We start from the raw sequence: 72089 nt of genomic DNA, 5'->3' as shown, positions 1-72089 counted from the left end.
TTGAATTAGAATGCTATTTCTGTGTTTCATCGTTAGTAAGAAGGTCCGAGGTATACAGTAAACCTGAAGAGAAGCATCGGAATCTAAAACTGGACTCACAGGAGAGGTTCAATTCATAGAAAGTTAGAGTGTCAGTCCTCTTGTACTTAAGTCGGCATTGTGCCTTTTGTATTATATTCGGATGCAATTTCTGTGTTTCATCGTCAATAGGAAGGTCCAAGGTATTCAGTAAACCTGAAGTGAAGCATCGGAATCTGAAACTGGACTCACAGGAGAGGTTCAAATCATAGAAGGCTAGAGTGTCAGTGCTCTTGTACTTAATTCGGCATTGTGCCTTTTGTATTAATTTAGGATGGAATTTCTGTGTTTCTTCGTCTATTAGAAGGTCCAAGGTATACAGTAAACCTGAAGTGAAGCATCGGAATCTAAAACTGGACTCACAGGAGAGGTTCAAATCATAGATAGTTAGAGTGTCAGTCCTCTTGTACCTAAGTCGGCATTGTGCATTTTGAATTTAATTCCGATGATATTTCTGTGCTTCATCGTCAATAAGAAGGTCCGAGGTATACAGTAAAGCTGAAGAGAATCATCGGAATCTAAAATTGAACTCACAGGAGAGGTTCAAATCATAGCAAGTTAGAGTGTCAGTCCTCTTGTACCTAACTCGGCATTGTGCCTTTTGATTTTAATTCCGATGTTATTTCTGTGCTTCATCGTCAATAAGAAGATCCGAGGTATACAGTAAAGCTGAAGTGAAGCATCGGAATCTAAAATTGAACTCACAGGAGAGGTTCAAATCATAGCAAGTTAGAGTGTCAGTCCTCTTGCACTTAAGTCGGCAGTGTGCCTTTTGAATTTAATTACGATGCACTTTCTGTGTTTCATCGTCAATAAGAAGGTCCAAGGTATACAGTAAACATGAAGTGAAACATCGCAATCTAAAACTGGACTCACCCGAGAGGTTCAAATCATAGAAAGTTAGAGTGTCAGTCCTCTTGTACTTAAGTCGGCATTGTACCTTTGGTATTAAATTCGGATGCAATTTCTGTGTTTCCTCGTCTATAAGAAGGTCCAAGGTATACAGTAAACCTGAAGTGAACCATCGGAATCTAAAACTGGACTCACAGGAGAGGTTCAAATCATAGATAATTAGAGTGTCAGTCCTCTTGTACCTAAGTCGGCATTGTGCCTTTTGAATTTAATTCCGATGATATTTCTGTGCTTCATCGTCAATAAGAAGGTCCGAGGTATACAGTAAAGCTGAAGAGAAGCATCGGAATCTAAAATTGAACTCACAGGAGAGGTTCAAATCATAGCAAGTTAGAGTGTCAGTCCTCTTGTACTTAAGTCGGCATTGTGATTTTTGAATTTAATTACGATGCAGTTTCTGTGTTTCTTCGTCAATAAGAAGGTCCAAGGTATATAGTAAACCTCAAGTGAAGCATCGGAATCTAAAACTGGACTCACAGGAGAGGCTCAAATCATAGAAAATTAGAGTGTCAGTCCTCTTGTACTTAATTCGGCATTGTGAATTTTGTATTAATTTGGGATGGAATTTCTGTGTTTCATTGTTAAGAAGAAGGTCCAAGGTATACAGTAAACCTGAAGTGAAGCATCGGAATCTAAAACTGGACTCACAGGAGAGGTTCAAACGATAGAAAGATAGAGTGTCAGTCCTCTTGTACTTAGGTCGGCATTGTGCCTTTTGTATTAAATTAGAATGCAATTTCTGTGTTTCATCGTCAGTAAGAAGGTCCGAGGTATACAGTAAACCTGAAGAGAAGCATCGGAATCTAAAATTGGACTCACAGGAGAGGTTCAAATCATAGAATGTTAAAGTGTCAGTCCTCTTGTACTTAAGTCGGCATTGTGCCTTTTGTATTATATTCGGATGCAATTTCTGTGTTTCATCGTCAATAAGAAGGTGCAAGGTATACAGTAAACCTGAAGTGAAGCATCGGAATCTGAAACTGGACTCACAGGAGAGGTTCAAATCATAGCAAGTTAGAGTGTCAGTCCTCTTGTACTTAAGTCGGCATTTTGCCTTTTGAATTTAATTACGATGTGATTTCTGTGTTTCATCGTCAATAAGAAGGTCCAAGGGATACAGTAAACCTGAGGTGAACCATCGGAATCTAAAACTGGAATCACAGGAGAGGTTCAAATCATAGAAAGTTAGAGTGTCAATCCTCTTGTACTTAAGTCGGCATTCTGCCTCTTGTATTGAATTAGGATGCAATATCTGTGTTTCATCGCCAATAAGAAGGTCCAAGGTATATAGTAAACCTGAAGTGAAGCATCGGAATCTAAAACTGGACTCACAGGAGATGTTCAAATCATAGAAAGTTAGAGTGTCAGTCCTCTTGTACTTAAGTCGGCATTGTGCCTTTTGTATTAATTTAGGATGCAATTTCTGTGTTTCAGCGTCAAGAAGAAGGTCCAAGGTATACAGTAGACCTGAAGTGAAGCATCGGAATCTAAAACTGTAATCACAGGAGAGGTTCAAATCATAGAAAGTTTTGTGTGTCCGTCCTCTTGTACTTAAGTCGGCATTATGCCTTTTGTATTAAATTCGGATTCAATTTCTGTGTTTTATCGTCAATAAGAAGGTCCAAGGTATATAATAAACCTCAAGTGAAGCTTCGGAATCTAAAACTGTAATCACAGGAGAGGTTCAAATCATAGAAAGTTTTGAGTGTCAGTCCACTCGTACTTAAGTCGGCATTGTGTCTGTTTAATTAAATTCGGAAGAGATTTCTGTGTTTCAACGTCAATAAGAAGGTCCAAGGTATACAGTAAACCTGAAGTGAATCATACGAATCTAAAACTGGACTCACAGGACAGGATCAAATGATAGAAAGTTATACTGTCAGTCCTCTTGTACTTAAGTCGGCATTGTGATTTTTGTATGAAATTCGGATGCAATTTCTGTGTTTCATCGTCAATAAGAAAGTCCAAGGGATACAGTAAACCTGAAGTGAAGCATCGGAATCTAAAACTGGACTTACAGGAGAGGTTCAAATCATAGAAAGTTACAGTGTCAGTCCTCTTGTACTTAAGTCGGCAATTTGCCTCTTGTATTAAATTAGGATGCAATTTCTGTGTTTCATCGTTAAGAAGAAGGTCCAAGGTATACAGTAAACCTGAAGTGAAGCATCGGAATCTAAAACTTGAATCAATGGAGAGGTTCAAATCATAGAAAGTTAGAGTGTCAGTCCTCTTGTACTTAAGTCGGCACTGAGCCTTTTGTATTAATTTAGGATGCAATTTCTGTGTTTCAACGTCAAGAAGAAGGTCCAAGGGATCCAGTAGACCTGAAGTGAAGCATTGGAATCTAAAACTGGAATCACAGGAGAGGTTCAAATCAGAGAAAGTTAGAGTGTCAGTCCTCTTGTACTTAAGTCGGCATTATGCCTATTGTATTAAATTTGGATGCAATTTGTTTTTTCTTTTTATCATCAATAAGAAGGTCCAAGGGATACAGTAAACCTGAAGTAAAGCATCGGAATCTAAAACTGGACTCACAGGAGAGGTTCAAATCATAGAAAGATAGAGTGTCAGTCCTCTTGTACTTAAGTCGCCATTGTGCCTTTTGTATTAAATTAGAATGCAATTTCTGTGTTTCATCGTCAGTAGGAAGGTCCGAGGTATACAGTAAACCTGAAGAGAAGCATCGGAATCTAAAATTGGACTCACAGGAGATGTTCAAATCATAGAATGTTAGAGTGTCAATCCTCTTGTACTTATGTCGGCATTGTGCCTTTTGTATTATATTCGGATGCAATTTCTGTCTTTCATCGTCAATAAGAAGGTCCAAGGTATATAGTAAACCTCAAGTGAAGCATCGGAATCTAAAACTGGACTCACAGTGGAGGCTCAAATCATAGAAAATTAGAGTGTTAGTCCTCTTGTACTTAATTAGGCATTGTGAATTTTGTATTAATTTAGGATGGAATTTCTGTGTTTCATTGTTAAGAAGAAGGTCCAAGGTATACAGTAAACCTGAAGTGAAGCATCGGAATCTAAAACTGGACTCACAGGAGAGGTTCAAACCATAGAAAGATAGAGTGTCAGTCCTCTTGTACTTAAGTCGGCATTGTGCCTTTTTTATTAAATTAGAATGCAATTTCTGTGTTTCATCGTCAGTAAGAACGTCCGAGGTATACAGTAAACCTGAAGAGAAGCATCGGAATCTAAAATTGGACTCACAGGAGAGGTTCAAATCATAGAATGTTAGAGTGTCAGTCCTCTTGTACTTAAGTCGGCATTGTGCCTTTTGTATTATATTCGGATGCAATTTCTGTGTTTCATCGTCAATAAGAAGGAGCAAGGTATACAGTAAACCTGAAGTGAAGCATCGGAATCTGAAACTGGACTCACAGGAGAGGTTCAAATCATAGCAAGTTAGAGTGTCAGTCCTCTTGTACTTAAGTCGGCATTTTGCCTCTTGTATTAAATTAGGATGCAATACCTGTGTTTCATCGCCAATAAGAAGGTCCAAGGTATATAGTAAACCTGAAGTGAAGCATCGGAATCTAAAACTGGACTCACAGGAGATGTTCAAATCATAGAAAGTTAGAGTGTCAGTCCTCTTGTACTTAAGTCGGCATTGTGCCTTTTGTATTAATTTAGTATGCAATTTCTGTGTTTCAACGTCAAGAAGAAGGTCCAAGGTGTACAGTAGACCTGAAGTGAAGCATCGGAATCTATAACTGGACTGACAGGAGAGGTTCAAATCATAGAAAGTTAGAGTGTCAGTCCTCTTGTACTTAAGTCGGCATTGTAACTTTTGTATTAAATTCGGATGCAATTTCTGTGTTTCTTCGTCTATAAGAAGGTTCAAGGTATACAGTAAACCTGAAGTGAAGCATCGGAATCTAAAACTGGACTCACAGGAGAGGTTCAAATCATAGATAGTTAGAGTGTCAGTCCACTTGTACGTAAGTCGGCATTGTGCCTTTTGAATTTAATTCCGATGATATTTCTGTGCTTCATCGTCAATAAGAAGGTCCGAGGTATACAGTAAAGCTGAATAGAAGCATCGGAATCTAAAATTGAACTCACAGGAGAGGTTCAAATCATAGCAAGTTAGAGTGTCAGTCCTCTTGTACTTAAGTCGGCATTGTGATTTTTGAATTTAATTACGATGCAATTTCTGTGTTTCATCGTCAATAAGAAGGTCCAAGGTATACAGTAAACATGAAGTGAAACATCGCAATCTAAAACTGGACTCACTGGAGAGGTTCAAATCATAGAAAGTTAGAGTGTCAGTCCTCTTGTACTTAAGTCGGCATTGTGATTTTTGTATTATTTTCGGATGCAATTTCTGTGTTTCATCGTCAATAAGAAGGTCCAAGGTATATAGTAAACCTGAAGTGAAGCATCGGAATCTAAAACTGGACTCACAGGAGAGGTTCAAATCATAGAAAGTTAGAGTGTCAGTCCTCTTGTACTTAAGTCGGCATTGTGCCTTTTGTATTACACTATGATGCAATATCTGTGTTTCTTCGTCAATAAGAAGGTCCAAGGTATACAGTAGACCTGAAGTGAAGCATCGGAATCTAAAACTGTAATCACAGGAGAGGTTCAAATCATAGAAGGCTAGAGTGTCCGTCCTCTTGTACTTAAGTCGGCATTATGCCTTTTGTATTAAATTAGGATGCAATTTCTGTGTTTTATCGTCAATAAGAAGGTCCAAGGTATATAGTAAACCTCAAGTGAAGCATCGGAATCTAAAACAGGACTCACAGGAGAGGCTCAAATCATAGAAAATATAGCTGTCAGTCCTCTCATACTTAAGTCGGCATTGTGTCTGTTTAATTAAATTCGGAAGAGATTTCTGTGTTTCAACGTCAATAAGAAGGTCCAAGGTATACAGTAAACCTGAAGTGAATCATACGAATCTAAAACTGGACTCACAGGAGAGGATCAGATCATAAAAAGTTATACTGTCAGTCCTCTTGTACTTAAGTCGGCATTGTGATTTTTGTATTAAATTCGGATGCAATTTCTGTGTTTCATCGTCAATAAGAAATTCCAAGGGATACAGTAAACCTGATGTGAAGCATCGGAATCTAAAACTGGACTCACAGGAGAGGTTCAAATCATAGAAAGTTATAGTGTCAGTCCTCTTGTACTTAAGTCGGCATAATGCCTATTGTATTAAATTCGGATGCAATTTGTTTTTTTTTATCATCAATAAGATGGTCCAAGGGATACAGCAAAAATGAAGTAAAGCATCGGAATCTAAAACTGGACTCACAGGAGAGGTTCAAATCATAGAATGTTAGAGTGTCAGTCCTCTTGTACTTAAGTCGGCATTGTGCCTTTTGTATTAAATTAGGATGCAATATCTGTGTTTCATCGAAAATAAGAAGGTCCAAGGTATATATTAAACGTGAAGTGAGGCATCGGAATCTAAAACTGGACTCACAGGAGATGTTCAAATCATAGAAAGTTAGAGTGTCAGACCTCTTGTACTTAAGTCGGCATTGTGCCTTTTGTATTAATTTAGGATGCAATTTCTGTGTTTCAACGTCAAGTAGAAGGTCCAAGGTTTACAGTAGACCTGAAGTGAAGCATCGGAATCTAAAACTGTAATCACAGGAGAGGTTCAGATCATAGAAAGTTAGAGTGTCAGTCCTCTTGTACTTAAGTCGGCATTATGCCTTTTGTATTAAATTCGGATGCAATTTCTGTGTTTTATCGTCAATAAGAAGGTCCAAGGGATACAGTAAACCTTAAGTAAAGCATCGGAATCTAAAACTGGACTCACAGTAGAGGTTCAAATCATAGAAAGTTAGAGTGTCAGTCCTCTTGTACTTAAGTCGGCATTGTGCCTTTTGTATCAGATTAGAATGCAATTTCTGTGTTTCATCGTCAGTAAGAAGGTCTGAGGTATACAGTGAACCTGAAGAGAAGCATCGTAATCTAAAATTGGACTCACAGGAGTGGTTCAAATCATAGATAGTTAGAGTGTCAGTCCTCTTGTACCTAAGTCGGCATTGTGCCTTTTGAATTTAGTTCCGATGATATTTCTGTGCTTCATCGACAATAAGGAGGTCCGAGGTATGCAGTAAACCTGAAGAGAAGCATCGGAAACTAAAATTGAACTCACAGGAGAGGTTCAAATCATAGAAAGTTAGAGTGTCAGTCCTGTTGTACTTAAGTCGGCATTGTGATTTTTGTATTATATTCGGATGCAATTTCTGTGTTTCATCGTCAATAAGTAGGTCCAAGGTATACAGTAAACCTGAAGTGAAGCATCTTAATCTAAAACTGGACTCACAGGAGAGGTTCAAATCATAGAAAGTTAGAGTGTTAGTCCTCTTGTACTTAAGTCGGCATTGTGCCTTTTGTATTAAATTATGATGCAATATCTGTGTTTCTTCGTCAATAAGAAGGTCCATGGTATATAGTAAACCTCAAGTGAAGCATCGGAATCTAAAACTGGACTCACAGGAGAGGTTCAAATCATAGAAAGTTAGAGTGTCAGTCCTCTTGTACTTAAGTCGGCATTATGCCTATTGTATTGAATTCGGATGCAATTTGTTTTTTTTTATCATCAATAAGAAGGTCCAAGGGATACAGTAAACCTGAAGTAAAGCATCGGAATCTAAAACTGGACTCACAGGAGAGGTTCAAATCATAGAAAGAAAGTGTGTCAGTCCTCTTGTACTTAAGTCGGCATTGTGCCTTTTGTATTATATTAGAATGCAATTTCTGTGATTCATCGTCAGTAAGAAGGTCCGAGGTATATAGTAAACCTGAAGAGAAGCATCGGAATCTAAAATTGGACTCACAGGAGAGGTTCAAATCATAGAATGTTAGAGTGTCAGTCCTCTTGTACTTATGTCGGCATTGTGCCTTTTGTATTATATTCGGATGCAAGTTCTGTGTTTCATCGTCAATAAGAAGGTGCAAGGTATACAGTAAACCTGAAGTGAAGCATCGGAATCTGAAACTGGACTCACAGGAGAGGTTCAAATCATAGTAGGCTAGAGTGTCAGTCCTCTTGTACTTAAGTCGGCATTGTGCCTTTTGTATTAATTTAGGATGCAATTTCTGTGTTTCATCGTTAAGAAGAAGGTCCAAGGTATACAGTAAACCTAAGTAAAGCATCGGAATCCAAAACTGGACTCACAGGAGAGGTTCAAATCATAGATAGTTAGAGTGTCAGTCCTCTTGTACCTAAGTCGGCATTGTGCCATATGAATTTAATTCCGATGCAATTTCTGTGCTTCATCGTGAATAAGAAGGTCCGAGGTATACAGTAAACCTGAAGAGAAGCATCGGAATCTAAAATTGGACTCACAGGAGAGTTTCAAATCAAAGCAAGTTAGAGTGTCAGTCCTCTTGTACTTAAGTCGGCATTCTGCCTTTTGAATTTAATTACGATGCAATTTCTGTGTTTCATCGTCAATAAGAAGGTCCAAGGTATACAGTAAACATGAAGTGAAGCATCGGAATCTAAAACTGGACTCACTGGAGAGGTTCAAATCATAGAAAGTTAGAGTGTCAGTGCTCTTGTACTTAAGTCGGCATTGTGCCTTTTAATTTAATTCTGATGCAATTTCTGTTTTTCGTCGTCAATAAGAAGGTTCAAGGGATACAGTAAACCTGAAGCGAAGCATCGGAATCTAAAACGGGACTCAAAGGAGAGTTTGAAATCATAGAAAGTTAGGGTGTCAGACTTCTTGTTACTAAGTCGGCATTGTGCCTTCTGTATTAAATTCGGATGCAATTTCTGTGATTCATCGTCAATAAGAGGGACCAAGGGATAAGGTAAACCTGAAGTGAAGCATCGAAATCTAAAACCGGTCTCACAGGAGAGGTTCTAATCATTAAATGTAAGAAGTGTCAGTTCTCTTGTACTTAAGTCTGCATTGTGCCTTTTGTATTTAATTCCGATACAATTTCTGTGTTTCATCGACAACAAGAAGGTCCAAGGGATACAGTAAACCTGAGGTGAACCATCGGATTCTAAAACTGGAATCACAGGAGAGGGTCAAATCATAGAAAGTTAGAATGTCAGTCCTCTTGTCCTTAAGTCGGCATTTTGCCTCTTGTATTAAATTAGGATGTAATATCTGTGTTTCATCGTCAGTAAGAAGGTCCGAGGTATACGGTAAACCTGAAGAGAAGCATCGGAATCTAAAACTGGACTCACGGGAGAGGTTCAAATCATAGAAAGTTAGAGTGTCAGTCCTCTTGTACTTAAGTCGGCATTGTGCCTTTTGGATTATATTCGGATGCAATTTCTGTGTTTCATCGTCAATAAGAAGGTCCAAGGTATACAGTAAACCTGAAGTGAAGCATCGGAATCTGAAACTGGACTCACAGGAGAGGTTCAAATCATAGAAGGCTAGAGTGTCAGTCCTCTTGTACTTGAATCGGCATTGTGCCTTTTGTATTAATTTAGGATGGAATTTCTGTGTTTCATCGTTAAGAAGAAGGTCCAAGGTAAACAGTAAACTTGAAGTGAAGCATCGGAATCTATAACTGGACTCACAGGAGAGGTTTAAATCATAGAAAGTTAGAGTGTCAGTCCTCTTGTACTTAAGTCGGCATTGTACCTTTTGTATTAAATTCGGATGCAATTTCTGTGTTTCTTCGTCACTAAGAAGGTCCAAGGTATACAGTAAACCTGAAGTGAAGCATCGGAATCTAAAACTGGACTCACAGGAGAGGTTCAAATCATAGATAGTTAGAGTGTCAGTCCTCTTGTACCTAAGTCGGCATTGTGCCTTTTGAATTTAATTCCGATGATATTTCTGTGCTTCATCGTCAATAAGAAGGTCCGAGGTATACAGTAAAGCTGAAGAGGAACATCGGAATCTAAAATTGAACTCACAGGAGAGGTTCAAAATCATAGCAAGTTAGAGTGTCAGCCCTCTTGTACTTAAGTCGGCATTGTGCCTTTTGAATTTAATTACGATGCAATTTCTGTGTTTCATCGTCAATAAGAAGGTCCAAGGTATACAGTAAACATGAAGTGAAACATCGCAATCTAAAACTGGACTCACTGGAGAGGTTCAAATCATAGAAAGTTAGAGTGTCAGTCCTCTTGTACTTAAGTCGGCATTGTGATTTTTGTATTATATTCGGATGCAATTTCTGTGTTTCATCGTCAATAAGAAGGTCCAAGGTATATAGTAAACCTGAAGTGAAGCGTCGGAATCTAAAACTGGACTCACGGGAGAGGTTCAAATCATAGAAAGTTAGAGTGTCAGTCCTCTTGTACTTAAGTCGGCATTGTGATTTTTGTATTATATTCGGATGCAATTTCTGTGTTTCATCGTCAATAAGAAGGTCCAAGGTATACAGTAAACATGAAGTGAAGCATCGGAATCTAAAACTGGACTCACAGGAGATGCTCAAATCATAGTAAATTAGAGTGTCAGTCCTCTTGTACTTAATTCGGCATTGTGAATTTTGTATTAATTTAGGATGGAATTTCTGTGTTTCATCGTTAAGAAGAAGGTCCAAGGTATACAGTAAACCTGAAGTGAAGCATCGGAATCTTTAACTGGACTCACAGGAGAGGTTCAAATCATAGAATGTTGGAGTGTCAGTCCTCTTGTACATAAGTCGGCATTGTGCCTTTTGTATTATATTCGGATGCAAATTCTGTGTTTCATCGTCAATAAGAAGGTGCAAGGTACACAGAAACCTGAAGTGAAGCATCTGAAACTGGACTCACAGGAGAGGTTCAAATCATAGCAAGTTAGAGTGTCAGTCGTCTTGTACTTAAGTCGGCATTTTGCCTTTTGAATTTAATTACGATGCAATTTCTGTGTTTCATCGTCAATAAGAAGGTCCAAGGGATACAGTAAACCTGAGGTGAACCATCGGAATCTAAAACTGGAATCACAGGAGAGGTTCAAATCATAGAAAGTTAGAGTGTCAGTCCTCTTGTACTTAAGTCGGCAATTTGCCTCTTGTATTAAATTAGGATGCAATATCTGTGTTTCATCGTCAATAAGAAGGTCCAAGGTATATAGTAAACCTGAAGTGAAGCATCGGAATCTAAAACTGGATTCACAGGAGAGGTTCAAATCATAGAAAGTTAGAGTGACAGTCCTCTTGTACTTAAGTCGGCATTGTGCCTTTTGTATTAATTTAGGATGCAATTTCTGTGTTTCAACGTCAAGAAGAAGGTCCAAGGTATGCAGTAGACCTGACGTGAAGCATCGGAATCTAAAACTGTAATCACAGGAGAGGTTCAAATCATAGAAAGTTAGAGTGTCAGTCCTCTTGTACTTAAGTCGGCATTGTGCCTTTTGTATTAAATTAGAATGCAATTTCTGTGTTTCATCGTCAGTAAGAATTTCCGAGGTATACAGTAAACCTGAAGAGAAGCATCGGAATCTAAAATTGGAATCACAGGAGAGGTTGAAATCATAGAAACTTAGAGTGTCAGTCCACTTGTACTTAAGTCAGCATTGTGCCTTTTGTATTACATTCGGATGCAATTTCTGTGTTTCAACGTCAATAAGAAGGTCCAAGGTATACAGTAAACCTGAAGTGAAGCATCGGAATCTGAAACTGGACTCACAGGAGAGGTTCAAATCATAGAAAGTTTGAGTGTCAGTCCTCTTGTACTTAATTCGGCATTGTGCCTTTTGTATTAATTTAGGATGGAATTTCTGTGTTTCATCGTTAAGAAGAAGGTCCAAGGTATACAGTAAACCTGAAGTGAAGCATCGGAATCTATAACTGGACTCACAGGAGAGGTTCAAATCATAGAAAGTTAGAGTGTCAGTCCTCTTTTACGTAAGTCGGCATTGTGCTTTTTGTATTAAATTCGGATGCAATTTCTGTGTTTCTTCGTCAATAAGAAGGTCCAAGGTATACAGTAAACCTGAAGTGAAGCATCGGAATATAAAACTGGACTCACAGGAGAGGTTCAAATCATAGATAGTTAGAGTGTCAGTCCTCTTGTACCTAAGTCGGCATTGTGCCTTTTGAATTTATTCCGATGATATTTCTGTGCTTCATCGTCAATAAGAAGGTCCGAGGTATACAGTAAACCTGAAGAGAAGCATTGGAAACTATATTTGAACTCACAGGAGAGGTTCAAATCATAGCAAGTTAGAGTGTCAGTCCTCTTGTACTTAAGTCGGCAATTTGCCCCTTGTATTAAATTAGGATGCAATATCTGTGTTTCATCGTCAATAAGAAGGTCCAAGGTATATAGTAAACCTGAAGTGAAGCATCGGAATTAAAACTGGATTCACAGGAGATGTTCAAATCATAGAAAGTTAGAGTGTCAGTCCTCTTGTACTTAAGTCGGCATTGTGCATTTTGTATTAATTTAGGATGCAATTTCTGTGTTTCAACGTCAAGAAGAAGGTCCAAGGTATACAGTAGACCTGAAGTGAAGCATCGGAATCTAAAACTGTAATCACAGGAGAGGTTCAAATCATAGAAAGTTAGAGTGTCAGTCCTCTTGTACTTAAGTCGGCATTATGCCTTTTGTATTAATTTCGGATGCAATTTCTGTGGTTTATCGTCAATAAGAAGGTCCAAGGGATACAGTAAACCTGAAGTAAAGCATCGGAATCTAAAACTGGACTCAGAGTAGAGGTTCTAATCATAGAACGTTAGAGTGTCAGTCCTCTTGTACTTAAGTCGGCATTGTGCCTTCTGTATTAAATTAGAATGCAATTTCTGTGTTTCATCGTCAGTAAGAATTTCCGAGGTATACAGTGAACCTGAAGAGAAGCATCGGAATCTAAAATTGGAATCACAGGAGAGGTTCAAATCATAGAAACTTAGAGTGTCAGTCCACTTGTACTTAAGTCGGCATTGTGCCTTTTGTATTATATTCGGATGCAATTTCTGTGTTTCAACGTCAATAAGAAGGTCCAAGGTATACAGTAAACCTGAAGTGAAGCATCGGAATCTGAAACTGGACTCACAGGAGAGGTTCAAATCATAGAAAGTTTGAGTGTCAGTCCTCTTGTACTTAAGTCGGCATTGTGCCTTTTTTATTAATTTAGGATGGAATTTCTGTGTTTCATCGTTAAGAAGAAGGTCCAAGGTATATAGTAAACCTGAAGTGAAGCATCGGAATCTATAACTGGACTCACAGGAGAGGTTCAAATCATAGAAAGTTAGAGTGTCAGTCCTCTTTTACGTAAGTCGGCATTGTGCTTTTTGTATTAAATTCGGATGCAATTTCTGTGTTTCTTCGTCAATAAGAAGGTCCAAGGTATACAGTAAACCTAAAGTGAAGCATCGGAATCTAAAACTGGACTCACAGGAGAGGTTCAAATCATAGATAGTTAGAGTGTCAGTCCTCTTGTACCTAAGTCGGCATTGTGCCTTTTGAATTTAATTACGATGCAATTTCTGTGTTTCATCGTCAATAAGAAGGTCCAAGGTATACAGTAAACATGAAGTGAAGCATCGCAATCTAAAACTGGACTCACTGGAGAGGCTCAAATCATAGAAAATTGGAGAGTCAGTCCTCTAGTACTTAAGTCGGCATTGTGTCTGTTTAATTAAATTCGGAAGCAATTTCTGTGTTTCAACGTCAATAAGAAGGTCCAAGGTATACAGTAAACCTGAAGTGAATCATCACAATCTAAAACTGGACTCACAGGAGAGGATAAAATCATAGAAAGTTAAACTGTCAGTCCTCTTGTACTTAAGTCGGCATTGCGCCATTTGTATTAAATTAGGATGCAATATCTGTGTTTCATCGTTAAGAAGAAGGTCCAAGGTATACAGTAAACCTGAAGTGAAGCATCGGAATCTAAAACTGGAATCACAGGAGAGGTTCCAATCATAGAAAGTTAGAGTGTCAGTCTTCTTGTACTTAAGTCAGCATTATGCCTATTGTATTAAATTCGGATGCAATTTCTGTTTTTTATCATCAATAAGAAGGTCCAAGGGATCCAGTAAACCTGAAGTAAAGCATCGGAATCTAAAACTGGACTCACAGGAGAGGTTCAAATCAAAGAAAGTTAGAGTGTCAGTCCTCTTGTACTTAAGTCGGCATTGTGCCTTTTGTATTAAATTAGAATGCAATTTCTGTGTTTCATCGTCAGTAAGAAGGTCCGAGGTATACAGTAAACCTGAAGAGAAAAATCGGAATCTAAAATTGGACTGACAGGAGAGGTTCAAATCACAGAATGTTAGAGTGTCAGTCCTCTTGTACTTAAGTCGGCATTGTGCCTTTTGTATTATATTCGGATGCAATTTATGCGTTTCATCGTCAATAAGAAGGTGCAAGGTATACAGTAAACCTGAAGTGAAGCATCGGAATCTGAAACTGGACTCACAGGAGAGGTTCAAATCATAGAAGGCTAGAGTGTCAGTCCTCTTGTACTTAATTCGGCATTGTGCCTTTTGTATTATATTCGGATGCAATTTCTGTGTTTCATCGTCAATAAGAAGGTCCAAGGTATACAGTAAACCTCAAGTGAAGCATCGGAATCTGAAATGGACTCACAGGATAGGTTCAAATCATCGAAGGCTAGAGTGTCAGTCCTCTTGTACTTAATTCGGCATTGTGCTTTTTGTATTAATTTAGGATGGAATTTCTGTGTTTCATCGTTAAGAAGAAGGTCCAAGGTATACAGTTAACCTGAAGTGAAGCATCGGAATCTAAAACGGGACTCACAGGAGAGTTTGAAATCATAGATAGTTAGGGTGTCAGACTCCTTGTAACTAAGTTGGCATTGTGCTTTCTGTATTAAATTCGGATGCAATTTCTGTGATTCATCGTCAATAAGAGGGACCAAGGGATACAGTAAACCTGAACTGAAGCATCGGAATCGAAAACCGGTCTCACAGGAGAGGATCTAATCATTGAATGTAAGAAGTGTCAGTTCTCTTGTACTTAAGTCAACATTGTGCATTTGTATTTAATTCCGATACAATTTATGTGTTTCATCGTCAATAAGAAGGTCCAAGGGATACAGTAAGCCTAAGGTGAACCATCGGAATCTAAAACTGGAATCACAGGAGAGGTTCAAATCATAGAAAGTTAGAGTGTCAGTCCTCTTGTACTTAAGTCGGCATTTTGCCTCTTGTATTAAATTAGGATGCAATATCTGTTTTTCATCGTCAATAAGAAGGTCCAAGGTATATAGTAAACCTGAAGTGAAGCATCGGACTATAAAACTGGACTCACAGGAGATGTTCAAATCATAGAAAGTTAGAGTGTCAGTCCTCTTGTACTTAAGTCGTCATTGTGCCTTTTGTATTAATTTAGGATGCAATTTCTGTGTTTCAACGTCAAGAAGAAGGTCCAAGGTATACAGCAGACCTGAAGTGAAGCATCGGAATCTAAAACTGTAATCACAGGAGAGGTTCAAATCATAGAAAGTTAGAGTGTCAGTCCTCTTGTACTTAAGTCGGCATTATGCCTTTTGTATTAAATTCGGATGCAATTTCTGTGTTTTATCGTCAATAAGAAGGTCCAAGGGATACAGTGAACCTTAAGTAAAGCATCGGAATCTAAACCAGGACTCACAGGAGAGGTTCAAATCATAGAAAGTTAGAGTTTCAGTCCTCTTGTACTTAAGTCGGCATTGTGCCTTTTGTATTAAATTAGAATGCAATTTCTGTGTTTCATCGTCAGTAAGAAGGTCCGAGGTATACAGTAAACCTGAAGAGAAGCATCGGAATCTAAAATTGGACTCACAGGAGAGGTTCAAATCATAGAAAGTTAGAGTGTCAGTCCTCTTGTACTTAAGTCGGCATTGTGCCTTTTGTATTATATTCGGATGCAATTTCTGTGTTTCATCGTCAATAAGAAGGTCCAAGGTATACAGTAAACCTGAAGTGAAGGATCGGAATCTGAAACTGGACTCACAGGAGAGGTTCAAATCATAGAAGGCTAGAGTGTCAGTCCTCTTGTACTTAATTCGGCATTGTGTTTTTTGTATTAATTTAGGATGGAATTTCTGTGTTTCATCGTTAAGAAGAAGGTCCAAGGTAAACGGTAAACCTGAAGTGAAGCATCGGAATCTATAACTGGACTCACAGGAGAGGTTCAAATCATAGAAAGTTAGAGTGTCAGTCCACTTGTCCTTAAGTCGGCAATGTACATTTTGTATTAAATTCGGACGCAATTTCTGTGTTTCCTCGTCAATAAGAAGGTCCAAGGTATACAGTAAACCTAAAGTGAAGCATCGGAATCTAAAACTCGACTCACAGGAGATGTTCAAATCATAGAAATTTAGAGTGTCAGTCCTCTTGCACTTAAGTCGGCATTGTGCCTTTTGAATTTCATTACGATGCAATTTCTGTGTTTCATCGTCAATAAGAAGGTCCAAGGCAAACAGTAAACCTGAGGTGAACCATCGAAATCTAAAACTGGAATCACAGGAGAGGTTCAAATCATAGAAAGTTAGAGTGTCAGTCCACTTGTACTTAAGTCGGCATTTTGCCTCTTGTATTAAATTAGGATGCAATATCTGTGTCTCATCGTCAATAAGAAGGTCCAAGGTATATAGTAAACCTGAAGTGAAGCATCGGAATCTAAAACTGGACCCACAGGAGATGTTCAAATCATAGAAAGTTAGAGTGTCAGTCCTCTTGTACTTAAGTCGGCATTGTGCCTTTTGTATTATATTAGGATGCAATATCTGTGTTTCAACGTAAAGAAGAAGGTCCAAGATATACAGTAGACCTGAAGTGAAGCATCGGAATCTAAAACTGGAATCACAGGAGAGGTTCAAATCATAGAAAGTTAGAGTGTCAGTCCTCTTGCACTTAAGTCGGCATTATGCCTTTTGTATTAAATTCGGATGCAATTCCTGTGTTTTATCGTCAATATGAAGGTCCAAGGGATACAGTAAACCTGAAGTAAAGCATCGGAATCTAAAACTGGACTCTCAGGAGAGGTTCAAATCATAGTAAGTTAGAGTGTCAGCCTCTTGCACCTAAGTCGACATTGTGCCTTTTGAACTTAATTCCGATGCAATTTCTGTGCTTCATCGTCAATAAGAGGGTCAGAGGTATACAGTAAACCTGAAGAGAAGCATCGGAAACTAAAATTGGACTCACAGGAGACGTTCAAACCATAGCAAGTTGGAGTGTCAGTCCTCTTGTACTTAAGTCGGCATTGTGCATTTTGAATTTAATTACGATGCAATTTCTGTGTTACATCGTCAATAAGAAGGTCCAAAGTATACAGTAATCATGAAGTGAAGCATCGGAATCTAAAACTGGACTCACTGGAAAGGTTCAAATCATAGAATGTAAGAGTGTCAGTCCTCTTGTACTTAAGTCGGCATTGTGATTTTTGTATTATATTCGGATGCAATTTCTGTGTTTCATCGTCAATAAGAAGGTCCAAGGTATATAGTAAACCTGAAGTGAAGCATCGGAATCTAAAACTGGACTCACAGGAGATGTTCAAATCATAGAAAGTTAGAGTGTCAGTCCTCTTGTACTTAAGTCGGCATTGTGCCTTTTGTATTACTTTAGGATGCAATATCTGTGTTTCAACGTCAAGAAGAAGGTCCAAGGTATACAGTAGACATGAAGTGAAGCATCGGAATCTAAAACTGGAATCACAGGAGAGGTTCAAATCATAGAAAGTTAGTGTCAGTCCTCTTGTACTTAAGTCGGCATTATGCCTTTTGTATTAAATTCGGATTCAATTTCTGTGTTTTATCGTCAATATGAAGGTCCAAGGGATACAGTAAACCTAAACTAAAGCATCGGAATCTAAAACTGGACTCACAGGAGAGGTTCAAATCATAGTAAGTTAGAGTGTCAGCCTCTTGTACCTAAGTCGACATTGTGCCTTTTGAATTTAATTCCGATGCAATTTCTGTGCTTCATCGTCAATAAGAGGGTCCGAGGTATACAGTAAACCTGAAGAGAAGCATCGGAATCTAAAATTGGACTCACAGGAGACGTTCAAATCATAGCAAGTTAGAGAGTCAGTCCTCTTGTACTTAAGTCGGCATTTTTCCTTTTGAATTTAATTACGATGCAATTTCTGTGTTTCATTGTCAATAAGAAGGTCCAAGGTATTCAGTAAACATGAAGTGAAGCATCGGAATCTAAAACTGGACTCACTGGAGAGGTTCAAATCATGGAAGGCTAGAGTGTCAGTCCTCTTGTACTTGATTCGGCATTGTGCCTTTTGTATTATATTCGGAAGCAATTTCTGTGTTTCATCGTCAATAAGAAGGTCCAAGGTATACAGTAAACCTGAAGTGAAGCATCGGAATCTGAAACTGGACTCACAGGAGAGGTTCAAATCATAGAAGGCTAGAGTGTCAGTCCTCTTGTACTTAATTCGGCATTGTGCTTTTTGTATTAATTTAGGATGGAATTTCTGTGTTTCATCGGTAAGAAGAAGGTCCAAGGTATACAGTAAACCTGAAGTGAAGCATCGGAATCTAAAACGGGACTCACAGGAGAGTTTGAAATCATAGAAAGTTAGGGTGTCAGACTTCTTGTAACTAAGTTGGCATTGTGCCTTCTGTATTAAATTCGGATGCAATTTCTGTGATTCATCGTCAATAAGTGGGACCAAGGGATACGGTAAACCTGAACTGAAGCATCGGAATCTAAAACCGGTCTCACAGGAGAGGATCTAATCATTGAATGTAAGAAGTGTCAGTTCTCTTGTACTTAAGTCAGCATTGTGCATTTGTATTTAATTCCGATACAATTTCTGTGTTTCATCGTCAATAAGAAGGTCCAAGGGATACAGTAAACCTGAGGTGAACCATCGGAATCTAAAACTGGAATCACAGGAGAGGTTCAAATCATAGAAAGTTAGAGTGTCAGTCCTCTTGTACTTAAGTCGGCATTTTGCCTCTTGTATTAAATTAGGATGCAATATCTGTGTTTCATCGTCAATAAGAAGGTCCAAGGTATATAGTAAACATGAAGTGAAGCATCGGAATCTAAAACTGGACTCACAGGAGATGTTCAAATCATAGAAAGTTAGAGTGTCAGTCCTCTTGTACTTAAGTCGACATTGTGCCTTTTGTATAAATTTAGGATGCAATTTCTGTGTTTCAACGTCAAGAAGAAGGTCTAAGGTATACAGTAGACCTGAAGTGAAGCATCGGAATCTAAAACTGTAATCACAGGAGAGGTTCAAATCATAGAGAGTTAGAGTGTCAGTCCTCTTGTACTTCAGTCGGCATTATGCCTTTTGTATTAAATTCGGATGCAATTTCTGTGTTTTATCGTCAATAAGAAGGTCCAAGGGATATAGTAAACATGAAGTGAAGCATCGGAATCTAAAACTGGACTTACAGGAGTGGTTCAAATCATGGAAAGTTAGAGTGTTAGTCCTCTTGTACTTAAGTCGGCATTGTGCCTTTTGTATTAAATATGGATGCAATTTCTGTGTTTCTTCGTCAATAAGGAGGTCCAAGGTATACAGTAAACCTGAAGTGAAGCATCGGAATCTAAAACTGGACTCACAGGAGATTTTCAAATCATAGAAAGTTAGAGTGTCAGACCTCTTGTACTTAAGTCGGCATTGTGCCTTTTGAATTTAATTACGATGCAATTTCTGTGTTTCATCGTCAATAAGAAGGTCCAAGGGAAACAGTAAACCTGAGGTGAACCATCGAAATCTAAAACTGGAATCACAGGAGAGGTTCAAATCATAGAAAGTTAGAGTGTCAGTCCACTTGTACTTAAGTCGGCATTTTGCCTCTTGTATTAAATTAGGATACAATATCTGTGTTTCATCGTCAATAAGAAGGTCCAAGGTATATAGTAAACCTGAAGTGAAGCATCGGAATCTAAAACTGGACTCACAGGAGAGGTTCAAATCATAGAAAGTTAGAGTGTCAGTCCTCTTGTACTTAAGTCGGCATTTTGCCTCTTGTATTAAATTAGGATGCAATATCTGTGTTTCATCGTCAATAAGAAGGTCCAAGGTATATAGTAAACCTGAAGTGAAGCATCGGAATCTAAAACTGGAATCACAGGAGAGGTTCAAATCATAGTAAGCTAGAGTGTCAGTCTCTTGTACCTAAGTCGACATTGTGCCTTTTGAATTTAATTCCGATGCAATTTCTGTGCTTCATCGTCAATAAGAGGGTCCGAGGTATACAGTAAACCTGAAGAGAAGCATCGGAATCTAAAATTGGACTCACAGGAGACGTTCAAATCATAGCAAGTTAGAGAGTCAGTCCTCTTGTACTTAAGTCGGCATTTTTCCTTTTGAATTTAATTACGATGCAATTTCTGTTTCATTGTCAATAAGAAGGTCCAATTTATACAGTAAACATGAAGTGAAGCATCGGAATCTAAAACTGGCCTCACTGGAGAGGTTCAAATCATGGAAGGCTAGAGTGTCAGTCCTCTTGTACTTGATTCGGCATTGTGCCTTTTGTATTATATTCGGATGCAATTTCTGTGTTTTATCGTCAATAAGAAGGTCCAAGGGATACAGTAAACCTGAAGTAAAGCATCGGAATCTAAAACTGGACTCACAGGAGAGGTTCAAATCATAAAAAGTTAGAGTGTCAGTCCTCTTGTACTTAAGTCGGCATTGTGCCTTTTGTATTATATTCGGATGCAATTTCTGTGTTTCATCGTCAATAAGAAGGTCCATGGTATACAGTAAACCTGAAGTGAAGCATCGGAATCTGAAACTGGACTCACAGGAGAGGTTCAAATCATAGAAAGCTAGAGTGTCAGTCCTCTTGTACTTAATTCGGCATTGTGCTTTTTGTATTAATTTAGGATGGAATTTCTGTGTTTCATCGTTAAGAAGAAGGTCCAAGGTATACAGTAAACCTGAAGTGAAGCATCGGAATCTATAACTGCACTCACAGGAGAGGTTCAAATCATAGAAAGTTAGAGTGTCAGTCCACTTGTACTTAAGTCGGCATTGTACCTTTTGTATTAAATTCGGATGCAATTTCTGTGTTTCTTCGTCAATAAGAAGGTCCAAGGTATACAGTAAACCTGAAGTGAAGCATCGGAATCTAAAACTGGACTCACAGGAGAGGTTCAAATCATAGATAGTTAGAGTGTCTGTCGACTTGTACTTAAGTCGGCATTGTGATTTTTGTATTATATTCGGATGCAATTTCTGTGTTTCATCGTCAATAAGAAGGTCCAAGGTATATAGTAAACCTGAAGTGTTGCATCGGAATCTAAAACTGGACTTACAGGAGTGGTTCAAATCATAGAAAGTTAGAGTGTTAGTCCTCTTGTACTTAAGTCGGCATTGTGCCTTTTGTATTACATTATGATGCAATATCTGTCTTTCTTCGTCAATAAGAAGGTCCAAGGTATATAGTAAACCTGAAGTGAAGCATCGGAATCTATAACTGGACTCACAGGAGAGGTTCAAATCATAGAAAGTTAGAGTGTGCGTCCTCTTGTACTTAAGTCGGCATTGTGCCTTTTGTATTAAATATGGATGCAATTTCTGTGTTTCTTCGTCAATAAGATGGTCCAAGGTATACAGTAAACCTGAAGTGAAGCATCGGAATCTAAAACTGGACTCACAGGAGATATTCAAATCATAGAAAGTTAGAGTGTCAGACCTCTTGTACTTAAGTCGGCATTGTGCCTTTTGAATTTAATTACGATGCAATTTCTGTGTTTCATCGTCAATAAGAAGGTCTAAGGGAAACAGTAAACCTGAGGTGAACCATCGAAATCTAAAACTGGAATCACAGGAGAGGGTCAAATCATAGACAGTTAGAGTGTCAGTCCACTTGTACTTAAGTCGGCATTTTGCCTCTTGTATTAAATTAGGATGCAATATCTGTGTTTCATCGTCAATAAGAAGGTCCAAGGTATATAGTAAACCTGAAGTGAAGCATCGGAATCTAAAACTGGACTCACAGGAGATGTTCAAATCATAGAAAGTTAGAGTGTCAGTCCTCTTGTACTTAAGTCGGCATTGTGCCTTTTGCATTAATTTAGGATGCAATTTCTGTGTTTCAACGTCAAGAAGAAGGTCCAAGGTATACAGTAGACCTGAGGTGAAGCATCGGAATCTAAAACTGGAATCACAGGAGAGGTTCAAATCATAGAAAGTTAGAGTGTCAGTCCTCTTGTACTTAAGTCGGCATTATGCCTTTTGTATTACATTCGGATGCAATTTCTCTGTTTTATCGTCAATATGAAGGTCCAAGGGATACAGTAAACCTGAAGTAAAGCATCGGAATCTAAAACTGGACTCACAGGAGAGGTTCAAATCATAGTAAGTTAGAGTGACAGCCTCTTGTACCTAAGTCGACATTGTGCCTTTTGAATTTAATTCCGATGCAATTTCTGTGCTTCATCGTCAATAAGAGGGTCAGAGGTATACAGTAAACCTGAAGAGAAGCATCGGAAACTAAAATTGGACTCACAGGAGACGTTCAAATCATAGCAAGTTGGAGTGTCAGTCCTCTTGTACTTAAGTCGGCATTGTGCCTTTTGAATTTAATTACGATGCAATTTCTGTGTTACATCGTCAATAAGAAGGTCCAAAGTATACAGTAAACATGAAGTGAAGCATCGGAATCTAAAACTGGACTCACTGGAAAGGTTCAAATCATAGAAATTTAGAGTGTCAGTCCTCTTGTACTTAAGTCGGTATTGTGATTTTTGTATTATATTCGGATGCAATTTCTGTGTTTCATCGTGAATAAGAAGGTCCAAGGTATACAGTAAACCTGAAGTGAAGCATCGGAATCTATAACTGGATTCACAGAAGAGGTTCAAATCATAGAAAGTTAGAGTGTTAGTCCTCTTGTACTTAAGTCGGCCTTGTGCCTTTTGTATTAAATTAGGATGCAATATCTGTGTTTCATCGTCAATAACAAGGTCCAAGGTATAAAGTAAACCTCAAGTAAAGCATCGGAATCTGAAACTGGACTCACAGGAGAGGCTCAAATCATAGAAAATTAGAGTGTAAGTCCTCTCGTACTTAAGTCGGCATTGTGTCTGTTTTATTAAATTCGGAAGCAATTTCTGTGTTTCAAGGTCAATAAGAAGGTCCAAGGTATACAGTAAACCTAAAGTCAATCATCAGAATCTAAAACTGGACTCACAGGACAGGTTCAAATCATAGAAAGTTAGAGTGTCAGTCCTCTTGTACTTAAGTCGGCATTGTGCTATTTGTATTACATTCGGATGCAATTTCTGAGCTTCATCGTCAGTACGAAGGTCCAAGGGATACAGTAAACCTGAAGTGAAGAATCGGAATCTAAAACTGGACTCATAGGAGAGGTTCAAATCATAGAAAGTTAGAGTGTATGTCCGCTTGTACTTAAGTCGGCATTGTGCCATTTGTATTAAATTCGGATGCAATTTCTGTGTTTCATCGTGAATAAGAACGTCAAAGGGATACAGTAAACCTGAAGTGAAGCATCGGAATCTAAAACCGGTCTCACAGGAGAGGTTCAAATCATAGAATGTAAGAAGTGTCAGTCCTCTTGTACATAGGTCGGCATTGTGCATTTTGTATTTAATTCCCATGCAATTTCTGTGTTTCATCTTCAATAAGAATCTCCAAGGGATACAGTAATCCTGAAGTGAAGCATCGGAATCTATAACCGGACTCACAGGAGAGGTTCAAATCATAGAAAGAGTGTCAGTCCTCTTGTACTTAAGTCGGCATTGTGCCTTTTGAATTTAATTCCGATGCAATTTCTTTGCTTCAATGTCAATAAGAGGCTCCAAGGTATACTGTAAACCTGAAGTGAAGCATCGAAATCTAAAACTGGACTCACAGGAGTGGTTCAAATCATAGAAAGTTAGAGTATCGGTCCTCTTGTACTTAAGTCAGCATTGTGCCCTTTGTATTAATTTCGGATGCAATTTCTTTGTTTCATCGTCAATAAGAAGGTCCAAGGGATACAGTAAACCTGAAGTGAAGCATCGGAATCTAAAACAGGACTCACAGGAGAGGTACAAATCATAGAAAGTTAGAGTGTCAGTCCTCTTGTACTTAAGTCGTCAGTGTGCATTTGGAATTTAATTACGAAGCAATTTCTGTGCTTCATCGTCATCAAAAAGGTCCAAGATGTACAGTAAACCTGAAGTGAGGCATCAGAATCTAAAACTGGACTCACAGGAGAGGTTCAAATCATAGAAAGTTAGAGTGTCAGTCCTCTTGTACTTAAGTCGGCATTGTGCCTTTTGAATTTAATTACGATGCAATTTTAGTGTTTCATCGACAAGAAGAAGGTCCAAGCTATACAGTATAACTGAAGTGAAGCATCGGAATCTAAAACTGGACTCACAGGAGAGGTTCAAATCATAGAAAGTTAGAGTGTCACTCCCCTTGTACTTAAGTCTTCATTGTGCCATTTGAATTTAATGTCGTTGCAATTTCTGTGCTTCATCGTCAATAAGAGGCTCCAAGGTATACAGTAAACCTGAAGTGAAGCATCGGAATCTAGAACTGGACTCACAGGAGAGGTTCAAATCATAGAAAGTTAGAGTGTCAGTCCTCTTGTACTTAATTCGGCATTGTGCCTTTTGTATTAAATATGGATGCAATTTCTGTGTTTCTTCGTCAATAAGGAGGTCCAAGGTATACAGTAAACCTGAAGTGAAGCATCGGAATCTAAAACTGGACTCACAGGAGATTTTCAAATCATAGAAAGTTAGAGTGTCAGACCTCTTGTACTTAAGTCGGCATTGTGCCTTTTGAATTTAATTACGATGCAATTTCTGTGTTTCATCGTCAATAAGAAGGTCCAAGGGAAACAGTAAACCTGAGGTGAACCATCGAAATCTAAAACTGGAATCACAGGAGAGGTTCAAATCATAGAAAGTTAGAGTGTCAGTCCACTTGTACTTGAGTCGGCATTTTGCCTCTTGTATTAAATTAGGATGCAATATCTGTGTTTCATCGTCAATAAGAAGGTCCAAGGTATATAGTAAACCTGAAGTGAAGCATCGGAATCTAAAACTGGACTCACAGGAGAGGTTCAAATCATAGAAAGTTAGAGTGTCAGTCCTCTTGTACTTAAGTCGGCATTTTGCCTCTTGTATTAAATTAGGATGCAATATCTGTGTTTCATCGTCAATAAGAAGGTCCAAGGTATATAGTAAACCTGAAGTGAAGCATCGGAATCTAAAACTGGAATCACAGGAGAGGTTCAAATCATAGTAAGTTAGAGTGTCAGCCTCTTGTACCTAAGTCGACATTGTGCCTTTTGAATTTAATTCCGATGCAATTTCTGTGCTTCATCGTCAATAAGAGGGTCCGAGGTATACAGTAAACCTGAAGAGAAGCATCGGAATCTAAAATTGGACTCACAGGAGACGTTCAAATCATAGCAAGTTAGAGAGTCAGTCCTCTTGTACTTAAGTCGGCATTTTTCCTTTTGAATTTAATTACGATGCAATTTCTGTGTTTCATATTCAATAAGAAGGTCCAAGGTATACAGTAAACATGAAGTGAAGCATCGGAATCTAAAACTGGACTCACTGGAGAGGTTCAAATCATGGAAGGCTAGAGTGTCAGTCCTCTTGTACTTGATTCGGCATTGTGCCTTTTGTATAATATTCGGATGCAATTTCTGTGTTTCATCGTCAATAAGAAGGTCCAAGGTATACAGTAAACCTGAAGTGAAGCATCGGAATCTGAAACTGGACTCACAGGAGAGGTTCAAATCATAGAAGGCTAGAGTGTCAGTCCTCTTGTACTTAATTCGGCATTGTGCTTTTTGTATTAATTTAGGATGGAATTTCTGTGTTTCATCGGTAAGAAGAAGGTCCAAGGTATACAGTAACCCTGTAGTGAAGCATCGGAATCTACAACGGGACTCACTGGAGAGTTTGAAATCATAGAAAGTTAGGGTGTCAGACTTCTTGTAACTAAGTTGGCATTGTGCCTTCTGTATTAAATTCGGATGCAATTTCTGTGATTCATCGTCAATAAGAGGGACCAAGGGATACGGTAAACCTGAAGTGAAGCATCGGAATCTAAAACTGGACTCACAGGAGATGTTCAAATCATAGAAAGTTAGAGTGTCAGTCCTCTTGTACTTAAGTCGACATTGTGGATTTTGTATAAATTTAGGATGCAATTTCTGTGTTTCAACGTCAAGAAGAAGGTCTAAGGTATACAGTAGACCTGAAGTGAAGCATCGGAATCTAAAACTGTAATCACAGGAGAGGTTCAAATCATAGAGAGTTAGAGTGTCAGTCCTCTTGTACTTAAGTCGGCATTATGCCTTTTGTATTAAATTCGGATGCAATTTCTGTGTTTTATCGTCAATAAGAAGGTCCAAGGGATACAGTAAACCTGAAGTAAAGCATCGGAATCTAAAACTGGACTCACAGGAGAGGTTCAAATCATAGAAAGTTAGAGTGTCAGTCCTCTTGTACTTAAGTCGGCATTGTGCCTTTTGTATTATATTCGGATGCAATTTCTGTGTTTCATCGTCAATAAGAAGGTCCAAGGTATACAGTAAACCTGAAGTGATGCATCGGAATCTGAAACTGGACTCACAGGAGAGGTTCAAATCATAGAAAGCTAGAGTGTCAGTCCTCTTGTACTTAATTCGGCATTGTGCTTTTTGTATTAATTTAGGATGGAATTTCTGTGTTTCATCGTTAAGAAGAAGGTCCAAGGTATACAGTAAACCTGAAGTGAAGCATCGGAATCTATAACTGCACTCACAGGAGAGGTTCAAATCATAGAAAGTTAGAGTGTCAGTCCACTTGTACTTAAGTCGGCAATGTACCTTTTGTATTAAATTCGGATGCAATTTCTGTGTTTCTTCGTCAATAAGAAGGTCCAAGGTATACAGTAAACCTGAAGTGAAGCATCGGAATCTAAAACTGGACTCACAGGAGAGGTTCAAATCATAGATAGTTAGAGTGTCTGTCGACTTGTACTTAAGTCGGCATTGTGATTTTTGTATTATATTCGGATGCAATTTCTGTGTTTCATCGTCAATAAGAAGGTCCAAGGTATATAGTAAACCTGAAGTGAAGCATCGGAATCTAAAACTGGACTTACAGGAGTGGTTCAAATCATAGAAAGTTAGAGTGTTAGTCCTCTTGTACTTAAGTCGGCATTGTGCCTTTTGTATTACATTATGATGCAATATCTGTCTTTCTTCGTCAATAAGAAGGTCCAAGGTATATAGTAAACCTGAAGTGAAGCATCGGAATCTATAACTGGACTCACAGGAGAGGTTCAAATCATAGAAAGTTAGAGTGTCAGTCCTCTTGTACTTAAGTCGGCATTGTGCCTTTTGTATTAAATATGGATGCAATTTCTGTGTTTATTCGTCAATAAGATGGTCCAAGGTATACAGTAAACCTGAAGTGAAGCATCGGAATCTAAAACTGGACTCACAGGAGATATTCAAATCATAGAAAGTTAGAGTGTCAGACCTCTTGTACTTAAGTCGGCATTGTGCCTTTTGAATTTAATTACGATGCAATTTCTGTGTTTCATCGTCAATAAGATGGTCCAAGGGAAACAGTAAACCTGAGGTGAACCATCGAAATCTAAAACTGGAATCACAGGAGAGGGTCAAATCATAGACAGTTAGAGTGTCAGTCCACTTGTACTTAAGTCGGCATTTTGCCTCTTGTATTAAATTAGGATGCAATATCTGTGTTTCATCGTCAATAAGAAGGTCCAAGGTATATAGTAAACCTGAAGTGAAGCATCGGAATCTAAAACTGGACTCACAGGAGATGTTCAAATCATAGAAAGTTAGAGTGTCAGTCCTCTTGTACTTAAGTCGGCATTGTGCCTTTTGCATTAATTTAGGATGCAATTTCTGTGTTTCAACGTCAAGAAGAAGGTCCAAGGTATACAGTAGACCTGAGGTGAAGCATCGGAATCTAAAACTGGAATCACAGGAGAGGTTCAAATCATAGAAAGTTAGAGTGTCAGTCCTCTTGTACTTAAGTCGGCATTATGCCTTTTGTATTACATTCGGATGCAATTTCTCTGTTTTATCGTCAATATGAAGGTCCAAGGGATACAGTAAACCTGAAGTAAAGCATCGGAATCTAAAACTGGACTCACAGGAGAGGTTCAAATCATAGTAAGTTAGAGTGTCAGCCTCTTGTACCTAAGTCGACATTGTGCCTTTTGAATTTAATTCCGATGCAATTTCTGTGCTTCATCGTCAATAAGAGGGTCAGAGGTATACAGTAAACCTGAAGAGAAGCATCGGAATCTAGAACTGGACTCACAGGAGAGGTTCAAATCATAGAAAGTTAGAGTGTCAGTCCTCTTGTACTTAAGTCGGCATTGTGCCTTTTGTATTAAATATGGATGCAATTTCTGTGTTTCTTCGTCAATAAGGAGGTCCAAGGTATACAGTAAACCTGAAGTGAAGCATCGGAATCTAAAACTGGACTCACAGGAGATTTTCAAATCATAGAAAGTTAGAGTGTCAGACCTCTTGTACTTAAGTCGGCATTGTGCCTTTTGAATTTAATTACGATGCAATTTCTGTGTTTCATCGTCAATAAGAAGGTCCAAGGGAAACAGTAAACCTGAGGTGAACCATCGAAATCTAGAACTGGAATCACAGGAGAGGTTCAAATCATAGAAAGTTAGAGTGTCAGTCCACTTGTACTTAAGTCGGCATTTTGCCTCTTGTATTAAATTAGGATGCAATATCTGTGTTTCATCGTCAATAAGAAGGTCCAAGGTATATAGTAAACCTGAAGTGAAGCATCGGAATCTAAAACTGGACTCACAGGAGAGGTTCAAATCATAGAAAGTTAGAGTGTCAGTCCTCTTGTACTTAAGTCGGCATTTTGCCTCTTGTATTAAATTAGGATGCAATATCTGTGTTTCATCGTCAATAAGAAGGTCCAAGGTATATAGTAAACCTGAAGTGAAGCATCGGAATCTAAAACTGGAATCACAGGAGAGGTTCAAATCATAGTAAGTTAGAGTGTCAGCCTCTTGTACCTAAGTCGACATTGTGCCTTTTGAATTTAATTCCGATGCAATTTCTGTGCTTCATCGTCAATAAGAGGGTCCGAGGTATACAGTAAACCTGAAGAGAAGCATCGGAATCTAAAATTGGACTCACAGGAGACGTTCAAATCATAGCAAGTTAGAGAGTCAGTCCTCTTGTACTTAAGTCGTCATTTTTCCTTTTGAATTTAATTACGATGCAATTTCTGTGTTTCATTGTCAATAAGAAGGTCCAAGGTATACAGTAAACATGAAGTGAAGCATCGGAATCTAAAACTGGACTCACTGGAGAGGTTCAAATCATGGAAGGCTAGAGTGTCAGTCCTCTTGTACTTGATTCGGCATTGTGCCATTTGTATAATATTCGGATGCAATTTCTGTGTTTCATCGTCAATAAGAAGGTCCAAGGTATACAGTAAACCTGAAGTGAAGCATCGGAATCTGAAACTGGACTCACAGGAGAGGTTCAAATCATAGAAGGCTAGAGTGTCAGTCCTCTTGTACTTAATTCGGCATTGTGCTTTTTGTATTAATTTAGGATGGAATTTCTGTGTTTCATCGGTAAGAAGAAGGTCCAAGGTATACAGTAAACCTGAAGTGAAGCATCGGAATCTACAACGGGACTCACAGGAGAGTTTGAAATCATAGAAAGTTAGGGTATCAGACTTCTTGTAACTAAGTTGGCATTGTGCCTTCTGTATTAAATTCGGATGCAATTTCTGTGATTCATCGTCAATAAGAGGGACCAAGGGATACGGTAAACCTGAAGTGAAGCATCGGAATCTAAAACTGGACTCACAGGAGATGTTCAAATCATAGAAAGTTAGAGTGTCAGTCCTCTTGTACTTAAGTCGACATTGTGGATTTTGTATAAATTTAGGATGCAATTTCTGTGTTTCAACGTCAAGAAGAAGGTCTAAGGTATACAGTAGACCTGAAGTGAAGCATCGGAATCTAAAACTGTAATCACAGGAGAGGTTCAAATCATAGAGAATTAGAGTGTCAGTCCTCTTGTACTTAAGTCGGCATTATGCCTTTTGTATTAAATTCGGATGCAATTTCTGTGTTTTATCGTCAATAAGAAAGTCCAAGGGATACAGTAAACCTGAAGTAAAGCATCGGAATCTAAAACTGGACTCACAGGAGGGGTTCAAATCATAGAAAGTTAGAGTGTCAGTCCTCTTGTACTTAAGTCGGCATTGTGCCTTTTGTATTATATTCGGATGCAATTTCTGTGTTTCATCGTCAATAAGAAGGTCCAAGGTATACAGTAAACCTGAAGTGAAGCATCGGAATCTGAAACTGGACTCACAGGAGAGGTTCAAATCATAGAAAGCTAGAGTGTCAGTCCTCTTGTACTTAATTCGGCATTGTGCTTTTTGTATTAATTTAGGATGGAATTTCTGTGTTTCATCGTTAAGAAGAAGGTCCAAGGTATACAGTAAACCTGAAGTGAAACATCGGAATCTATAACTGCACTCACAGGAGAGGTTCAAATCATAGAAAGTTAGAGTGTCACTCCACTTGTACTTAAGTCGGCATTGTACCTTTTGTATTAAATTCGGATGCAATTTCTGTGTTTCTTCGTCAATAAGAAGGTCCAAGGTATACAGTAAACCTGAAGTGAAGCATCGGAATCTAAAACTGGACTCACAGGAGAGGTTCAAATCATAGATAGTTAGAGTGTCTGTCGACTTGTACTTAAGTCGGCATTGTGATTTTTGTATTATATTCGGATGCAATTTCTGTGTTTCATCGTCAATAAGAAGGTCCAAGGTATATAGTAAACCTGAAGTGAAGCATCGGAATCTAAAACTGGACTTACAGGAGTGGTTCAAATCATAGAAAGTTAGAGTGTTAGTCCTCTTGTACTTAAGTCGGCATTGTGCCTTTTGTATTACATTATGATGCAATATCTGTCTTTCTTCGTCAATAAGAAGGTCCAAGGTATATAGTAAACCTGAAGTGAAGCATCGGAATCTATAACTGGACTCACAGGAGAGGTTCAAATCATAGACAGTTAGAGTGTCAGTCCACTTGTACTTAAGTCGGCATTTTGCCTCTTGTATTAAATTAGGATGCAATATCTGTGTTTCATCGTCAATAAGAAGGTCCAAGGTATATAGTAAACCTGAAGTGAAGCATCGGAATCTAAAACTGGACTCACAGGAGATGTTCAAATCATAAAAGTTAGAGTGTCAGTCCTCTTGTACTTAAGTCGGCATTGTGCCTTTTGCATTAATTTAGGATGCAATTTCTGTGTTTCAACGTCAAGAAGAAGGTCCAAGGTATACAGTAGACCTGAGGTGAAGCATCGGAATCTAAAACTGGAATCACAGGAGAGGTTCAAATCATAGAAAGTTAGAGTGTCAGTCCTCTTGTACTTAAGTCGGCATTATGACTTTTGTATTACATTCGGATGCAATTTCTCTGTTTTATCGTCAATATGAAGGTCCAAGGGATACAGTAAACCTGAAGTAAAGCATCGCAATCTAAAACTGGACTCACAGGAGAGGTTCAAATCATAGTAAGTTAGAGTGTCAGCCTCTTGTACCTAAGTCGACATTGTGCCTTTTGAATTTAATTCCGATGCAATTTCTGTGCTTCATCGTCAATAAGAGGGTCAGAGGTATACAGTAAACCTGAAGAGAAGCATCGGAAACTAAAATTGGACTCACAGGAGACGTTCAAATCATAGCAAGTTGGAGTGTCAGTCCTCTTGTACTTAAGTCGGCATTGTGCCTTTTGAATTTAATTACGATGCAATTTCTGTGTTACATCGTCAATAAGAAGGTCCAAAGTATACAGTAAACATGAAGTGAAGCATCGGAATCTAAAACTGGACTCACTGGAAAGGTTCAAATCATAGAAAGTTGGAGTGTCAGTCCTCTTGTACTTAAGTCGGTATTGTGATTTTTGTATTAAATTAGGATGCAATATCTGTGTTTCATCGTCAATAACAAGGTCCAAGGTATAAAGTAAACCTCAAGTAAAGCATCGGAATCTGAAACTGGACTCACAGGAGAGGCTCAAATCATAGAAAATTAGAGTGTAAGTCCTCTCGTACTTAAGTCGGCATTGTGTCTGTTTTATTAAATTCGGAAGCAATTTCTGTGTTTCATCGTCAATAAGAAGGTCCAAGGTATACAGTAAACCTGAAGTCAATCATCAGAATCTAAAACTGGACTCACAGGACAGGTTCAAATCATAGAAAGTTAGAGTGTCAGTCCTCTTGTACTTAAGTCGGCATTGTGCTATTTGTATTACATTCGGATGCAATTTCTGAGCTTCATCGTCAGTAAGAAGGTCCAAGGGATACAGTAAACCTGAAGTGAAGAATCGGAATCTAAAACTGGACTCATAGGAGAGGTTCAAATCATAGAAAGTTAGAGTGTCTGTCCGCTTGTACTTAAGTCGGCATTGTGCCATTTGTATTAAATTCGGATGCAATTTCTGTGTTTCATCGTGAATAAGAACGTCAAAGGGATACAGTAAACCTGAAGTGAAGCATCGGAATCTAAAACCGGTCTCACAGGAGAGGTTCAAATCATAGAATGTAAGAAGTGTCAGTCCTCTTGTACATAGGTCGGCATTGTGCATTTTGTATTTAATTCCCATTCAATTTCTGTGTTTCATCTTCAATAAGAATCTCCAAGGGATACAGTAATCCTGAAGTGAAGCATCGGAATCTATAACCGGACTCACAGGAGAGGTTCAAATCATAGAAAGAGTGTCAGTCCTCTTGTACTTAAGTCGGCATTGTGCCTTTTGAATTTAATTCCGATGCAATTTCTTTGCTTCATCGTCATTAAAAAGGTCCAAGGTATACAGTAAACCTGAAGTGAGGCATCGGAATCTAAAACTGGACTCACAGGAGAGGTTCAAATCATACAAAGTTAGAGTGTCAGTAATCTTGTACTTAAGTCGGCATTGTGCTTTTTGAATTTAATTACGATGCAATTTTAGTGTTTCATCGTCAATAAGATGGACCAAAGTATACAATAAACCTGAAGTGAAGCATCGGAATCAAAAACTGGACTCACTGGAGAGGTTCAAATCATAGGAAGTTAGAGCGTCACTCCTCTTGTACTTAAGTCGGCATTGTGCCATTTGAATTTAATTTCGTTGCAATTTCTGTGCTCCATCGTCAATAAGAAGGTCCAAGGTATACAGTAAACCTGAAGTGAAGCATCGGAATCTAAAACTGGACTCACAGGAGAGGTTCAAATCATAGAAAGTTATAGTGTCTGTCCTCTTGTACTTAAGTCGGCATTGTGCCGTTTGAATTTAATTCCGATGCAATTTCTGTGCTTTATCGTCAGTAAGAAGCTCCAAGGTTTACAGTAAAAGTGAAGTGAAGCATCGGAATCTAGAACTGGACTCACAGGAGAGGTTCAAATCATAGAAAGAGTGTCAGTCCTCTTGTACTTAAGTCGGCATTGTGCCTTTTGAATTTAATTCCGATGCAATTTCTGTGCTTCATCTTCAATAAGAGGCTCCAAGGTATACTGTAAACCTGAAGTGAAGCATCGAAATCTAAAACTGGACTCACAGGAGTGGTTCAAATCATAGAAAGTTAGAGTATCGGTCCTCTTGTACTTAAGTCAGCATTGTGCCCTTTGTATTAATTTCGGATGCAATTTCTTTGTTTCATCGTCAATAAGAAGGTCCAAGGGATACAGTAAACCTGAAGTGAAGCATCGGAATCTAAAACTGGACTCACAGGAGAGGTTCAAATCATAGAAAGTTAGAGTGTCAGTCCTCTTGTACTTAAGTCGGCAGTGTGCATTTGGAATTTAATTACGAAGCAATTTCTGTGCTTCATCGTCATCAAAAAGGTCCAAGATGTACAGTAAACCTGAAGTGAGGCATCAGAATCTAAAACTGGACTCACAGGAGAGGTTCAAATCATAGAAAGTTAGAGTGTCAGTCCTCTTGTACTTAAGTCGGCATTGTGCCTTTTGAATTTAATTACGATGCAATTTTAGTGTTTCATCGTCAAGAAGAAGGTCCAAGCTATACAGTATAACTGAAGTGAAGCATCGGAATCTAAAACTGGACTCACAGGAGAGGTTCAAATCATAGAAAGTTAGTGTGTCACTCCCCTTGTACTTAAGTCTTCATTGTGCCATTTGAATTTAATGTCGTTGCAATTTCTGTGCTTCATCGTCAATAAGAGGCTCCAAGGTATACAGTAAACCTGAAGTGAAGCATCGGAATCTAGAACTGGACTCACAGGAGAGGTTCAAATCATAGAAAGTTAGAGTGTCAGTCCTCTTGTACTTAAGTCGGTATTGTGCCTTTTGAATTTAATTACGATGCAATTTTAGTGTTTCATCGTCAATAAGAAGGTCCACGCTATACAGTAAAACTGAAGTGAAGCATCGGAATCTGAGACTGGACTCACAGGAGACGTTCAAATCATAGAAAGTTAGAGTGTCACTCCTCTTGTACTTAAGTCGGCATTGTGCCATTTGAATTTAATTTCGTTGCAATTTCTGTGCTTCACCGTGAATAAGAAGGTCCAAGGTATACAGTAAACCTGAAGTGAAGCATCGGAATCTAAAACTAGACTCACAGAAGAGGTTCTAACCATAGAAAGTTATAGTGTCAGTCCTCTTGTACTTAAGTCGGCATTGTGCCGTTTGAATTTAATTCCGATGCAATTTCTGTGCTTCATCGTCAAAAAGAGGCTCCAAGGTATACAGTAAACCTGAAGTGAAGCATCATAATCTAGAACTGGACTCACAGGAGAGGTTCAAATCATAGAAAGTTAGAGTGTCAGTCCTCTTGCTCTTAAGTCGGCAGTGTGCCTCTTGTATTTAATTTGGATGCAATTTCTGTGTTTCATAGTCAATTAGAAGGTGCAAGGGATACAATAAACCTGCAGTGAAGCAGCGGAATCTAAAACTTGACTCACAGGAGAGGTTCAAATCATAGAAAGTTAGAGTGTCAATCCTCTTGTACTTAGAACGGCATTGTGCCTTTTGTATTAAATTCGGATGCAATTATTGTGTTTCATCGTCAATAAGAAGGTCCAAGGTATACAGTAAACCCAAAGTGAAGAATCGGTATCTAAAACTGGACTCACAGGAGTGGTTCCAATCATAGAAAGTTAGAGTGTCAGTCCTCTTGTACTTAAGTCGGCATTATGCCTTTTGTATTAATTTAGGATGCAATTTCTGTGTTTCATCGTTAAGAAGAAGGTCCAAGGTATACAGTAAACCTGAAGTGAAGCATCGGAATCTATAACTGGACTCACAGGAGAGGTTCAAATCTTAGAATGTTAGAGTGTCAGTCCTCTTGTACTTAAGTCGGCATTGTGCCTTTTGTATTAAATTAGGATGGTATTTCTGTGCTTCATCGTCAATAACAATGTCCGAGGTATACAGTAAACCTGAAGTGAAGCATTGGAATCTAAAACTGGACTTACAGGAGAGGTTCAAATCACAGAAGGTTTGAGTGTCAGTCCTCTTGTACTGAAGTCGGCATTGTTCCTTTTGTATTAAATTCGGATGCGATTTCTGTGTTTCATCGTCATTAAGAAGGTCTAAGGCATACAGTAAACCTGAGGTGAAGCGTCGGAATCTCAAACTGGTCTCACACTAAAGGTTCATAACATAGGTAGTAAGAAGAGTCAGTCTTCTTGTACTGAAGACGGCATTGTGGATTTTGTATTTAATTACGATGCAATTTCTGTGTTTCATAGTCAATTAAAAGGTGCAAGGGATACAATAAACCTGCAGTGAAGCATCGGAATCTAAAACTGGACTCACAGGAGAGGTTCAAATCGTAGAAAGTTAGAGTGTCAGACGACTTGAACTTAAGTCGGCATTGTGCATTTTGAATTTAATTCCAATGCAATTTCTGTGCTTCATCGTCAACAAGACGGTCCAAGGTATACAGTAAACCTGAAGTGAAGCATCGGAATCTAAAACTGGACCCACACGAGAGGTTCAAATCATAGAAAGTTAGAGTGTTAGTCCCCTAGTACTTAAGTCGGCATTGTGCCTTTTGTATTAAATTAGGATGGTATTTCTGTGCTTCATCGTCAATAACAATGTCCGAGGTATACAGTAAACCTGAAGTGAAGCATTGGAATCTAAAACTGGACCTACAGGAGATGTTCAAATCATAGAAAGTTAGAGTGCCAGTCCTCTTGTACTTAAGTCGACATTGTGCCTTTTGTATTAAATTCGGATGCAATTTCTGTGTTTCATCGTCAATAAAAAGGTCCTAGGTATACAGTAAACCTGAAGTGATGCTTCGGAATCGAAAACTGGACTCACAGGAGAGGTTCAAATCATAGAAGGTTTGAGTGTCAGTCCTCTTGTACTGAAGTCGGCATTGTGTCTTTTGTATTTAATTCGGATGCAATTTCTGTGTTTCATCGTCAATAAGAAGGTCCAAGGCATACAGTAAACCTGAGGTGAAGCATCGGAATCTAAAACTGGTCTCACAGGAAAGGTTCAAATCATAGAAAGTCAGAGTGTCAGTCCTCTTGTACTTATGTCGGCATTGTGCCTTTTTAATTTAATTCCGATGCAATTTCTATGCTTCATCGTCAATTAGATGGTCCAAGGTATACAGTAAACCTGAAGGGAAGCATCGGAATCTAAAACTGAACTCACAGGAGAGGTTCAAATCGTAGAAAGTTAGAGTGTGAGACGACTTGAACTTAAGTCGGCATAGTGCATTTTGAATTTAATTCCAATGCAATTTCTGTGCTTCATCGTCAACAAGAAGGTTCAAGGTATACAGTAAACCGAAAGTGAAGCATTGGAATCTGAAACTGGTCTCACACTAAAGGTTCAGAACATAGATAGTAAGAAGAGTCAGTCTTCTTGTACTGAAGACGGCATTGTGGCTTTTGTATTTAATTACGATCCAATTTCTGTGTTTCATCGTCAATAAGAAGGTCCAAGGAATACAGTAAACCCGAAGTGAAGCATCGGAATCTAAAACTGGTCTCACACTAAAGGTTCATAACATAGATAGTAAGAGGAGTCAGTCGTCTTGTACTGAAGTCGGCATTGTGAGTATTGTATTTAATTACGATGCAATTTCTGTGTTTCATAGTCAACTATAAGGTGCAAGGGATACAATAAACCTGAAGTGATGCATCGAAATCTGAAACTGGACTCACAGGAGAGCTTCAAATCATTGAAAGTTAGAGTGTCAGTCCTCTAGCACTTAAGTCGGCAATGTGCCTTTTGTATTAAATTTGGATGCAATTTTAGTGTTTCATCGTCAAGAAGAAGGTCCAAGCTATACAGTATAACTGAAGTGAAGCATCGGAATCTAAAACTGGACTCACAGGAGAGGTTCAAATCATAGAAAGTTAGAGTGTCACTCCCCTTGTACTTAAGTCTTCATTGTGCCATTTGAATTTAATGTCGTTGCAATTTCTGTGCTTCATCGTCAATAAGAGGCTCCAAGGTATACTGTAAACCTGAAGTGAAGCATCGGAATCTAGAACTGGACTCTCAGGAGAGGTTCAAATCATAGAAAGTTAGAGTGTCAGTCCTCTTGTACTTAAGTCGGCATTGTGCCTTTTGAATTTAATTACGATGCAATTTTATTGTTTCATCGTCAATAAGAAGGTCCACGCTATACAGTAAAACTGAAGTGAAGCATCGGAATCTGAGACTGGACTCACAGGAGACGTTCAAATCATAGAAAGTTAGAGTGTCACTCCTCTTGTACTTAAGTCGGCATTGTGCCATTTGAATTTAATTTCGTTGCAATTTCTGTGCTTCACCGTGAATATGAAGGTCCAAGGTATACAGTAAACCTGAAATGAAGCATCGGAATCTAAAACTAGACTCACAGAAGAGGTTCTAATCATAGAAAGTTATAGTGTCAGTCCTCTTGTACTTAAGTCGGCATTGTGCCGTTTGAATTTAATTCCGATGCAATTTCTGTGCTTCATCGTCAAAAAGAGGCTCCAAGGTATACAGTAAACCTGAAGTGATGCATCATAATCTAGAACTGGACTCACAGGAGAGGTTCAAATCATAGAAAGTTAGAGTGTCAGTCCTCTTGCTCTTAAGTCGGCAGTGTGCCTCTTGTATTTAATTTGGATGCAATTTCTGTGTTTCATAGTCAATTAGAAGGTGCAAGGGATACAATAAACCTGCAGTGAAGCAGCGGAATCTAAAACTTGACTCACAGGAGAGGTTCAAATCATAGAAAGTTAGAGTGTCAATCCTCTTGTACTTAGAACGGCATTGTGCCTTTTGTATTAAATTCGGATGCAATTATTGTGTTTCATCGTCAATAAGAAGGTCCAAGGTATACAGTAAACCCAAAGTGAAGAATCGGTATCTAAAACTGGACTCACAGGAGTGGTTCCAATCATAGAAAGTTAGAGTGTCAGTCCTCTTGTACTTAAGTCGGCATTGTGCCATTTGTATTAATTTAGGATGCAATTTCTGTGTTTCATCGTTAAGAAGAAGGTCCAAGGTATACAGTAAACCTGAAGTGAAGCATCGGAATCTATAACTGGACTCACAGGAGAGGTTCAAATCTTAGAATGTTAGAGTGTCAGTCCTAGTGTACTTCAGTCGGCATTGTGCCTTTTGTATTAAATTAGGATGGTATTTCTGTGCTTCATCGTCAATAACAATGTCCGAGGTATACAGTAAACCTGAAGTGAAGCATTGGAATCTAAAACTGGACTTACAGGAGAGGTTCAAATCACAGAAAGTTTGAGTGTCAGTCCTCTTGTACTGAAGTCGGCATTGTTCCTTTTGTATTAAATTCGGATGCGATTTCTGTGTTTCATCGTCATTAAGAAGGTCTAAGGCATACAGTAAACCTGAGGTGAAGCGTCGGAATCTCAAACTGGTCTCACACTAAAGGTTCATAACATAGGTAGTAAGAAGAGTCAGTCTTCTTGTACTGAAGACGGCATTGTGGATTTTGTATTTAATTACGATGCAATTTCTGTGTTTCATAGTCAATTAAAAGGTGCAAGGGATACAATAAACCTGCAGTGAAGCATCGGAATCTAAAACTGGACTCACAGGAGAGGTTCAAATCGTAGAAAGTTAGAGTGTCAGACGACTTGAACTTAAGTCGGCATTGTGCATTTTGAATTTAATTCCAATGCAATTTCTGTGCTTCATCGTCAACAAGACGGTCCAAGGTATACAGTAAACCTGAAGTGAAGCATCGGAATCTAAAACTGGACCCACACGAGAGGTTCAAATCATAGAAAGTTAGAGTGTTAGTCCCCTAGTACTTAAGTCGGCATTGTGCCTTTTGTATTAAATTAGGATGGTATTTCTGTGCTTCATCGTCAATAACAATGTCCGAGGTGTACAGTAAACCTGAAGTGAAGCATTGGAATCTAAAACTGGACCTACAGGAGATGTTCAAATCATAGAAAGTTAGAGTGCCAGTCCTCTTGTACTTAAGTCGACATTGTGCCTTTTGTATTAAATTCGGATGCAATTTCTGTGTTTCATCGTCAATAAAAAGGTCCTAGGTATACAGTAAACCTGAAGTGATGCTTCGGAATCGAAAACTGGACTCACAGGAGAGGTTCAAATCATAGAAGGTTTGAGTGTCAGTCCTCTTGTACTGAAGTCGGCATTGTGTCTTTTGTATTTAATTCGGATGCAATTTCTGTGTTTCATCGTCAATAAGAAGGTCCAAGGCATACAGTAAACCTGAGTCGAGGCATCGGAATCTAAAACTGGTCTCACAGGAAAGGTTCAAATCATAGAAAGTCATAGTGTCAGTCCTCTTGTACTTATGTCGGCATTGTGCCTTTTTAATTTAATTCCGATGCAATTTCTATGCTTCATCGTCAATTAGATGGTCCAAGGTATACAGTAAACCTGAAGTGAAGCATCGGAATCTAAAACTGAACTCACAGGAGAGGTTCAAATCGTAGAAAGTTAGAGTGTGAGACGACTTGAACTTAAGTCGGCATTGTGCATTTTGAATTTAATTCCAATGCAATTTCTGTGCTTCATCGTCAACAAGAAGGTTCAAGGTATACAGTAAACCGAAAGTGAAGCATTGGAATCTGAAACTGGTCTCACACTAAAGGTTCAGAACATAGATAGTAAGAAGAGTCAGTCTTCTTGTACTGAAGACGGCATTGTGGCTTTTGTATTTAATTACGATCCAATTTCTGTGTTTCATCGTCAATAAGAAGGTCCAGGGAATACAGTAAACCCGAAGTGAAGCATCGGAATCTAAAACTGGTCTCACACTAAAGGTTCATAACATAGATAGTAAGAGGAGTCAGTCGTCTTGTACTGAAGTCGGCATTGTGAGTATTGTATTTAATTACGATGCAATTTCTGTGTTTCATAGTCAACTATAAGGTGCAAGGGATACAATAAACCTGAAGTGATGCATCGAAATCTGAAACTGGACTCACAGGAGAGCTTCAAATCATTGAAAGTTAGAGTGTCAGTCCTCTAGCACTTAAGTCGGCAATGTGCCTTTTGTATTAAATTAGGATGCAATTTCTGTGTTTCATCGTCAATAAGGAGGTCCGAGGTATACAGTAAACCTGAAGTGAAGCATCGGAATCTAAAACTGGACTCACAGGAGAGATTCAAATCATAGAAAGTTAATGTGTACGTCCTCTTGTACTGAATTCGACATTGTGCCTTTTGCATTAAATTACGATGAAATTTCTGTGGTTCATCGTCAATAAGAAGGTAAATGGTATACAGTAAACCTGAAGTGAAGCATCGGAATCTAAAACTGGACTCACAGGAGAGGTTCAATTCATAGAAAGTTAGAGTGTCAGTCCCCTTGTACTTAAGTCGGCATTGTGCGTTTTGTATTAATTTAGGATGCAATTTCTGTGTTTCGTCGTCAAGAAGAAGGTCCAAGGTATACAGTTAAACTGAAGTGAAGCATCGGAATCTGAGACTGGACTCACAGGAGACGTTCAAATCATAGAAAGTTAGAGTGTCAATCCTCTTGTACTTAGAACGGCATTGTGCCTTTTGTATTAAATTCGGATGCAATTATTGTGTTTCATCGTCAATAAGAAGGTCCAAGGTATACAGTAAACCCAAAGTGAAGAATCGGAATCTAAAACTAGACTCACAGAAGAGGTTCTAATCATAGAAAGTTATAGCGTCAGTCCTCTTGTACTTAAGTCGGCATTGTGTCGTTTGAATTTAATTCCGATGCAATTTCTGTGCTTCATCGTCAAAAAGAGGCTCCAAGGTATACAGTAAACCTGAAGTGAAGCATCATAATCTAGAACTGGACTCACAGGAGAGGTTCAAATCATAGAAAGTTAGAGTGTCAGTCCTCTTGCTCTTAAGTCGGCAGTGTGCCTCTTGTATTTAATTTGGATGCAATTTCTGTGTTTCATAGTCAATTAGAAGGTGCAAGGGATACAATAAACCTGCAGTGAAGCAGCGGAATCTAAAACTTGACTCACAGGAGAGGTTCAAATCATAGAAAGTTAGAGTGTCAATCCTCTTGTACTTAGAACGGCATTGTGCCTTTTGTATTAAATTCGGATGCAATTATTGTGTTTCATCGTCAATAAGAAGGTCCAAGGTATACAGTAAACCCAAAGTGAAGAATCGGTATCTAAAACTGGACTCACAAGAGTGGTTCCAATCATAGAAAGTTAGAGTGTCAGTCCTCTTGTACTTAAGTCGGCATTATGCCTTTTGTATTAATTTAGGATGCAATTTCTGTGTTTCATCGTTAAGAAGAAGGTCCAAGGTATACAGTAAACCTGAAGTGAAGCATCGGAATCTATAACTGGACTCACAGGAGAGGTTCAAATCTTAGAATGTTAGAGTGTCAGTCCTCTTGTACTTAAGTCGGCATTGTGTCTTTTGTATTAAATTAGGATGGTATTTCTGTGCTTCATCGTCAATAACAATGTCCGAGGTATACAGTAAACCTGAAGTGAAGCATTGGAATCTAAAACTGGACTTACAGGAGAGGTTCAAATCACAGAAGGTTTGAGTGTCAGTCCTCTTGTACTGAAGTCGGCATTGTTCCTTTTGTATTAAATTCGGATGCGATTTCTGTGTTTCATCGTCATTAAGAAGGTCTAAGGCATACAGTAAACCTGAGGTGAAGCGTCGGAATCTCAAACTGGTCTCACACTAAAGGTTCATAACATAGGTAGTAAGAAGAGTCAGTCTTCTTGTACTGCAGACGGCATTGTGGATTTTGTATTTAATTACGATGCAATTTCTGTGTTTCATAGTCAATTAAAAGGTGCAAGGGATACAATAAACCTGCAGTGAAGCATCGGAATCTAAAACTGGACTCACAGGAGAGGTTCAAATCGTAGAAAGTTAGAGTGTCAGACGACTTGAACTTAAGTCGGCATTGTGCATTTTGAATTTAATTCCAATGCAATTTCTGTGCTTCATCGTCAACAAGACGGTCCAAGGTATACAGTAAACCTGAAGTGAAGCATCGGAATCTAAAACTGGACCCACACGAGAGGTTCAAATCATAGAAAGTTAGAGTGTTAGTCCCCTAGTACTTAAGTCGGCATTGTGCCTTTTGTATTAAATTAGGATGGTATTTCTGTGCTTCATCGTCAATAACAATGTCCGAGGTGTACAGTAAACCTGAAGTGAAGCATTGGAATCTAAAACTGGACCTACAGGAGATGTTCAAATCATAGAAAGTTAGAGTGCCAGTCCTCTTGTACTTAAGTCGACATTGTGCCTTTTGTATTAAATACGGATGCAATTTCTGTGTTTCATCGTCAATAAAAAGGTCCTAGGTATACAGTAAACCTGAAGTGATGCTTCGGAATCGAAAACTGGACTCACAGGAGAGGTTCAAATCATAGAAGGTTTGAGTGTCAGTCCTCTTGTACTGAAGTCGGCATTGTGTCTTTTGTATTTAATTCGGATGCAATTTCTGTGTTTCATCGTCAATAAGAAGGTCCAAGGCATACAGTAAACCTGAGGTGAATCATCGGAATCTAAAACTGGTCTCACAGGAAAGGTTCAAATCATAGAAAGTCAGAGTGTCAGTCCTCTTGTACTTATGTCGGCATTGTGCCTTTTTAATTTAATTCCGATGCAATTTCTATGCTTCATCGTCAATTAGATGGTCCAAGGTATACAGTAAACCTGAAGTGAAGCATCGGAATCTAAAACTGAACTCACAGGAGAGGTTCAAATCGTAGAAAGTTAGAGTGTGAGACGACTTGAACTTAAGTCGGCATTGTGCATTTTGAATTTAATTCCAATGCAATTTCTGTGCTTCATCGTCAACAAGAAGGTTCAAGGTATACAGTAAACCGAAAGTGAAGCATTGGAATCTGAAACTGGTCTCACACTAAAGGTTCAGAACATAGATAGTAAGAAGAGTCAGTCTTCTTGTACTGAAGACGGCATTGTGGCTTTTGTATTTAATTACGATCCAATTTCTGTGTTTCATCGTCAATAAGAAGGTCCAAGGAATACAGTAAACCCGAAGTGAAGCATCGGAATCTAAAACTGGTCTCACACTAAAAGTTCATAACATAGATAGTAAGAGGAGTCAGTCGTCTTGTACTGAAGTCGGCATTGTGAGTATTGTATTTAATTACGATGCAAATTCTGTGTTTCATAGTCAACTATAAGGTGCAAGGGATACAATAAACCTGAAGTGATGCATCGAAATCTGAAACTGGACTCACAGGAGAGCTTCAAATCATTGAAAGTTAGAGTGTCAGTCCTCTAGCACTTAAGTCGGCAATGTGCCTTTTGTATTAAATTTGGATGCAATTTCTGTGTTTCATCGTCAATAAGAAGGTCCGAGGTATACAGTAAACCTGAAGTGAAGCATCGGAATCTGAAACTGGACTCACAGGAGAGATTCAAATCATAGAAAGTTAATGAGTACGTCCTCTTGTACTGAATTCGACATTGTGCCTTTTGCATTAAATTACGATGAAATTTCTGTGGTTCAACGTCAATAAGAAGGTAAATGGTATACAGCAAACCTGAAGTGAAGCATCGGAATCTAAAACTGGACTCACAGGAGAGGTTCAATTCATAGAAAGTTAGAGTGTCAGTCCCCTTGTACTTAAGTCGGCATTGTGCGTTTTGTATTAATTTAGGATGCAATTTCTGTGTTTCGTCGTCAAGAAGAAGGTCCAAGGTATACAGTAAACCTGAAGTGAAGCATCGGAATCTAAAACTGGAATCACCGGAGAGGTTCAAATAATAGAAAGTTAGAGTGTCAGTAATCTTGTACTTAAGTCGGCATTGTGCCTTTTGTATTAAATTCCAATGCAATTTCTGTGTTTCATCGTCAATAAGAATTTCCATGGGATACAGTGAACCTGAAGTAAAGCATCGGAATCTAAAACCGGTTTCACAGGAGAGGTTCAAATCATAATATGTAAGAAGTGTCAGTCCTCTTGTACATAGGTCGGCATTGTGCCTTTTGTATTTAATTCCGAATTCATTTCTGTCTTTCATCTACTATAAGAAGGTCCAAGGGATACAGTAAACCTGAAGTGAAGCATCGGAACCTAAAACTGGACTCACAGGAGAGGTTCAAATCATAGAAAGTTAGAGTGTCAGTCCTCTTGTACTTAAGTCGGCATTGTGCCTTTTGAATATAATTCCGATGCAATTTCTGTGATTCATCGTCAATAAGAAGGTCCGAGGTATGCAGTATACCTGAAGGGAAGCATCGGAATCTATAACCGGACTCACAGATGAGGTTAAAATCGTAGAAAGAGTGTCAGTCCTCTTGTACTTAAGTCGGCATTGTGCCTTTTGAATTTAATTCCGATGCAACTTCTGTTTTTCATCGTTAATAAAAAGGTCCAAGGTATACAGTAAACCTGAAGTGAGGCATCGGAATCTAAAACTGGACTCTCAGGAGAGGGTCAAATCATAGAAAGTTAGAGTGTCATTCCTCTTGTACTTAAGTCGGCATTGTGCCCTTCGAATTTAATTTCGTTGCAATTTCTGTGCTTCATCGTCAATAAGAACTTCCAAGGTATACAGTAAACCTGTAGTGAAGCATCGGGATCTAAAACTGGACTCACAGGAGAGGTTCAAATCATAGAAAGTTATAGTGTCAGTCCTCTTGTACTTAAGTCGGCATTGTGCCGTTTGAATTTAATTCCGATACAATTTCTGTGCTTCATCGTTAATAAGATGCTCCAAGGTAAACAGTAAACCTGAAGTGAAGCATCGGAATCTAGAACTGGACTCACAGGAGAGTTTCAAATCATAGAAAGTTAGAGTGTCAGTCCACTTGTACTTAAGTCGGGAGTGTGCCTTTTGTATTAAATTCGAATGCAATTTCTGTGTTTCATCGTCAATAAGAAGGTCCAAGGTATACAGTAAACCTGAAGTGAAGAATCGGAATCTAAAACTGGACTCACAATACAGATTCAAATCATAGAAAGTTGGAGTGTACGCCCTCTTGTACTTAAGTCGGCATTGTGCCTTTTGTATTAAATTAGGATGAAATTTCTGTGATTCATCATCAATAAAAAGGTCCAAGGTATACAGTAAACCTGAAGTGAAGCATCGGAATCGAAAACTGGACTCACAGGAGAGTTTCAAATCATAGAAAGTTAGAGTGTCAGTCCACTTGTACTTAAGTCGGAAGCGTGCCTTTTGTATTAAATTCGAATGCAATTTCTGTGTTTCATCGTCAATAAGAAGGTCCAAGGTATACAGTAAACCTGAAGTGAAGAATCGGAATCTAAAACTGGACTCACAATACAGATTCAAATCATAGAAAGTTGGAGTGTACGCCCTCTTGTACTTAAGTCGGCATTGTACCTTTTGTATTAAATTAGGATGAAATTTCTGTGATTCATCATCAATAAGAAGGTCCAAGGTATACAGAAAACCTGAAGAGAAGCATCGGAATCTGAAACTGGACTCACAGGAGAGGATCAATTCATAGAAAGTTAGAGTGTCAGTCCTCTTGTACTTAAGTCGGCATTGCGCGTTTTGTGTTAATTTAGGATGCAATTTCTGTGTTTCATCGTCAGGAAGAAGGTCCAAGGTATACAGTAAACCTGAAGTGAAGCATCGGAATTTAAAACTGGAATCACAGGAGAGGTTCAAATCATAGAAAGTTAGAGTGCCAGTAATCTTGTACTACTTATGTCGGCATTGTGCCCTTTGTATTAAATTCGGATGCAATTTCTGTGTTTCATCGTCAATAAGAAGGTCCGAAGTATACAGTAAACCTGAAGTGAAGCATCGGAATCTAAAACTGGTCTCACAGGCGAGGTTCAAATCAAAGATAGTTAGAGTGTCAGTCCTCTTGTACTTAAGTCGGCATTGTGCCTTTTGTATTAAATTCGGATGCAATTTCTGTGTTTCATCGTCAATAAGAAGGACCAAGGAATACAGTGAACCTGAGGTGTAGCATCGGATTCTAAAACTGGACTCGCAGGAGAGGTTCAAATCAGAGAAAGTTAGAGTATCAGTCCTGTAGTACTTACGTCGGCATTGTGCCTTTTGTATTAAATTCCGATGCAATATCTGTTTCTCATCGTCAATAAGAAGGGCCAAGGGATACAGTAAACCTCAAGTGAGGCATCGGAATCTAAAACCGGTCTCACAGGAGTGTTTCTAATCATAGAATGTAAGAAGTGTCAGTTCTCTTGTACTTAAGTCGTCATTGTACCCATTGTATTTCATTCCGATACAATTTCTGTGTTTCATCGTCAATAAGAAGGTCCAAGGAATACAGTAAACCTGAGGTGTACCATCGGAATCTGAAACTGGACTCAGAGGAGAGGTTCAAAACATAGAAAGTTAGAGTGTCAGTCCTCTTGTACTTAAGTCGGCATTGTGCCTTTTGTATTAAATTCGGATGCAATTTCTGTGTTTCATCGTCAGTAAGAGGGACCAATGTATACAGTAAACCGGAAGTGAAGCATCGGAATCTAAAACTGGACTCACAGGAGAGGTTCAAATCATAGAAAGTTAGAGTATCAATCCTCTTGTACTTAAGTCTGAATTGTGCCTTTTCAATTTAATTCCGATGCAATTTCTGTGATTCATCGTCAATAAGAATGTCCAAGGGATACAGTAAACCTGAAGTAAAGCTTCGGAATCTAAAACTGGAAGCACACAGAAGTTCAAATCATACAAAGTTAGAGTGTCAGTCCTCTTGTACTTAAGTCGTAATTGTGCTTTTTGTATTAAATTCGGATGCAATTTCTGTGTATCATCGTCAATAACAAGGACCAAGGTATACAGTAAACCTGAAGTGAAGCATCGGAATCTAAAACTGGACTCACAGGAGAGGTTCAATTCATAGAAAGTTAGAGTGTCAGTCCTCTTGTACTTAAGTCGGCATTGTGCGTTTTGTATTAATTTAGGATGCAAATTCTGTGTTTCATCGTCAAGAAGAAGGTCCAAGGTATACAGTAAACCTGAAGTATAGCATCGGAGTCTAAAACTGGAATCACAGGAGAGGTTCAAATCATAGAAAGTTAGAGTGTCAGTCCTCTTGTACTTAAGTCGGCATTGTGCCTTTTGTATTAAATTAGGATTCAATTTCTGTGTTCATCGACAATAAGAAGGACCAAGGTATACAGTAAACCTGAAGTGTAGCATCGGAATCTAAAACTGGACTCACAGGTAAGGTTCAAATCATAGCAAGTTAGAGTATCAGTCCTCTTGTACTTACGTCCGCATTGTGCCTATTGTATTACATTCCGATGCAATTTCTGTTTTTCATCGTCAATAAGAAGGTCCAAGGGATACAGTAAACCTGAAGTGAAGCATCGGAATCTAGAACTGGACTCACAGGAGAGTTTCAAATCATAGAAAGTTAGAGTGTCAGTCCACTTGTACTTAAGTCGGCAGTGTGCCTTTTGTATTAAATTCGAATGCAATTTCTGTGTTTCATCGTCAATAAGAAGGTCCAAGGTATACAGTAAACCTGAAGTGAAGAATCGGAATCTAATACTGGACTCACAATACAGATTCAAATCATAGAAAGTTAGAGTGTACGCCTTCTTGTACTTAAGTCGGCATTGTACCTTTTGTATTAAATTAGGATGAAATTTCTGTGATTCATCATCAATAAGAAGGTCCAAGGTATACAGTAAACCTGAAGTGAAGCATCGGAATCGAAAACTGGACTCACAGGAGACGTTCAAAACATAGAAGGTTTGAGTGTCAGTCCTCTTGTCCTTAAGTCGGCATTGTGCCTTATGTATTTAATTCGGATGCAATTTCTTGTGTTTCATCGTCAATAAGAAGGTCCAAGGGATACAGTAAACCTGAAGTGAAGCATCGGAATCTAAAACTGGACTCACAATAGAGATTCAAATCATAGAAAGTTTGAGTGTACGTCCTCTTGTACTTAAGTCGGCATTGTGGTTTTTGTATTAAATTAGGATGAAATTACTGTGGTTCATCGTCAATAAGAAGGTCCAAGGTATACAGAAAACCTGAAGTGAAGCATCGGAATCTAAAACTGGGCTCACAGGAGAGGTTCAATTCATAAAAAGTTAGAGTGTCAGTCCTCTTGTACTTAAGTCGGCATTGTGCGTTTTGTGTTAATTTAGGATGCAATTTCTGTGTTTCATCGTCAGGAAGAAGGTCCAAGGTATACAGTAATCCTGAAGTGAAGCATCGGAATTTAAAACTGGAATCACAGGAGAGGTTCAAATCATAGAAAGTTAGAGTGCCAGTAATCTTGTACTACTTATGTCGGCATTGTGCCCTTTGCATTAAATTCGGATGCAATATCTGTGTTTCATCGTCAATAAGAAGGTCCGAAGTATACAGTAAACCTGAAGTGAAGCATCGGAATCTAAAACTGGACTCACAGGAGAGATTCAATTCATAGAAAGTTAGAGTGTCAGTCCTCTTGTACTTAAGTCGGCATTGTGCCTTTTGTATTAAATTCGGATGCAATTTCTGTGTTCATCGACAATAAGAAGGACCAAGGTATACAGTAAACCTGAAGTGTAGCATCGGAATCTAGAACTGGACTCACAGGTAATGTTCAAATCATAGCAAGTTAGAGTATCAGTCCTTTTGTACTTACGTCCGCATTGTGCCTATTGTATTACATTCCGATGCAATTTCTGTTTTTCATCGTCAATAAGAAGGTCCAAGGGATACAGTAAACCTGAAGCGAAGCATCGGAATCTAAAACCGGACTCACAGGAGAGGTTCTAAACATAGAAAGTTAGAGTGTCAGACCTCTTGTAGCTAAGTCGGCATTGTGCCTTCTGTATTAAATTTGGATGCAATTTCCATGTTTTATCGTCAATAAGAAGGTCCTAGGGATACAGTAAACCTCAAGTGAAGCATCGGAATCTAAAACCGGTCCCACAGGAGATGTCCTAATCATAGAATGTAAGAAGTGTCAGTTCTCTTGTACTGAAGTCGGCATTGTGCCTTTTGTATTTAATTCCGATACAATTTCTGTGTTTCATCGTCAATAAGAAGGTCCAAAGAATACCGTAAACCTGGGGTGAACCATCGGAATCTAAAATTGGACTCACAGGAGAGGTTCAAAACATAGAAAATTAGAATGTCAGTCCTCTTGTACTTAAGTCGGCATTGTGCCTTTTGTATTAAATTCGGATGCAATTTCTGTGTTTCATCGTCAGTAAGAAGGACCAAGGTATACAGTAAACATGAAGTGAAGCATCGGAATCTAAAACTGGACTCACAGGAGAGGTTCAATTCATAGAAAGTTAGAGTGTCAGTCGTCTTGTACTTATGTCGGCATTGTGCGTTTTGTATTAATTTAGGATGCACTTTCTGTGTTTCATCGTCAAGAAGAAGGTCCAAGGTATACAGTAAAACTGAAGTGGATCATCGGAATCTAAAACTGGAATCACAGGAGAGGTTCAAATCATAGGATGTTAGAGTGTCAGTAATCATGTACTACTTACGTCGGCATTGTGCCTCTTGTATTAAATTCGGATGCAATTTTTGTGTTTCATAGACAATAAGAAGTTCGGAGGTATACAGTAAACCTGAAGTGAAGCATCGGAATCTAAAACTGGTCTCACAGGAGTGGTTCAAATCATAGAAAGTTAGAGTATCAGTCCTCTTGTACTTAAGTCGGCATTGTGCCTTTTGTATTAAATTCGGATGCAAATTCTTTGTTTCATCGTCAATAAGAAGGACCAAGGTATACAGAAAACCTGAAGTGTAGCATTGGAATCTAAAACTGGACTCACAGGAGAGGTTCAAATCATAGAAAGTTAGAGTATCAGTCCTCTTGTACTTACGTCTGCATTGTGCCTTTTGTATTAAATTCCGATGCAATTTCTGTTTTTCATCGTCAATAAGAAGGTCCAAGGAATACAGTAAACCTGAGGTGAACCATCGGAATCTAAAACTGGACACACAGGAGAGGTTCAATTCATAGAAAGTTAGAGTGTCAGTCGTCTTGTACTTAAGTCGGCATTGTTCGTTTTGTATTAATTTAGGATGCAATTTCTGTGTTCCATCGTCAAGAAGAAGGTCCAAGGTATACAGTAAACCTGAAGTGAAGCATCGGAATCTAAAACTGGAATCACAGGAGATGTTCAAATCATAGAATGTTAGAGTGTCAGTAATCTTGTACTTACGTCTGCATTGTACCTTTTGTATTAAACTCCGATGCAATTTCTGTTTTTCATCGTCAAGAAGAAGGTCCAAGGTATAGAGTAAACCTGAAGTGAAGCATCGGAATCAAAAACTGGAATCACAGGAGAGGTTCAAATCATAGATAGTTAGAGTGTCAGTAATCTTGTATACTTAAGTCGGCATTGTGACTTTTGTATTAAATTCGGATGCAATTTCTGTGTTTCATCGTCAATTAGAAGGAACAAGGTATACAGTAAACCTGAGGTGTAGCATCGGAATCTAAAGCTGGACTCACAGGAGAGGTTCAAATCATAGAAAGTTAGAGTATCAGTCCTCTTGTACTTATGACGGCATTGTGCTTTTTGTATTAAATTCCGATGCAATATCTGTGTTTCATCGTCAATAAGTGGGACCCAGGTATACAGTAAACCCGAAGTGTAGCATCGGAATCTAGAACTGGACTCACAGGTAAGGTTCAAATCATAGCAAGTTAGAGTATCAGTCCTTTTGTACTTAAGTCGGAATTGTGCCTTTTCAATTTAATTCAGATGCAATTTCTGTGTTTCATCGTCAATTAGAATGTCAAAGGGATACAGTAAACCTGAAGTGAAGCTTCGGAATCTAAAACTGGAATCACAGGAAAGGTTCAAATCATACAAAGTTAGAGTGTCAGTTCTCTTGTACTTAAGTCGTAATTGTGCCTTTTGTATTAAATTCGTATGCAATTTCTGTGTATCATCGTCAATAAGAAGGACCAAGGTATACAGTAAACCTAAAGTGAAGCATCGGAATCTAAAACTGGACTCACAGGAGAGGTTCAAGTCATAGAAAGTTAAAGTGTCAGTCCTCTTGTACTTAAGTCGGCACTGTGCGTTTTGTATTAATTTAGGATGCAATTTCTGTGTTTCATCGTCAAGAAGAAGGTCCAAGGTATACAGTAAACCTGAAGAGAAGCATCGAAATCCAAAACTAGAATCTCAGGAGAGGTTCAAATCATAGAAAGTTAGAGTGTCAGTCCTCTAGTACTTAAGTCGGCATTGTGCCTTTTGTATTAAATTCGAATGCAATTTCTGTGTTCATCGACAATAAGAAGGACCAAGGTATACAGTAAACCCGAAGTGTAGCATCGGAATCTAGAACTGGACTCACAGAAAGGTTCAAATCATAGCAAGTTAGAGTATCAGTCCTTTTGTACTTACGTCCGCATTGTGCCTATTGTATTACATTCCGATGCAATTTCTGTTTTTCATCGTCAATAACAGGGTCCAAGGGATACAGTAAACCTGAAGTGAAGCATCGGAATCTAAAACCGGACTCACAGGAGAGGTTCTAATCATAGCAAGTTAGAGTGTCAGACCTCTTGTAGCTCAGTCGGCATTGTGCCTTCTGTATTAAATTTGGATGCAATTTCTGTGTTTCATCGTCAATAAGAAGGTCCTAGGGATACAGTAAATCTCAAGTGAAGCATCGGAATCTAAATCCGGTCCCACAGGAGATGTCCTAATCATAGAATGTAAGAAGTGTCAGTTCTCTTGTACTGAAGTCATCATTGTGCCTTTTGTATTTAATTCCGATACAATTTCTGTGTTTCATCATCAATAAGAAGGTCCAAAGAATACAGTAAACCTGGGGTGAACCATCGGAATCCAAAATTGGACTCACAGGAGAGGTTCAAAACATAGAAAATTAGAGTGTCAGTCCTCTTGTACTTAAGTCGGCATTGTGCCTTTTGTATTAAATTTGGATGCAATTTCTGTGTTTCATCGTCAATAAGAAGGGCCAAGGTATACTGTAAACCTGAAGTGTAGCATCGGGATCTAATACTGGACTCACAGGAGAGGTTCAAATCATAGAAAATTAGAGTATCAGTCCTCTTGTACTTAAGTCGGAATTGTGCCTTTTCAATTTAATTCCGATGCAATTTCTATGTTTCATCGTCAATAAGTATGTCCAAGGGATACAGTAAACCTGAAGTGAAGCTTCGGAATCTAAAACTGGAATCACAGGAGAGGTTCAAATCATACAAAGTTAGAGTGTCAGTCCTCTTGTACTTAAGTCCGAATTGTGCCTTTTGTATTAAATTAGGATGAAATTTCTGTGCTTCATCGTCAATAAGAAGGTCCAAGGTATACAGTAAACCTGAAGTGAAGCATCGGAATCTGAAACTGGACTCACGGGAGAGGTTCAATTCATAGAAAGTTAGTGCGTCAGTCCTCTTGTACTTAAGTCGGCATTGTGCTTTTTTTATTAATTTAGGATGCAATTTCTGTGTTTCATCGTCAAGAAGAAAATCCAAGGTATACAGTAAACCTGAAGTCAAGCATCGGAATCTAAAACTGGAATCACAGGAGAGGTTCAAATCATAGAGAGTTAGAGTGTCAGTTATCTTGTACATCTTAAGACGGCATTGTGCCTTTTGTATTAAATTCCGATGCAATTTCTGTTTTTCATCGTCAATAAGAAGGTCCAAGGGATACAGTAAACCTGAAGTGAAACATCGGAATCTAAAACTGGAGTCACAGGAGAGGTTCGAATCATAGAAAGTTAGAGTGTCAGTACTCTTGTAACTAAGTCAGCATTGTGCCTTCTGTATTACATTCGGATGCAATTTCTGTGTGTCATCGTCAATAAGAAGGTCCAAGGGATACAGTAAACCTGAGGTGAAAAATCGGAATCTAAAACTAGACTCACAGGAGAGGTTCAAATCGTAGAAAGAGTGTCAGTCCTCGTGTACTTAAGTCGGCATTGTGCGTTTTGAATTTAATTACGATGCAATTTATGTGTTTCATAGTCAATTAGAAGGTGCAAGGGATACAATTAACCTGAAGTGAAGCATCGAATTCTAAAACTGGTCTTACAGGAAAGGTTCTAAATATAGACTGTAAGAAGAGTCAGTCCTCTTGTAATTAAGTCGGCATTGTGCTTTTGTATTAAATTCGGATGCAATTCCTGTGTTTCATCGTCAATAAGAAGGTCCAAGGGATACAGTAAACCTGAAGTGAACCATCGGAATCTAAAACTGGACTCACAGGAGAGGTTCAAATCATAGAAAGTTAGAGTGTCAGTCCTCTCGTACTTAAGTCGGCATTGTGCCTTTTGTATTAAATTCGGAAGCAATTTCTGTGTTTTATCGTCAATAAGAAGGTCCAATGGTTGCATTAAACCTGAAGTGAAGCACGGAATCTAGAACTAGACTCACAGGAGAGGTTAAAATCATAGAGGGTTAGAGTGTCAGTCCTCTTGTACTGAAGACGGCATTGTGCCTTTTGTATTAAATTCCGTCACAATTTCTGTGCTTTATCGTATATAAGAAGGTCCAAGGTATACAGTAAACCTGAAGTGAAGAATCGAAATCTAAAACTGGACTCACAGGAAAGGTTCAAATCATAGAAAGTTAGAGTGTCAGTCCACATGTACTTAAGTCGGCATTGTGCCTTTTGAATTAAAATCCGAAGGAATTTCTGTGCATCATCGTCAATAAGAAGGTCCAAGGTATACAGTAAACCTGAAGAGAAGCATCGGAATCTAAAACTGGGCTCACAGGAGAGATTCAAATCATAGAAAGTTTAAGTGTCATTCCTCTTGTACTTAAGTCGGCATTGTGCTTTTTGAATTTAATTCCGATGCAATTTCTGTGCTTCATCGTCAATAAGAAGGTCCAAGGTATACAGTAAACCTACAGTGAAGCATCGGAATCTAAAACTGGACTCACAGGACAGGTTCAAATCTTACAAAGTTAGAGTGTCAGTCCTCTTGTACTAAAGTCGGCATTGTGCCTTTTGAATAAAATTCCGATGCAATTTCTGTGCTTCATCGTTAATAAGAAGGTCCAAGGTATACAGTAAACCTGAAGTGAAGCATCGGAATCTAAAACTAGACTCACTGGAGAGTTTAAAATCGTAGAAAGAGTGTCAGTCCTCGTGTACTTAAGTCGGCATTGTGCGTTTTGAATTTAATTACGATGCAATTTCTGTGTTTCATCGTCATTGAGAAGGTCCAAGATAAACAGTAAACCTGAAGTGAGGCATCGGAATCTAAAACTGGTCTCACAGGAGAGATTCAAATCATAGAAAGTTAGCGTGTCAGTCCTCTTGTACTTATGTCGGCATTGTGCCTTTAGAGTTTAATTCCGTTGCAATTTCTGTGCTTCATCGTCAACAAGAAGGTCCAAGGAATACAGTAAACCAGAAGAGAAGCATCGGAATCTAAAACTGGACTCACAGGAGAGGTTCATACCATAGAAAGTTAGAGTGTCAGTCCACTCGTACTTAACTTGGCATTGTGCCTTTCGAATTTAATTTCGATGCAATTTCTGCGCTTCATCGTCAACAAGAAGGTCAAAGGTATACAGTAAACCTGAGGTGAGGCATCGGAATCTAAATCTGGACTCATAGGACAGGTTCAAATCATAGAAAATTAGAGTGTCATTCCTCATGTACTTAAGTCGGCATTGTGCGTTTTGAATTTAATTACGATGCAATTTCTGTGTTTCATCGTCAATAAGAAGGTCCAAGGTAAACAGTAAACCTGAAGTGAAGCATCGGAAACTAAAACTGGTCTCACAAGAGAGGTTCAAATCATAGAAAGTTAGAGTGTCAGTCCTCTTGTACTTCTGTCGGCATTGTGACTTTTGAATTTATTTCCGTTGCAATTTCTGTGTTTCATCGTCAATAAGAAGGTCCGAGTTATACAGTTAAGCTGAAGTGTAGCATCGGAATCTAAAACTGGACCCACAGGAGAGGTTCAAATTATAGAATGTTAGAGTGTCAGTCCTCTTGTACATAAGTCGGCATTGTGCCTTTAGTATTAAATTCGGATGCAACTTCTGTGTTTCATCGTCAATAAGAAGGTCCAAGGTATACAGTAAACATGAAGTGAAGCATCGGAATCTAAAACTGGACTCACAGGAGAGGTTCAAATCATAGAAAGTTAGAGTGTCAGTCCTCATGTACTTAAGTCGGCATTGTGCCTTTTGTATTATATTCCGATGCAATTTCTGTGATTCATCGTCAATAAGAAGGTCCAAAGGATACAGTAAACCTGAAGTGAAGTATCGGAATCTAAAACTAGACTCACAGGAGAGGTACAAAGCATAGAAAGTTAGAGCGTCAGTCCTCTTCTACTTAAGTCGGCATTATGCTTTTTGTATTATATTCGGATGCAATATCTGTGTTTCATCGTCAATAAGAAGGTCTAAGGTATACAGTAAACCTGAAGTGAAGCATCGGAATCGAAAACTGGACTCACCGGAAAGGTTCAAAGCATAGAAAGTTAGAGTGTCGGTCCTCTTGTACTTAAGTCGGTATTGTGCCTTTTGTATTTAATTACGATGCAATTTCTGTGTTTCATAGTCAATTAGAAGGTGCAAGGGATACAATTAACCTGAAGTGAAGCATCGAATTCTAAAACTGGTCTTTCAGGAAAGGTTCTAAATATAGACTGTAAGAAGAGTCAGTCCTCTTGTACTTAAGTCGGCATTGTGCTTTTGTATTAAATTCGGATGCAATTCCTGTGTTTCATCGTCAATAAGAAGGTCCAAGGGAAACAGTAAACCTGAGGTGAACCATCGAAATCTAAAACTGGAATCACAGGAGAGGTTCAAATCATAGAAAGTTAGAGTGTCAGTTATCTTGTACATCTTAAGTCGGCATTGTGCTTTTTGTATTAAATTCCGATGCAATTTCTGTTTTTCATCGTCAATAAGAAGGTCCAAGGGATACAGTAAACCTGAAGTGAAACATCGGAATCTAAAACTGGAGTCACAGGAGAGGTTCAAATCATAGAAAGTTAGAGTGTCAGTACTCTTGTAACTAAGTCAGCATTGTGCCTTCTGTATTACATTCGGATGCAATTTCTGTGTTTCATCGTCAATAAGAAGGTCCAAGGGATACAGTAAACCTGAGGTGAAAAATCGGAATCTAAAACTAGACTCACAGGAGAGGTTCAAATCGTAGAAAGAGTGTCAGTCCTCGTGTACTTATGTCGGCATTGTGCGTTTTGAATTTAATTACGATGCAATTTATGTGTTTCATAGTCAATTAGAAGGTGCTAGGGATTCAATTAACCTGAAGCGAAGCATCGAATTCTAAAACTGGTCTTACAGGAAAGGTTCTAAATATAGACTGTAAGAAGAGTCAGTCCTCTTGTAATTAAGTCGGCATTGTGCTTTTGTATTAAATTCGGATGCAATTCCTGTGTTTCATCGTCAATAAGAAGGTATAAGGGATACAGTAAACCTGAAGTGAAGAATCGGAATCTAAAACTGGACTCACAGGACAGGTTCAAATCTTACAAAGTTAGAGTGTCAGTCCTCTTGTACTAAAGTCGGCATTGTGCCTTTTGAATAAAATTCCGATGCAATTTCTGTGCTTCATCGTCAATAAGAAGGTCCAAGGTATACAGTAAACCTGAAGTGAAGCATCGGAATCTAAAACTAGACTCACTGGAGAGGTTCAAATCGTAGAAAGAGTGTCAGTCCTCGTGTACGTAAGTCGGCATTGTGCGTTTTGAATTTAATTCCGTTGCAATTTCTGTGCTTCATCGTCAATAAGAAGGTCCAAGGAATACAGTAAACCAGAAGAGAAGCATCGGAATCTAAAACTGGACTCACAGGAGAGGTTCATACCATAGAAAGTTAGAGTGTCAGTCCACTCGTACTTAACTTGGCATTGTGCCTTTCGAATTTAATTCCGATGCAATTTCTGCGCTTCATCGTCAACAAGAAGGTCAAAGGTATACAATAAACCTGAAGTGAGGCATCGGAATCTACATCTGGACTCATAGGACAGGTTCAAATCATAGAAAATTAGAGTGACATTCCTCATGTACTTAAGTCGGCATTGTGCGTTTTGAATTTAATTACGATGCAATTTCTGTGTTTCATCGTCAATGAGAAGGTCCAAGGTAAACAGTAAACCTGAAGTGAAGCATCGGAAACTAAAACTGGTCTCACAAGAGAGGTTCAAATCATAGAAAGTTAGAGTGTCAGTCCTCTTGTACTTCTGTCGGCATTGTGACTTTTGAATTTATTTCCGTTGCAATTTCTGTGCTTCATCGTCAATAAGAAGGTCCAAGGAATACAGTAAACCTGAAGTGAAGCATCGGAATCTAAAACTGGACACACAGGAGAGGTTCAAATTATAGAAAGTTAGAGTGTCTGTAATCTTGTACTTATGTCGACATTGTGCCTTTTGTATTAAATTCCGATGCAATTTCTGTGCTTCATCGTCAATAAGAAAGTCCATGGAATACAGTAAACCTGAAGTGAAGCATCGGAATCTAAAACTGGACTTACAGGAGAGGTTCAAATCATAGAAAGTTAGAATGTCAGTCCACTTGTACTTAAGTCAGCATTGTGCCTTTTCAATTTAATTCCGATGCAATTTCTGTGTTTCATCGTCAATAAGAATTTCCAAGGGATACAGTAAACCTGAAGTGAAGCATCGGAATCTAAAACTGGACTCACAGGATAGGTTCAAATCATAGAAAAGTTGGAGTGTCTGTCCTCTTGTACTTAAGTCGGCATTGTGCCTTTTGTATTAAATTCCGATGCAATTTCTGTGCTTCATCGTCAATAAGAATGTCCATGGGATACAGTAAACCTGAAGTGAAGCATCGGAATCTAGAACTGGACTTACAGGAGAGGTTCAAATCATAGAAAGTTAGAATGTCAGTCCACTTGTACTTAAGTCGGCATTGTGCCTTTTGTATTAAATTCGGATTCAGTTTCTGTGTTTCGTCGTCAATTAGAAGGTCCAAGGGATACAGTATACCTGAAGTGTAGCATCGGAATCTAAACCTGGCTTCACAGGAGAGGTTCAAATCATAGAAAGTTAGAGTGTCAGTCCTCTTGTACTTAAGTCGGCATTGTGCATTTTGTATTAAATTCGGATGCAATTTCTGTGTTTCATCGTCAATAAGAAGGTCCAAGGGATACAGTAAACCTGAAGTGAAGCATCGGAATCTAAAACCGGTCTCATAGGAGAGGTTCAAATCATAGAATGTTAGAAGTGTCAGTCCTCTTGTACTTAGGTCGGCATTGTGCCTTTTGTATTAGATTCCGATACAATTTCTGTGTTTCATCTTCAATAAGAAGGTCCAAGGGATACAGTAAACCTGAAGTGAAGCATCGGAACCTAAAACTGGACTCACAGGAAAGGTTCAAATCATAGAAAGTTAGAGTGTCAGTCCTCTTTTACTTAAGTCGGCATTGTGCCTTTTGTATTACATTAGGATGCAATTTCTGTGTTTCATCGTCAATAATAAGGTCCGAGGTATACAGTAAACCTGAAGTGAAGCATCGGAATCAAAAACTAGACTCATAGGAGAGGTTCAAATCATAGAAAGTTAGAGTGTCAGTCCTCTTGTACATAAGTCGGCATTGTGCCCCTTGTATTAAATTAAGATGCAATTTCTGTGTTTCATCGTCAATAAGAAGGTCCGAGTTATACAGTTAACCTGAAGTGTAGCATCAGAATCTAAAACTGGACCCACAGGAGAGGTTCAAATTATAGAATGTTAGAGTGTCAGTCCTCTTGTACATAAGTCGGCATTGTGCCTTTTGTATTAAATTCGGATGCAACTTCTGTGTTTCATCGTCAATAAGAAGGTCCAAGGTATACAGTAAACATGAAGTGAAGCATCGGAATCTAAAACTGGACTCACAGGAGAGGTTCAAATCATAGAAAGTTAGAGTGTCAGTCCTCATGTACTTAAGTCGGCATTGTGCCTTTTGTATTATATTCCGATGCAATTTCTGTGATTCATCGTCAATAAGAAGGTCCAAAGGATACAGTAAACCTGAAGTGAAGTATCGGAATCTAAAACTAGACTCACAGGAGAGGTACAAAGCATAGAAAGTTAGAGTGTCAGTCCTCATGTACTTAAGTCGGCATTGTGCCTTTTGAATTTAATTCCGATGCAATTTCTGTGCTCCATCTTCAATAAGAAGGTCCAAGCTATACACTAAACCTGAAAAGAAGCATCGGAATCTAAAACTGGACTCAAAGGAAAGGTTACAAATATAGAATGTTGGAGTGTCAGTCCTCATGTACTTAAGTCGGCATTGTGCCGTTTGAATTAAATTCGGATGCAATTTCTGTGCTTCACCGTCAATAAGAAGGTCCAAGGTATACAGTAAACCTGAAGCGAAGCATCGGAATCTAAAACTGGACTCACAGGAGAGGTTCAAATCTTAGAAAGTTAGAGCGTCAGTCCTCTTCTACTTAAGTCGGCATTATGCTTTTTGTATTATATTCGGATGCAATATCTGTGTTTCATCGTCAATAAGAAGGTCTAAGGTATACAGTAAACCTGAAGTGAAGCATCGTAATCGAAAACTGGACTCACCGGAAAGGTTCAAAGCATAGAAAGTTAAAGTGTCAGTCCTCTTGTACTTAAGTCGGTATTGTGCCTTTTGTATTTAATTACGATGCAATTCCTGTGTTTCATAGTCAATTAGAAGGTGCAAGGGATACAATTAACCTGAAGTGAAGCATCGAATTCTAAAACTGGTCTTTCAGGAAAGGTTCTAAATATAGACTGTAAGAAGAGTCAGTCCTCTTGTACTTAAGTCGGCATTGTGCTTTTGTATTAAATTCGGATGCAATTCCTGTGTTTCGTCGTCAATAAGAAGGTTCAAGGGAAACAGTAAACCTGAGGTGAACCATCGAAATCTAAAACTGGAATCACAGGAGAGGTTCAAATCATAGAAAGTTAGAGTGTCAGTCCCCTTGTACTTAAGTCGGCACTGTGCCTTTTGTATTTAATTACGATGCAATTTCTGTGTTTCATAGTCAATTAGAAGGTGCAAGGGATACAATAAACCTGAAGTGAAGCATCTTAATCTAAAACTGGACTCACACGAGAGGTTCAAATCATAGAAAGTTAGAGTGTCAGTCCCCTTGTACTTAAGTCGGCATTGTGCCTTTTGTATTTAATTACGATGCAATATCTGTGTTTCATAGTCAATTAGAAGGTGCAAGGGATACAATAAACCTGAAGTGAAGCATCGGAATCTAAAACTGGACTCACACGAGAGGTTCAAATCATAGAAAGTTTAAGTGTCATTCCTCTTGTACTTAAGTCGGCATTGTGCTTTTTGAATTTAATTCCGATGCAATTTCTGTGCTTCATCGTCAATAAGAAGGTCCAAGGTATACAGTAAACCTGAAGTGAAGCATCGGAATCTAAAACTGGACTCACAGGAGAGGTTCATACCATAGAAAGTTAGAGTGTCAGTCCACTCGTACTTAACTTGGCATTGTGCCTTTCGAATTTAATTCCGATGCAATTTCTGCGCTTCATCGCCAACAAGAAGGTCAAAGGTATACAGTAAACCTGAAGTGAGGCATCGGAGTCTAAATCTGGACTCATAGGAGAGGTTCAAATCATAGAAAATTAGAGTGTCATTCCTCATGTACTTAAGTCGGCATTGTGCGTTTTGAATTTAATTACGATGCAATTTCTGTGTTTCATCGTCAATAAGAAGGTCCAAGGTAAACAGTAAACCTGAAGTGAAGCATCGGAAACTAAAACTGGTCTCACAAGAGAGGTTCAAATCATAGAAAGTTAGAGTGTCAGTCCTCTTGTACTTCTGTCGGCATTGTGACTTTTGAATTTATTTCCGTTGCAATTTCTGTGCTTCATCGTCATTAAGAAGGTCCAAGGAATACAGTAAACCTGAAGTGAAGCATCGGAATCTAAAACTGGACTCACAGGAGAGGTTCAAATCATAGAAAGTTAGAGTGTCTGTCCTCTTGTACTTATGTCGGCATTGTGCCTTTTGTATTAAATTCCGATGCAATTTCTGTGCTTCATCGTCAATAAGAAAGTCCATGGAATACAGTAAACCTGAAGTGAAGCATCGGAATCTAAAACTGGACTTACAGGAGAGGTTCAAATCATAGAAAGTTAGAATGTCAGTCCACTTGTACCTAAGTCAGCATTGTGCCTTTTCAATTTAATTCCGATGCAATTTCTGTGTTTCATCGTCAATAAGAATGTCCAAGGGATACAGTAAACCTGAAGTGAAGCATCGGAATCTAAAACTGGACTCACAGGAGAGGTTCAAATCATAGAAAGTTGGAGTGTCTGTCCTCTTGTACTTAAGTCGGCATTGTGCCTTTTGTATTAAATTCCGATGCAATTTCTGTGCTTCATCGTCAATAAGAAGGTCCAAGGTATACAGTAAACCTGAAGTGAAGCATCGGAATCTAAAACTAGACTCACTGGAGAGGTTCAAATCGCAGAAAGAGTGTCAGTCCTCGTGTACGTAAGTCGGCATTGTGCGTTTTGAATTTAATTCCGTTGCAATTTCTGTGCTTCATCGTCAACAAGAAGGTCCAAGGAATACAGTAAACCAGAAGAGAAGCATCGGAATCTAAAACTGGACTCACAGGAGAGGTTCATACCATAGAAAGTTAGAGTGTCAGTCCACTCGTACTTAACTTGGCATTGTGCCTTTCGAATTTAATTCCGATGCAATTTCTGCGCTTCATCGTCAACAAGAAGGTCAAAGGTATACAATAAACCTGAAGTGAGGCATCGGAATCTAAATCTGGACTCATAGGACAGGTTCAAATCATAGAAAATTAGAGTGACATTCCTCATGTACTTAAGTCGGCATTGTGCGTTTTGAATTTAATTACGATGCAATTTCTGTGTTTCATCGTCAATAAGAAGGTCCAAGGTAAACAGTAAACCTGAAGTGAAGCATCGGAAACTAAAACTGGTCTCACAAGAGAGGTTCAAATCATAGAAAGTTAGAGTGTCAGTCCTCTTGTACTTCTGTCGGCATTGTGACTTTTGAATTTATTTCCGTTGCAATTTCTGTGCTTCATCGTCAATAAGAAGGTCCAAGGAATACAGTAAACCTGAAGTGAAGCATCGGAATCTAAAACTGGACTCACAGGAGAGGTTCAAATTATAGAAAGTTAGAGTGTCTGTAATCTTGTACTTATGTCGACATTGTGCCTTTTGTATTAAATTCCGATGCAATTTCTGTGCTTCATCGTCAATAAGAAAGTCCATGGAATACAGTAAACCTGAAGTGAAGCATCGGAATCTAAAACTGGACTTACAGGAGAGGTTCAAATCATAGAAAGTTAGAATGTCAGTCAACTTGTACTTAAGTCAGCATTGTGCCTTTTCAATTTAATTCCGATGCAATTTCTGTGTTTCATCGTCAATAAGAATGTCCAAGGGATACAGTAAACCTGAAGTGAAGCATCGGAATCTAAAACTGGACTCACAGGATAGGTTCAAATCGTAGAAAAGTTGGAGTGTCTGTCCTCTTGTACTTAAGTCGGCATTGTGCCTTTTGTATTAAATTCCGATGCAATTTCTGTGCTTCATCGTCAATAAGAATGTCCATGGGATACAGTAAACCTGAAGTGAAGCATCGGAATCTAGAACTGGACTTACAGGAGAGGTTCAAATCATAGAAAGTTAGAATGTCAGTCCACTTGTACTTAAGTCGGCATTGTGCCTTTTGTATTAAATTCGGATTCAGTTTCTGTGTTTCGTCGTCAATTAGAAGGTCCAAGGGATACAGTATACCTGAAGTGTAGCATCGGAATCTAAACCTGGCTTCACAGGAGAGGTTCAAATCATAGAAAGTTAGAGTGTCAGTCCTCTTGTACTTAAGTCGGCATTGTGCATTTTGTATTAAATTCGGATGCAATTTCTGTGTTTCATCGTCAATAAGAAGGTCCAAGGGATACAGTAAACCTGAAGTGAAGCATCGGAATCTAAAACCGGTCTCATAGGAGAGGTTCAAATCATAGAATGTTAGAAGTGTCAGTCCTCTTGTACTTAGGTCGGCATTGTGCCTTTTGTATTAAATTCCGATACAATTTCTGTGTTTCATCTTCAATAAGAAGGTCCAAGGGATACAGTAAACCTGAAGTGAAGCATCGGAACCTAAAACTGGACTCACAGGAAAGGTTCAAATCATAGAAAGTTAGAGTGTCAGTCCTCTTTTACTTAAGTCGGCATTGTGCCTTTTGTATTACATTAGGATGCAATTTCTGTGTTTCATCGTCAATAATAAGGTCCGAGGTATACAGTAAACCTGAAGTGAAGAATCGGAATCAAAAACTAGACCCATAGGAGAGGTTCAAATCATAGAAAGTTAGAGTGTCAGTCCTCTTGTACATAAGTCGGCATTGTGCCCCTTGTATTAAATTAAGATGCAATTTCTGTGTTTCATCGTCAATAAGAAGGTCCGAGTTATACAGTTAACCTGAAGTGTAGCGTCGGAATCTAAAACTGGACCCACAGGAGAGGTTCAAATTATAGAATGTTAGAGTGTCAGTCCTCTTGTACATAAGTCGGCATTGTGCCTTTTGTATTAAATTCGGATGCAACTTCTGTGTTTCATCGTCAATAAGAAGGTCCAAGGTATACAGTAAACATGAAGTGAAGCATCGGAATCTAAAACTGGACTCACAGGAGAGGTTCAAATCATAGAAAGTTAGAGTGTCAGTCCTCATGTACTTAAGTCGGCATTGTGCCTTTTGTATTATATTCCGATGCAATTTCTGTGATTCATCGTCAATAAGAAGGTCCAAGGTATACAGTAAACATGAAGTGAAGCATCGGAATCTAAAACTAGACTCACAGGAGAGGTACAAAGCATAGAAAGTTAGAGTGTCAGTCCTCATGTACTTAAGTCGGCATTGTGCCTTTTGAATTTAATTCCGATGCAATTTCTGTGCTCCATCTTCAATAAGAAGGTCCAAGCTATACACTAAACCTGAAAAGAAGCATCGGAATCTAAAACTGGACTCAAAGGAAAGGTTACAAATATAGAATGTTGGAGTGACAGTCCTCATGTACTTAAGTCGGCATTGTGCCGTTTGAATTAAATTCGGATGCAATTTCTGTGCTTCACCGTCAATAAGAAGGTCCAAGGTATACAGTAAACCTGAAGCGAAGCATCGGAATCTAAAACTGGACTCACAGGAGAGGTTCAAATCTTAGAAAGTTAGAGCGTCAGTCCTCTTCTACTGAAGTCGGCATTATGCTTTTTGTATTATATTCGGATGCAATATCTGTGTTTCATCGTCAATAAGAAGGTCTAAGGTATACAGTAAACCTGAAGTGAAGCATCGTAATCGAAAACTGGACTCACCGGAAAGGTTCAAAGCATAGAAAGTTAGAGTGTCAGTCCTCTTGTACTTAAGTCGGTATTGTGCCTTTTGTATTTAATTACGATGCAATTCCTGTGTTTCATAGTCAATTAGAAGGTGCAAGGGATACAATTAACCTGAAGTGAAGCATCGAATTCTAAAACTGGTCTTTCAGGAAAGGTTCTAAATATAGACTGTAAGAAGAGTCAGTCCTCTTGTACTTAAGTCGGCATTGTGCTTTTGTATTAAATTCGGATGCAATTCCTGTGTTTCATCGTCAATAAGAAGGTTCAAGGGAAACAGTAAACCTGAGGTGAACCATCGAAATCTAAAACTGGAATCACAGGAGAGGTTCAAATCATAGAAAGTTAGAGTGTCAGTCCCCTTGTACTTAAGTCGGCATTGTGCCTTTTGTATTTAATTACGATGCAATTTCTGTGTTTCATAGTCAATTAGAAGGTGCAAGGGATACAATAAACCTGAAGTGAAGCATCTTAATCTAAAACTGGACTCACACGAGAGGTTCAAATCATAGAAAGTTAGAGTGTCAGTCCCCTTGTACTTAAGTCGGCATTGTGCCTTTTGTATTTAATTACGATGCAATATCTGTGTTTCGTAGTCAATTAGAAGGTGCAAGGGATACAATAAACCTGAAGTGAAGCATCGGAATCTAAAACTGGACTCACACGAGAGGTTCAAATCATAGAAAGTTAGAGTGTCAGTCCACTCGTACTTAACTTGGCATTGTGCCTTTCGAATTTAATTCCGATGCAATTTCTGCGCTTCATCGCCAACAAGAAGGTCAAAGGTATACAGTAAACCTGAAGTGAGGCATCGGAGTCTAAATCTGGACTCATAGGAGAGGTTCAAATCATAGAAAATTAGAGTGTCATTCCTCATGTACTTAAGTCGGCATTGTGCGTTTTGAATTTAATTACGATGCAATTTCTGTGTTTCATCGTCAATAAGAAGGTCCAAGGTAAACAGTAAACCTGAAGTGAAGCATTGGAAACTAAAACTGGTCTCACAAGAGAGGTTCAAATCATAGAAAGTTAGAGTGTCAGTCCTCTTGTACTTCTGTCGGCATTGTGACTTTTGAATTTATTTCCGTTGCAATTTCTGTGCTTCATCGTCATTAAGAAGGTCCAAGGAATACAGTAAACCTGAAGTGAAGCATCGGAATCTAAAACTGGACTCACAGGAGAGGTTCAAATCATAGAAAGTTAGAGTGTCTGTCCTCTTGTACTTATGTCGGCATTGTGCCTTTTGTATTAAATTCCGATGCAATTTCTGTGCTTCATCGTCAATAAGAAAGTCCATGGAATACAGTAAACCTGAAGTGAAGCATCGGAATCTAAAACTGGACTTACAGGAGAGGTTCTAATCATAGAAAGTTAGAATGTCAGTCCACTTGTACCTAAGTCAGCATTGTGCCTTTTCAATTTAATTCCGATGCAATTTCTGTGTTTCATCGTCAATAAGAATGTCCAAGGGATACAGTAAACCTGAAGTGAAGCATCGGAATCTAAAACTGGACTCACAGGAGAGGTTCAAATCATAGAAAGTTGGAGTGTCTGTCCTCTTGTACTTAAGTCGGCATTGTGCATTTTGTATTAAATTCGGATGCAATTCCTGTGTTTCGTCGTCAATTAGAAGGTCCAAGGGATACAGTATACCTGAAGTGAAGCATCGGAATCTAAACCTGGCTTCACAGGAGAGGTTCAAATCATAGAAAGTTAGAGTGTCAGTCCTCTTGTACTTAAGTCGGCATTGTGCATTTTGTATTAAATTCGGATGCAATTTCTGTGTTTCATCGTCAATAAGAAGGTCCAAGGGATACAGTAAACCTGAAGTGAAGCATCGGAATCTAAAACCGGTCTCATAGGAGAGGTTCAAATCATAGAATGTTAGAAGTGTCAGTCCTCTTGTACTTAGGTCGGCATTGTGCCTTTTGTATTAAATTCCGATACAATTTCTGTGTTTCATCTTCAATAAGAAGGTCCAAGGTATACAGTAAACCTGAAGTGAAGCATCGGAACCTAAAACTGGACTCACAGGAAAGGTTCAAATCATACAAAGTTAGAGTGTCAGTCCTCTTTTACTTAAGTCGGCATTGTGCCTTTTGTATTACATTAGGATGCAATTTCTGTGTTTCATCGTCAATAATAAGGTCCGAGGTATACAGTAAACCTGAAGTGAAGCATCGGAATCAAAAACTAGACTCATAGGAGAGGTTCAAATCATAGAAAGTTAGAGTGTCAGTCCTCTTGTACATAAGTCGGCATTGTGCCCCTTGTATTAAATTAAGATGCAATTTCTGTGTTTCATCGTCAATAAGAAGGTCCGAGTTATACAGTTAACCTGAAGTGTAGCATCGGAATCTAAAACTGGACCCACAGGAGAGGTTCAAATTATAGAATGTTAGAGTGTCAGTCCTCTTGTACATAAGTCGGCATTGTGCCTTTTGTATTAAAATCGGATGCAACTTCTGTGTTTCATGGTCAATAAGAAGGTCCAAGGTATACAGTAAACATGAAGTGAAGCATCGGAATCTAAAACTGGACTCACAGGAGAGGTTCAAATCATAGAAAGTTAGAGTGTCAGTCCTCATGTACTTTAGTCGGCATTGTGCCTTTTGTATTATATTCCGATGCAATTTCTGTGATTCATCGTCAATAAGAAGGTCCAAAGGATACAGTAAACCTGAAGTGAAGTATCGGAATCTAAAAATAGACTCACAGGAGAGGTACAAAGCATAGAAAGTTAGAGTGTCAGTCCTCATGTACTTAAGTCGGCATTGTGCCTTTTGAATTTAATTCGGATGCAATTTCTGTGCTCCATCTTCAATAAGAAGGTCCAAGCTGTACACTAAACCTGAAAAGAAGCATCGGAATCTAAAACTGGATTCAAAGGAAAGGTTACAATTATAGAATGTTGGAGTGTCAGTCCTCATGTACTTAAGTCGGCATTGTGCCGTTTGAATTAAATTCGGATGCAATTTCTGTGCTTCACCGTCAATAAGAAGGTCCAAGGTATACAGTAAACCTGAAGCGAAGCATCGGAATCAAAAACTGGACTCACAGGAGAGGTTCAAATCTTAGAAAGTTAGAGGGTCAGTCCTCTTCTACTTAAGTCGGCATTATGCTTTTTGTATTATATTCGGATGCAAAATCTGTGTTTCATCGTCAATAAGAAGGTCTAAGGTATACAGTAAACCTGAAGTGAAGCATCGTAATCGAAAACTGGACTCACCGGAAAGGTTCAAAGCATAGAAAATTAGAGTGTCAGTCCTCTTGTACTTAAGTCGGTATTGTGCCTTTTGTATTTAATTACGATGCAATTCCTGTGTTTCATAGTCAATTAGAAGGTGCAAGGGATACAATTAACCTGAAGTGAAGCATCGAATTCTAAAACTGGTCTTTCAGGAAAGGTTCTAAATATAGACTGTAAGAAGAGTCAGTCCTCTTGTACTTAAGTCGGCATTGTGCTTTTGTATTAAATTCGGATGCAATTCCTGTGTTTCATCGTCAATAAGAAGGTTCAAGGGAAACAGTAAACCTGAGGTGAACCATCGAAATCTAAAACTGGAATCACAGGAGAGGTTCAAATCATAGAAAGTTAGAGTGTCAGTCCCCTTGTACTTAAGTCGGCATTGTGCCTTTTGTATTTAATTACGATGCAATTTCTGTGTTTCATAGTCAATTAGAAGGTGCAAGGGATACAATAAACCTGAAGTGAAGCATCTTAATCTAAAACTGGACTCACACGAGAGGTTCAAATCATAGAAAGTTAGAGTGTCAGTCCCCTTGTACTTAAGTCGGCATTGTGCCTTTTGTATTTAATTACGGTGCAATATCTGTGTTTCATAGTCAATTAGAAGGTGCAAGGGATACAATAAACCTGAAGTGAAGCATCGGAATCTAAAACTGGACTCACACGAGAGGTTCAAATCATAGAAAGTTTAAGTGTCATTCCTCTTGTACTTAAGTCGGCATTGTGCTTTTTGAATTTAATTCCGATGCAATTTCTGTGCATCATCGTCAATAAGAAGGTCCAAGGTATACAGTAAACCTGAAGTGAAGCATCGGAATCTAAAACTGGACTCACAGGAGAGGTTCATACCATAGAAAGTTAGAGTGTCAGTCCACTCGTACTTAACTTGGCATTGTGCCTTTCGAATTTAATTCCGATGCAATTTCTGCGCTTCATCGCCAACAAGAAGGTCAAAGGTATACAGTAAACCTGAAGTGAGGCATCGGAGTCTAAATCTGGACTCATAGGAGAGGTTCAAATCATAGAAAATTAGAGTGTCATTCCTCATGTACTTAAGTCGGCATTGTGCGTTTTGAATTTAATTACGATGCAATTTCTGTGTTTAATCGTCAATAAGAAGGTCCAAGGTAAACAGTAAACCTGAAGTGAAGCATCGGAAACTAAAACTGGTCTCACAAGAGAGGTTCAAATCATAGAAAGTTAGAGTGTCAGTTCTCTCGTACTTAAGTCGGCATTGTCCTTTTTGTATTTAATTCCGATACAATTTCTGTGTTTCATCGTCAATAAGAAGGTTTAAGGAATACAGTAAACCTGAGGTGAACCATCGGAATCTAAAACTGGACTCACAGGAGAGGTTCAATTCATAGAAAGTTAGAGTGTCAGTCGTCTTGTACTTAAGTCGGCATTGTTCGTTTTGTATTAATTTACGATGCAATTTCTGTGTTCCATCGTCAAGAAGAAGGTCCAAGGTATACAGTAAACCTGAAGTGAAGCATCGGAATCTAAAACTGGAATCACAGGAGAGGTTCAAATCATAGAATGTTAGAGTGTCAGTAATCTTGTACTTACGTCTGCATTGTACCTTTTGTATTAAACTCCGATGCAATTTCTGTTTTTCATCGTCAAGAAGAAGGTCCAAGGTATAGAGTAAACCTGAAGTGAAGCATCGGAATCAAAAACTGGAATCACAGGAGAGGTTCAAATCATAGATAGTTAGAGTGTCAGTAATCTTGTATACTTAAGTCGGCATTGTGACTTTTGTATTAAATTCTTATGCAATTTCTGTGTTTCATCGTCAATTAGAAGGAACAAGGTAGACAGTAAACCTGAGGTGTAGCATCGGAATCTAAAGCTGGACTCACAGGAGAGGTTCAAATCATAGAAAGTTAGAGTATCAGTCCTCTTGTACTTAAGTCGGAATTGTGCCTTTTCAATTTAATTCAGATGCAATTTCTGTGTTTCATCGTCAATTAGAATGTCAAAGGGATACAGTAAACCTGAAGTGAAGCTTCGGAATCTAAAACTGGAATCACAGGAAAGGTTCAAATCATACAAAGTTAGAGTGTCAGTTCTCTTGTACTTAAGTCGTAATTGTGCCTCTTGTATTAAATTCGTATGCAATTTCTGTGTATCATCGTCAATAAGAAGGACCAAGGTATACAGTAAACCTAAAGTGAAGCATCGGAATCTAAAACTGGACTCACAGGAGAGGTTCAATTCATAGAAAGTTAGAGTGTCAGTCCTGTTGTACTTAAGTCGGCACTGTGCGTTTTGTATTAATTTAGGATGCAATTTCTGTGTTTCATCGTCAAGAAGAAGGTCCAAGGTATACAGTAAACCTGAAGTGAAGCATCGAAATCTAAAACTAGAATCTCAGGAGAGGTTCAAATCATAGAAAGTTAGAGTGTCAGTCCTCTTGTACTTAAGTCGGCATTGTGCCTTTTGTATTAAATTCGGATGCAATTTCTGTGTTCATCGACAATAAGAAGGACCAAGGTATACAGTAAACCCGAAGTGTAGCATCGGAATCTAGAACTGGACTCACAGAAAGGTTCAAATCATAGCAAGTTAGAGTATCAGTCCTTTTGTACTTACGTCCGCATTGTGCCTATTATATTACATTCCGATGCAATTTCTGTTTTTCATCGTCAATAACAGGGTCCAAGGGATACAGTAAACCTGAAGTGAAGCATCGGAATCTAAAACCGGACTCACAGGAGAGGTTCTAATCATAGCAAGTTAGAGTGTCAGACCTCTTGTAGCTCAGTCGGCATTGTGCCTTCTGTATTAAATTTGGATGCAATTTCTGTGTTTCATCGTCAATAAGAAGGTCCTAGGGATACAGTAAACCTCAAGTGAAGCATCGGAATCTAAATCCGGTCCCACAGGAGATGTCCTAATCATAGAATGTAAGAAGTGTCAGTTCTCTTGTACTGAAGTCGGCATTGTGCCTTTTGTATTTAATTCCGATACAATTTCTGTGTTTCATCATCAATAAGAAGGTCCAAAGAATACAGTAAACCTGGGATGAACCATCGGAATCCAAAATTGGACTCACAGGAGAGGTTCAAAACATAGAAAATTAGAGTGTCAGTCCTCTTGTACTTAAGTCGGCATTGTGCCTTTTGTATTAAATTCGGATGCAATTTCTGTGTTTCATCGTCAATAAGAAGGGCCAAGGTATACTGTAAACCTGAAGTGTAGCATCGGGATCTAATACTGGACTCACAGGAGAGGTTCAAATCATAGAAAATTAGAGTATCAGTCCTCTTGTACTTAAGTCAGAATTGTGCCTTTTCAATTTAATTCCGATGCAATTTCTATGTTTCATCGTTAATAAGTATGTCCAAGGGATACAGTAAACCTGAAGTGAAGCTTCGGAATCTAAAACTGGAATCACAGGAGAGATTCAAATCATACAAAGTTAGAGTGTCAGTCCTCTTGTACTTAAGTCCGAATTGTGCCTTTTGTATTAAATTAGGATGAAATTTCTGTGCTTCATCGTCAATAAGAAGGTCCAAGGTATACAGTAAACCTGAAGTGAAGCATCGGAATCTGAAACTGGACACACGGGAGAGGTTCAATTCATAGAAAGTTAGTGCGACAGTCCTCTTGTACTTAAGTCGGCATTGTGCTTTCTTTATTAATTTAGGATGCAATTTCTGTGTTTCATCGTCAAGAAGAAAATCCAAGGTATACAGTAAACCTGAAGTCAAGCATCGGAATCTAAAACTGGAATCACAGGAGAGGTTCAAATCATAGAGAGTTAGAGTGTCAGTTATCTTGTACATCTTAAGACGGCATTGTGCCTTTTGTATTAAATTCCGATGCAATTTCTGTTTTTCATCGTCAATAAGAAGGTCCAAGGGATACAGTAAACCTGAAGTGAAACATCGGAATCTAAAACTGGAGTCACAGGAGAGGTTCGAATCATAGAAAGGTAGAGTGTCAGTACTCTTGTAACTAAGTCAGCATTGTGCCTTCTGTATTACATTCGGATGCAATTTCTGTGTTTCATCGTCAATAAGAAGGTCCAAGGGATACAGTAAACCTGAGGTGAAAAATCGGAATCTAAAACTAGACTCACAGGAGAGGTTCAAATCGTAGAAAGAGGGTCAGTCCTCGTGTACTTAAGTCGGCATTGTGCGTTTTGAATTTAATTACGATGCAATTTATGTGTTTCATAGTCAATTAGAAGGTGCAAGGGATACAATTAACCTGAAGTGAAGCATCGAATTCTAAAACTGGTCTTACAGGAAAGGTTCTAAATAT

The sequence above is a fragment of the Schistocerca serialis genome, unplaced genomic scaffold (assembly GCF_023864345.2).
Source record: "Schistocerca serialis cubense isolate TAMUIC-IGC-003099 unplaced genomic scaffold, iqSchSeri2.2 HiC_scaffold_1362, whole genome shotgun sequence".
Taxonomy (NCBI): domain Eukaryota; kingdom Metazoa; phylum Arthropoda; class Insecta; order Orthoptera; family Acrididae; genus Schistocerca; species Schistocerca serialis.
This window is presented reverse-complemented; position numbering follows the sequence as displayed.